Source organism: Leptodactylus fuscus, chromosome 4 (genome assembly GCF_031893055.1).
Source record: "Leptodactylus fuscus isolate aLepFus1 chromosome 4, aLepFus1.hap2, whole genome shotgun sequence".
Classification (NCBI taxonomy): Eukaryota; Metazoa; Chordata; class Amphibia; order Anura; family Leptodactylidae; genus Leptodactylus; species Leptodactylus fuscus.
Window position 1 is genome coordinate 114,267,853 of NC_134268.1, and position 72,089 is coordinate 114,339,941.

Consider the following 72,089-nt stretch of genomic DNA (forward strand, 5'->3'; position numbering starts at 1 on the left):
CAGTGAGACAATGGAACTTTATAGCAGTAGCAAAAATTGTGGGTGCACGTAACCCCCATATATTCTTTGAATTCCCAGTCAGACAATGGCACTATATACCAGTATTAAAAATTGTGGGTGCACATAACCCCCATATATTCTTTGAATTCCCAGTCAGACAATGGCACTGTATACCAGTATTAAAAATTGTGGGTGCACATAACCCCCATATATTCTTTGAATTCCCAGTGAGACAATGGAACTGTATAGCAGTAGCAAAAATTGTGGGTGCACGTCACCCCAATATATTCTTTGAATTCCCAGTCAGACAATGGCACTGTATACCAGTAGTAAAAATTGTGGGTGCACATAACCCCCATATATTCTTTGAATTCCCAGTGAGACAATGGAACTGTATAGCAGTAGCAAAAATTGTGGGTGCACATAACCCCCATATATTCTTTGAATTCCCAGTCAGACAATGGCACTGTATACCAGTATTAAAAATTGTGGGTGCACATAACCCCAATATATTCTTTGAATTCCCAGTCAGACAATGGCACTATATACCAGTAGTAAAAATTGTGGGTGCACATAACCCCAATATATTCTTTGAATTCCCAGTCAGACAATGGCACTGTATACCAGTATTAAAAATTGTGGGTGCACATAACCCCCATATATTCTTTGAATTCCCAGTCAGACAATGGCACTATATACCAGTAGTAAAAATTGTGGGTGCACATAACCCCAATATATTCTTTGAATTCCCAGTCAGACAATGACACTGTATACCAGTATTAAAAATTGTGGGTGCACATAACCCCCATATATTCTTTGAATTCCCAGTGAGACAAAGGAACTGTATAGCAGTATTAAAAATTGTGGGTGCACGTAACCCCCATATATTCTTTGAATTCCCAGTCAGACAATGGCACTGTATACCAGTATTAAAAATTGTGGGTGCACATAACCCCCATATATTCTTTGAATTCCCAGTGAGACAATGGCACTGTATAGCAGTAGCAAAAATTGTGGGTGCACGTCACCCCAATATATTCTTTGAATTCCCAGTCAGACAATGGCACTATATACCAGTAGCAAAAATTGTGGGTGTATATAGCCCCAATTCTATTGCTAGGGGACTTGCAGGGTATTTCTGAGGTGAAGGTGGGGGGGCACACCGTTGGAACGGGGATTTGGGGTGTATATATGGGGTATACGGGAATACACTGTCAGTGTGTTCCATTCAGGATCCTGGGAAAGCTGGGTTGCGGCGATTGAGCCCGTCAGTGCCACGTTACACTGACAAGCTTCTCCCTGGAATTGAAGTTATATGTAAGCCCAATATATTCTTTGAATTCCCAGTGAGACAATGGCACTATATGGCAGTAGCAAAAATAGTGGGTGTATATAGCCCCAATCCTATTGCTAGGGGACTTGCAGGGTATTTCTGGGGTGAAGGTGGGGGGGCACACCGTTGGAACGGGTATCGGGGGTATATATCGGGTATACGGGAATACACTGACAGTGTATTCCATTCAGGATCCTGGGAAAGCTGGGTTGCGGCGATTGAGCCCGTCAGTGCCACGTTACACTGACAAGCTTCTCCCTGGAATTTAGCTCTTATAAGAGCTGTTGGTTGTCTTCTCCTTCCTATCCTAGCCTGTCCCTGCCTACCCAGAATCTAACCCCTAGCTAAATGAACGGAAACCTCCGTCCTCGGTGAATTGCAAGCTCAGAATGACGCGAAGCTGGGCGGCGCTGTTCTTTTAAATTAGAGGTCACATGTTTTCGGCAGCCAATGGGTTTTGCCTACTTTTTTCAACGTCACCGGTGTCGAAGTTCCTGTCCCACCTACCCTGTGCTGTTATTGGAGCAAAAAAGGCGCCAGGGAAGGTGGGAGGGGAATCGAGTAATGGCGCACTTTACCACGCGGTGTTCGATTCGATTCGAACATGCCGAACAGCCTAATATCCGATCGAACATGAGTTCGATAGAACACTGTTCGCTCATCTCTAGTATTTACTTATTTAAAAAATAGGAAATTTGATGGAAATTTGGAAAAAATTGCAATTTTCAAAATGTGAAATTCTCTGCTTTTCAGGCAGATAGTTATACCACCCAAATACATGAATAAATATTATCTCCCATATCTCTGCTTTATATCGGCATCATCTTTTGATTGTATTGTAATTTATTTTGGACGTTATAAGGCTTACAAGTGTAACAGCGATTTTCCAGATTTACAAGAAATGTAACTGTTTGTTTTGTTTGTTTGTTTTACACACTTTTTTTTTTTTTTTTTAACTTTTTTACATTTGTGCTGTAAGCACACTAGAACCTGCGATCAGAGAGGATCGCTGGTTCTATACTAACTATAGACTTGCAATACACGTATATTGCAGTCTATAGTGGAAGCTAGCTATGCAGATGCATAGACTAGCTTCCTCTCGTCCCAGCATCCAAGGGGTTAACCCTCCCCCCATTGGAGCTCGCTCCGATGGGGGGAGGGATTAAGGAGCAGCGTGTAGCTGTAAATTACAGCTAACACAGACTCCTTATGCAGCCGGCAGCATGCTTTATAGCCGGCCAAACCCCTAGGGTGCCATGATCACTATGGATCATAGCACCTTAAGGGTTAAAGGGGGGGGGGGGGGTCGGTGCAATCACCGTCCCTGCTGCTACAGGGGAAGCCTGGCTGTCAGATACAGCCGGCCTCCCGTGGAGATCGCACGGGCTCTGCTTCTGAGCCCGTGTGATCTCCATCACGTACATGCACGTGGGAATGTGGGAACTAACCACATTCCCTGACGTACAGGTACGTGATTTAGCGTTAAGGGGTTAAAGAGATATGGCACCTATGGCATATGGCACCATGATTTAAAGCAGGTCAAGCACATTGTTACCTCCTTAAAAGATAGAGTTAAAGAGTCAGTTCCTACCAACATATAGGATCTGAAACATGCCCACCAGTATCACCTTCTCTCTTCTCTTGTTGATGACATTGAAAACATGAACAGGAGAAATAGCAACAATCAGAGGCCTTCCTGAATCCATTTGCCCCACAGACCTACTGACAAATATCACCAATATTTTTAATACTCTCATAGGATGCCTGGCTGTTACACATATTGACATAGATAGAGCACACAAAGTGCGGATAACTGTGGGATGTCATCTGTCAATTACTGCCATTACTCTCTTAAAGAAGAGAATAGCTGCAATATAGCTTCCTTCTACCTACCTCTCTCACTCTCAACCCTGGCGATTTCTCTCTTCTTATTCTTCTGGACCTCTCTGCAGCTTTTGACACTGTTGACCATCATCTCCTCCTCACTATGCTCCGCTCAGTCGGCCTCAATGACACTGCGCTCTCCTGGTTCTCCTCTTATCTCTCAGACCGCACTTTCAGCGTATCATTTGCAGGCTCTGTTTCCTCCCCTCTTTCCCTTGCGGTTGGGGTTCCTCAGGGCTCGGTCCTAGGCCCCCTGCTCTTTTCTCTCTACACAGCCCCCATTGGACAAACCATCGCCAGATTTGGCTTCAGGTACCATCTTTATGCTGACGACACCCAATTATACACATCTTCCCGTGACTTCACCCCTGTACTCATACAGAACACCAGTGACTGTCTTTCTGCTGTCTCTAATATCATGTCCTCGCTCTATCTGAAACTAAATCTCTCTAAGACTGAACTACTACTGTTTCCACCATCTAATAGATCTGTCCCTGATATATCCATTGCAGTCTCAGGCCTTACTATAACTCCTAGGCAGCAGGCCCGCTGCCTCGGGGTCATGTTTGACGCAGACCTTTCTTTCACCCCTCATATTGAATCACTCGCACGTTCATGTCACCTCCACCTCAAAAATATCTCCAGAATACGTCCTTTCCTTACCAGAGATACACTAAAGACACTTATTGTCTCTCTGATTCATTCTCGCCTTGACTACTGTAACTCCTTACTAATCGGTCTTCCCCTCACTAAACTCTCCCCTCTACAATCTATTCTGAATGCAGCGGCCAGGCTCATCTACCAGGCTAGACGCTACAGCGATGCCTCTGGTCTGTGCCAGTCGCTACATTGGCTGCCTATTCAATATAGAATAAAATATAAAGTTATCACCCTCATCCACAAGGCTCTCCATAATGCTGCACCTCCCTACATTTCCTCCCTCATCTCTGTCTACCGCCCAACCCGTGTTCTCCGCTCACTCAATGACCTAACACTTACATCCTCTATTATCAGAACCTCCCACGCTCGTATACAAGACTTCTCCCGAGTTGCACCACTTCTCTGGAATGCTCTACCCCGGACAATCAGATTAACTCCCAATTTCTACAGTTTCGAACGCAAACTAAAGACGCATTTTTTCAGACAGGCCTATCACAATTCCTAATGCAAACCCTTCTTGATGCCTTTTCAGCCTAACATATTTGTCCATGCTCTATCCACATGTTAAAGGACACTACTAGTGACGGCCCATAAAGTTTTGTTTGTGTAATGGCTGCAACCTCTATTACAAAATTGTCTGAACACTGTATAAGCAATGCCGCCCCTCCTACCTCTTGTGTCATCCTCTCTACCTCATAGATTGTAAGCTCTTGTGAGCAGGGCCCTCAGTCCCATTGTGTGAAATGATGTTCTTTGTTTTGTATCTGTCTGTATCTGAACCCTACAAATTGTACAGCGCTGCGGAATATGTTGGCGCTATATAAATAAAATGTATTATTATTATTATTATTATTATTATTATTAACCCTGGAAGATCTACCAACATTTTGTTTAGGACCTGGATTTTCCCCAATGAAGCTACCAAGCTGGGAACTCCTGCTGAAAGATCCTAACATGACTAACAGTTCTCTGTGAGAGAGACAGATGACAGCACCCATCACTTATCTCCCCATCCTCAACGCCAATTCTGCAAACAACATGGAACCCCCAGAGAGAACAGAGGGGTACATGGACTTTAATGAACATATTGTTTCCCCACTGTTCTTTTGTACAGTCATCACTGATTTCTCCATATAGGCCTAACGGTAGTTCATACATAGTTACACTATTTCTTTATTACATACAGCTTACAATATGACAGCAGATAAAAGTTGATTAGGTCTGTGGGTCCCAAAGCTACTGGTTTACACATCTGTCCATAAACATCGGGGCATATCCCATACCATTTTAAATATATTTATATATATTTATGTTTTGAAATGTTGTGCTGAGACATTATGGGATTGATAGTAAAGCACAGAGAAAGAGAAATCTTAAAGTCAATCCATGCGACTAGAGATTGTGTCACTGGTTTAAGGAGAGGAAGCATCACCTTTTCAACAGCTGATCAACAAAGGTACTTGATGTCAGACGACCACTGATCTGATATTGACAATAAATCCTCTCTATAGGTTATCAATATTATAGTCCCAGAAACCACCTTTCAGCTTGATCTTACAGACACTCACATATACATACTCACACTATTTGAAATTGATGCTTTCACATTTTTTCAATATAAATAAATAAATCACAAATAGAATAAAACAAGGGAACCTAAAAAAATAAACCATTAAAAATAAAACATCTATCTATCTATTTATCTATCTATCTATCTATCTATCTATCTATCTATCTATCTATCTATCTATCATCAGAACTAAGAATAAAATTAAAATGTGATATTGTTATACTAGGAGAGCCCTGAAAGGCATATGACATATGCTATTTTTATATTCTTTCATTGAAGCTTCAAAGTTTGACCTCTTGTTCAAGATTGCCTGAACTCCTTTGTTGAAATATATTTGACTTAAAACTTAACACCATGAGATTTCCAAAGTTTTATTTTATGTCCCCTGTCTTTTATTCATTTTAGTAATATAGAAATTTCTCAACATAATGTCACTTTTTAAGCCTTGCTTATTTTTAGTAATGTTTCATTTGCTGTTCACATAATTATGTACAAACAATATTTCAGAATAATGTAGCATATGTTACTGGTGTGTATAAAAATAAAATGTTATACAATATATCCATTTTTACAGTTAAAAAAATAATTGTAACAGCAGGTTATTGGGAGTAGCTCACTTGAAAAATTATAAAAATGAAACTTTTAATTAACCCGTTCTCGATAACTGCAGAGCTATTAAGGAGGAGGCAGGGTTTTTAAACATGGTGACCCCCTCTGGAGCTGAGATGCCACCATAGCCACTGGGTCTCCATTATATTATATAACAGAGATCACCATTTTTTTGGTGGCACGTCGACGCCACCATTTTGCATTCCATCTCCCGGAATGAGGTCTGGGATGTCAGATCTATTGGAGGCTCCCAGGCTTGTCTTCAATAGAGTTTTGTTACAGTATTCACTGGGCTGCCTGTAATAGTAGTCTGTGTATTTTATAATGCATTGCAGTATATTTTGTAACTGATCAAAATGCAGGGGGTCTATAAATAAGAGTAATATGACAGGTAATATGACACATGATAGGCAGAGTGCTGGAGTCACGGTATACAGTGTTGGGTAAAAGTATTGGCACTCCTGTAATTGTCAGATAATACTAATTTTCTTTCAGAAATTGATTGCATTCACAAATTCTTTGGTATTATTATCTTCATTTAATTTGTCTTCAATGGAAAACCACAAAAAGAATTGTCAAAAAGCCAAGTTGGATATAATTCCACAGTGAACATAAAAAAGGGGGTGGACAAAAGTATTGGCACTGTTTGAAAAATCATGTGATGCTTCTCTAATTTGTGTAATTAACAGCACCTATTACTTACCAGAGGCACCTAACAGGTGGTGGCAATAACTAAATCACACTTGCAGCCAGTTGAAATGGATTAAAGTTGACTCAACCTCTGTCCTGTGTCCTTGTGTGTACCACATTCAGCATGGAGAAAAGAAAGAAGACCAAAGAATTGTCTGAGGACTTGAGAAGCAAAATTGCGAGGAAGCATGAGCAATCTCAAGGCTACATGTCCATCTCCAAAGACCTGAATGTTCCTGTGTCTACCATGCGCAGTGTCATCAAGAAGTTTAGAGCCCATGGCACTGTGGCTAATCTCCCTAGATGTGGACGGAAAAGAAAAATTGACGAGAGTTTTCAATGCAAGATTGTGCGGATGGTGGATAAAGATCCTCGACTAACATCCAAACAAGTTCAAGCTGCCCTGCAGTCGGAGGGTACAACAGTGTCAACCTGTACTATCCGTCGGCATCTGAATGAAAAGGGACTATTTGGTAGGATACCCAGGAAGACCCCACTTCTTACCCAAAGACATAAAAAAAAGCCAGGCTGGAGTTTGCCAAAACTTACCTGAGAAAGCCAAAAACGTTTTGGAAGAATGTTCTCTGGTCAGATGAGATAAAAGTAGAGCTTTTTGGGTAAAGGCATCAACATAGAGTTTACAGGAAAAAAAAAAGAGGCCTTCAAAGAAAAAAACACGGTCCCTCCAGTCAAACATGATGGAGGTTCCCTGATGTTTTGGGGTTGCTTTACTGCCTCTGGCACTGGACTGCTTGACCGTGTGCATAGCATTATGAAGTCTGAAGACTACCAACATATTTTGTAGCATAATGTAGGGCCCTGTGTGAGAAAGCTGGGTCTCCCTTAGAGGTCATGGGTCTTCCAGCAGGACAATGACCCAAAACACACTTCAAGAAGCACTAGAAAATGGTTTGAGAGAAAGCACTGGAGACGTCTAAAGTGGCCAGCAATGAGTCCAGACCTGAATCCCATAGAACACCTGTGGAGAGATCTCAAAATGGCAGTTTGGAGAAGGCCCCCTTCAAATCTCAGGGACCTGGAGCAGTTTGCCAAAGAAGAATGGTCTAAAATTACAGCAGAGCATTGTAAGAAAGGCTGAGGGTGCCAATACTTTTGTCCGGCCCATTTTTGGAGTTTTATGTAAAATGATTAATGATTTGACTTTTTTTGATTCTCTTTTGTGTTTTTTCATTGCAAGCAAAATAAATGAAGATATTAATACCAAAGAGTTGTGCTTGCAATTATTTTCTGAAAGAAACTGAGTATTATCTGACAGAATTGCAGGGGTGCCAATACTTTTGGCCAACACTGTATATCCCCCACATTCCTGAGCTATGTATAGGCCTCATCCCAGGTGTTGGGCCTGTGCTCGTTACTGGCCCTTAAAAGACTTCAGGGCAGATCCTGGGAGTGAGTAGAGGTGCCTGGGTCTGTCCTGGAGAACTGAGTTGTGGTGGGAACAAACTAGGACTTCTTGTGCTTTGTTTGATTATGTGGCCGGAAGTAAGCCACACGTACAGTTAGCCTTATACTGTATTAGTTAGAGCTCGGGTGAGCAGCAGTTTTGTTTTGGCTTTTTTCCTGAAGTTAAGGCAGTATTTTATTTTGCTTAATTTTGTACCTGACATGAAGGTTTATTTATTTTGCCGTTTTTTTGTAACTAAACCTTTTTGCACAGCTAGTGGAAAAAGGACCCATTTAAGTAATGGCCATGGCTTTTTTTCCATGTGGATTCTGACGCAGATTCAGCATCAAAATCAGCACCAAAAAACTGCACCAAAAAACTGTGTGAATGGACTCTTATGCTAGGTTCATACCTGTGCTTGGGTTTCCGTTCAGTTCGGAAACCAAATCTGCTTAAAAAGTGATTACCCATGGAAACACACAAAATCCATAGACTTTAATGGGGTTCACTGGGTTTCACCCAAAAAATGTGGAGAGAAAATTCTTGCTTGCAGATCTTTCCCTCCACATTTTTCAAGCAGAATGGGAAACATGTCCCCTAATGGAGACCGAGCACAGTTCTCATATTAAGCCTAACTTATATCTTGAGTGCTCTTTAATACTATGTTGTGCTGGTGTGTCAAAGGTCCTTCCTGTACTCTCACTAGGATTAGGTTGAGCTAATAAAGTTCACAGGGTACTGAAGGAGGCAGCCCTGGCAGGTCAAAGTAATAGAACAAGTTCCCCAGGTGACATCACCTCTTTGCTATGAATACCACAAATGATCAAGAAGACTTCCCATGCATTTAAGAGTAAGTGTCCTCCATTATCAGAGATAGTGTCGTCCTTGTCTTTTCTTCCTGAAGTAGTATGTGCTAATCACCCACATGGGACGTCAATCATATCAACCTTTTAGGGGGCATTCACATGGAGGAAGTTGGCACTGATTATGGCACGATAACTCGCATTTAGAATCAGCGCTGGGAAAAAGACTCCCATTAACTTCAATGGGTTCCTTTTTCTACGTGGAACCCATTGAAATCAATGGGACAAAAAACCTCCTATTGATTTCAATGGATTCTGTGTGGAAAGCGGAACCCATGAAAGTCAATGGGAGTCTTTTTTTCAGCACTGATTCTGCCGCGAGGTATTGTGCCAGAATCAGCGCCAATTTCCTCCTTGTGAATGCCCCCTTAAAATGCTTGTTTAATTATTTTTATTTTTAAAATCTTGTGTCTTAAACACTAATTTACATTAGCTCGTTAAAAAAAGGAAAGTTACATAATAATATGTATACCAAACCAACAGATAGCAATAGTTACATTTCAAATTTTGTTTTATCTGCAAGCTGTCACTTTCTTGGTTTAGCTAGATTGTATTCTAAAAAAAAGCCAATGCATACATTTAAGGAAGGATTGCTCAGAATTGGCAGGTTTTGAGAAAGAGATTGGTGCATTACAAAAGAAATGTCAGGAAAATTTAAATGTGAGAAACTAAAGACCATTATAAAGGAGGTTGGTTGAATTTAATACACTGCTCAAAAAATAAAGGAAACACTCAAAATAACACATCCTAGATCTGAATAAATGAAATATTCTCATTGAATACTTTGTTCTGTGCAGGACACCATTTGCAACCTCATCAGGAGCATGCTCAGGCATTGTAGGGAGGTCATACAGGCACGTGGAGGCCACAACACTACTGAGCCTCATTTTGACATGTTTTAAGGACATTAAATCAAAGTTGGATCAGCCTGTAGTGTGTTTTTCCCCTTTAATTTTGGGGGTGACTCCAAATCCAGGCCTCCATTGGTTAATACATTTGATTTCCATTGATAATTCTTGTGTGATTTTGTTGTCATCACATTCAACTTTGTACAGAACAAAGTATTCAATGAGAATATTTTATTCATTCAGATCTAGGATGTGTTATTTGAGTGTTCCCTTTATTTTTTTTAGCAGCGTATATTGTTACCTATTTGATCTTTTTCTCCACTTTATTTATTTAATACTAGCAGGAGGACCTGGCTTCGCACGGGTATATTTCATTTTTTGTTTGTGTAGTGGCCCTATAAGAATTGCCCAGTTTTGCACTTCATTTGCGTGTTGTTGGCATTGATGGTTTGCCTGCTTCGGCGTTTTGGCAGCTCTTAAGCTTTACTGCTGCTGAACTTGTTTCTCACACCGTGCCTGTGATTGTTCCGGCATCTCAGCAGCTCGCAAGGAATCCATATAATGAGTGTGTTGCGTCGATGATCTGCCTGCTCCGGCATTTCGGCAGCTGTTAAGCTGGCCTGCCACTGAACTCATTCCTCGCGCTGTGCCCGTGATTGTTCCGGCATCTCATCAACTCGCTGGGACACCATATGATGAGCATGTTGTTGGCACCATTGATCCCCATCAGCTCTGCTTGAGGAGAGCTCTGTGACTTCTGGCTACCTTCATAGCTGTCGTTTTAGAATTTTGCAACAAATTAGATTTTTTTTTTCCCGACATGTTTAATATTAGCAAACTGCCAATTTGGATTAAAGGTGTTTTCCCATCCAGTGTGTGAGCCTGGAGAAGATCAGATAATATGCAAATCTGTGTACACAAACCACTGAGGGTGAGAGCATTTACACAGTGAGATAACAGCCTTGGCTTTCTCAGAAGCTGAGACAAGAGCAGTGCAATATAGTATGTGAACATAAATTCATAACAGTCATGAAGGCATGTCGTTTACCAGCATAAAAAGTGTGTTAATCGAGATTACAATCTATCTATGTGCCAAATTTCATTCAAATCTGTTCAGTCATTTTGCGTGATTGAATAACAAACACACAAACATCCAAACTTTCACATTTATAATATTAGTAGAATTGTTTCTATTTTATTATTGGACATATTTGTGTAACTATTGGTTTTCTCTAATGTTATTGTATTCTTATTAATTTTTCCTATGCTATGGAGTTTACATGGTATGACATGCTCTGTCGATGATGATAATTAATATTTATTATTATTATTATTATTATTATTATTATTATTATTATTATTATTATTATTATTATTATTATTATTATTATTATCTTCTGTTTGTTCTTTTTGGTGAATTACTCTATAATTACCTGCTATCTTTTTTTTGTTTATGTAGTTTTTGTTCTTTGTTTTTCTGTATAAGTTTTAAAAACTGACAAAACTTTAATAAAAATAATTGAAACAGAAAATAACTTCATATTTGTTGTTTTTACTTGTAAAAGTAAGTTGTGGTTTATATTTTACTTACATGATCTTGTTATTATAATTTTGGATTTGAAACTGTATTGGCAGTTCAGCGCTCAGAGCAGGAAGAAAACATTGCACATTTTCACTTCACTATAACTGTAAATTTTGCCTGGCAGTTCTCAAAGCAATGTCCTGGAATTCCTTGGTGAACTGGATCAGGACACAACAGTGTTTTTATCATACTTTTGGTTCAAGAAAAGCTCATTTCCTTTTTTTTATGTTCTGTTGTGACTTTAACTATATGGATTATGGTCGCAGCTGGACTATACGTGGGAATCAGTGGACAACTGAACTTTATTTTTCATGGTAGAAATATCAAAAAATATTATTAAGGTTATTCAGATATAACCTCTTGTTTTCCATTGTTGGTTCATCTACCAAACAACTGAGTATTTTTCTGAGCAGTATTTCTTCAATAAAAAATAAGTATCTCTAGGTACCTCCACCTAAAACAGCAATCGGCAATTTAATATTTCAGTTGAGTGCAACAAAAGCATCAAAGAATCCCAGACAGAAAGTATTGTATTGGCTTAAACATCATAAGTAAAGAAATATGAAAAGCCGTAAGAGGCTTTAACTGTCAGATAAAATATATTTATCAGCACCTGTTGGGAAAATCATTATATTCCCTAGTTTATTTGTTAACTCTCTACGGACACAGCCAGTTTTGACCTGAAGGATGCATATGTTTTGTTTTTGAAACTTTCTGAATTTCAAAACCCATACTTTTTATTTTTTTTGTCAATGTAGCCACATTAAATATTGTTTTTGTGTGATGAGTTGGATTTTCTAAATACATTATTTTAGTATAAATATAATGATAAAATATTTTTTTGTATGAGGAGGAGGAAAATATACAGTAAAAAGTAAATAATCAAGTTTTGCATAATCAAAACTAATATAATTAATAAACAAAGTAATGAATGAATGAATGAATGAATGAATGAATTTATTTATTTATTCATTCATTGCCTTTCCAAGTCCTATAACTTTAAGATGACTGTTTTGTTCCTGTACTTTTCTGACCTCTTGCCCAGTGTATCATTTGCGGTTTCTACTTCTTCACATCTTTTCCTACATATTCCCTTTGGGATTATTTTTTTGGTTGTCTCAAATCTTATGTCCTCTCTATGTCTTTCATGTTATTTATTTTGCAGGATAAGTTCTGTTAAAGACACTGAAACAACATCAGAATTGTGTTTTTGCTAATTTGCCTTAAAAATTTTTTTATAAAATTATGTAGCTCAAACAGATATTACTGAAAACTACAAGTCATCCAATAAATAAAGGTCTCATACAGCTCTGTAGACTGAAATAATAATCTTTGTTTATATATTCCCATCATATTCTTTACAAATCAGAAGCACATGTATTTATTTGAATAACATTGACTTTTCATGATAATTGTTTCCCAACTAGAGCCCACTTTGGTCTCTACCCCACTCCACTCACTTCAAGAAAGAGCCACAAAAGGAATAATGTGATGCATGGTTGGTGCAAGAAGGAGCCACATGCCACATCTACACCCATTTATGACAGAAAACTGGTGTAGATGGGTTAATAAATTCCCCTTTGTTGTATAACAGAGCATTTATTTAGGATAGTTGCAGAAGACCGTGTGTATTTTGTGGTTCAGCAAACTAGTAATTACTGTTCAGTTTTTGTGGACAGAGTGTCTTCAATGTGTCTTCTGTGTTCTTCAGTATGTCTGCAAAAACGAACAGAGTCTCTACAGCCTGCCATCAGTTTGTGGTCCTAGTTTGATCCACCAAAAAAAAAAAATATATATATACAGGCGACAATCTAATGATATCCCTAGCTTGTCTGCGAAAACAGATGGCACAAATGACACACTGAGTATATTAATGTGCCATCCTAGGTATTTAGTCTCCCATAGTCTTCTATGGACAAATCCATTCCGCAAACTCTGAACAGAATAGGACCTGTTTTAAATTATGTGGCACAGAATCTCGGCCCACACACTAATCAGTGGAAATCATGGTTGTGTGTTATCCGGGAAAAACTCTGATTTCACGCACTATTGTCTGCAAGGGGCCTTAGGTCGGTTGTAGATGACTGTGCTGCAACCGGTATGCTGTGAATTAAAAGCACGGGTTGCACACGAGAGACATGAGGATGTCACCGTGTGCCACCCATGCATGGGATGTGCTTCCGTGGCTCCTTTCATTAAATGAATAGGAGCCACAGACGCATGACACAGACACAAAATAGGACAGGAATAGGACCTGTCCTATCTGATGTGGCTTAGACTGTCAGTCACCATCATGGTAATCTGTGTGTGCTCATAGAAAAAAATGGGTCAGTGTGCTATCCGTGAAATACAGTACATGGATAGCACACTGACTCACACCACGGTCATCTGCAAGGGGCCTTAGGCTGTATAAAAACAACATACCGGTAGACACATTTTAGCTTCATAATATGGCCAGAACCTTAATAGTTCTGGCCATATGACCACCTAGGCCAGGCTCAGTGGGGCCCCATATGTTGCTGGCATCTGTGGTCATATACAGAAGAGAAAGAGCACCCATATCATAGCATTGAGAAAATGGATTCAATTGTAGAAAATGTATTATTCTTTTTGCCTTTAAACTATGAAAACTATTAAATTATTTTTTATATGTGTGTGTTTCTTATTTAACTTGTGAAGAAGAAATAATGTATGTTATCTAGATATGTTCATTCAATTTTTTTTTCTTTTTTTAATACAGCCACAAGCTGGAGCATAATGTGTTATTTGTCATATGAATTTAACTTTTTTCAGACCTTAGTGGAAACTAAGTTATAATAGTTAAGAATTTTTGATTTGTAAGCTGCATAAGACACGTAAGGGTCTACTTTTTATGTAACAGCACTTTAAAATGTACTGAAAAGCCTGATTATATAAACCTAGGTAACTTAATGATTTGTAATGTCATGATGTATGTGTAACCCATTTTACTTAGAATGAAGCAATTAGGAGTAGCAATTAATATCAAACTAAATTAAGAATGACATGTATGTACTAAGTGTTCAAATATTGCACTTTGGTTGAACATTGATCTATAGTTTTGATATTTTCAGGAAAATGGCATGTTTATGAGGAAACAGGTGCACTGAAGCATTCAGTTATGGACTTGACCTTTATATGCAGCACATTTGATAACATTTCCACACAAAAAAAGGATTTTTTTTTTTCATTTCTATAAACTGACATTTCCACCATTCACACATATCTTTTTCTTTTTCCAATGTGATTTTTGGAGACTTTTCAGTGATTCTATGTAGCTTCAGTTAGAAAAATGAAAAAAGTTAGTTTAAGTTCAGACATTAATAACATACATTTATTAGTTAATAGTAGTTATTAGTAATTAGATGAAGCAATATATAATTGAGACGCTAGGGAAAAATCTTATACATATAAAGGGGTTTTCCCATCACTCACTCTCTTAGCTTTGCCTGCTGTCTATTCTTCTCACTTGTATTCACCTGGATTTATCAACAAGCTGGTGGGCAAGCTTTGGGTGTTTCAAGGTCAGGACAATATGAAGTATTTCAATATAGCTAGACATTACCTTTATCAGGAGAGATTATTTATTATGATTTCTATATATAACAATACAGATCAAATCATATGTACAGTAAATGTATAATTATACATGCTGTCAGGACTCACAATGGATTTGCATTAAAGTCAATGTTATCTTTCTGATAATGTTGTGTAAATAATGAGAGGAAAACGATAAGATAAGATAAGATAATCCTTTAATAGTCCAACCATGGGGAAATTCAGTGTGTTACAGCAGCATGGATAATACAATAATATTACAAGAAAAAAACACATACAAGCTCATAGCAGATAGAGAAAGATATTAGGAGTCATAGCAACTAAAAAAAAAAAAAAAAAGATTTCAGGATCATTTAGTTCCCTGTGTGGAGTGATCATTGCTTAGCCTGATGTAGATTATACAGCCTGACCGCTGTAATATCAATCTAGACATTACTAGACTATCTAAAGTATTAGTTTATAGTATTAAAATTAGAGGCCATTGTAGAGCAGAACTTATACAGTACTCTAGATGAGCAATCCTCTGAAAATATGTTTAGTTTAAATTGATTTATAATATAGTGCAAAGCACTGCCAGGGCGCCTATCTATCCAATGTCTAGTTCTCCAAGGCACACACAGCAGATGTTATGTCAAAGTGATAGTGACATACAGTCCTATGAAAAAGTTTGGGCACCCCTATTAATTAAACAGCCATTTCAGTTTGATATATCTAATAACTGATGGACACAGTAATATTTCAGGATTGAAATGAGGTTTATTGTACTAACAGAAAATGCACAATATGCATTAAACCAAAATTTGACCGGTGCAAAAGTATGGGCACCTCAACAGAAAAGTGACATTAATATTTAGTACATCCTCCTTTTGCAAAGATAACAGCCTCTAGTCGCTTCCTGTAGCTTTTAATCAGTTCCTGGATCCTGGATAAAGGTATTTTGGACAAACAATTCAAGTTCAGTTAAGTTAGATGGTCGCCGAGCATGGACAGCCCACTTCAAATCATCCCACAGATGTTCAATGATATTCAGGTCTGGGGACTGGGATGGCCATTCCAGAACATTGTCATTGTTCCTCTGCATGAATGCCTGAGGATTTGGAGCGGTGTTTTGGATCATTGTCTTGCTGAAATATCCATCCCCGGCGTAACTTCAACTTCGTCACTGATTCTTGAACATTATTCTCAAGAATCTGCTGATACTGAGTGGAATCCATGCGACCCTCAACTTTAACAAGATTCCCGATGCCGGCATTGGCCACACAGCCCCAAAGCATGATGGAACCTCCACCAAATTTTACAGTGGGTAGCATGTGTTTTTCTTGGAATGCTGTATCTTTTTGGACGCCATGCATAACGCCTTTTTTTATAACCAAACAACTCAATTTTTGTTTCCAAAATAAAGCTGCCTTGTCCAAATGTGCTTTTTCATACCTGAGGCAACTCTATTTGTGGCGTACGTGCAGAAACGGCTTCTTTATCATCACTCTCCCATACAGCTTCTATTTGTGCAAAGTGCGCTGTATAGTTGACCGATGCACAGTGACACCATCTGCAGCAAGATGATGCTGCAGCTCTTTGGAGGTGGTCTGTGGATTGTCCTTGACTGTTCTCACCATTCTTCTTCTCTGCCTTTCTGATATTTTTCTTGGCCTGCCACTTCTGGGCTTAACAAGAACTGTCCCTGTGGTCTTCCATTTCCTTACTATGTTCCTCACAGTGGAAACTGACAGGTTAAATCTCTGAGACAACGTTTTGTATCCTTCCGCTGAACAACTATGTTGAACAATCTTTGTTTTCAGATCATTTGAGAGCGGGCTGTCCATGTTCAGCGACCATCAAACTTAACTGAACTTGAATTGTTTTGTAGAAAGAAATGGTCCAAAATACCTTCATCCAGGATCCAGGAACTGATTAAAAGCTACAGGAAGCGACTAGAGGCTGTTATCTTTGCAAAAGGAGGATATACTAAATATTAATGTCACTTTTCTGTTGAGGTGCCCATATTTTTGCACCGGTCAAATTTTGGTTTAATGCATATTGCGCATTTTCTGTTAGTACAATAAACCTCATTTCAATCCTGAAATATTACTGGGTCCATCAGTTATTAGATATATCAAACTGAAATGGCTGTTGCAAACACCAAAATATTTAGAACTAAAAATGATTAACCCCTTAACGACCGGCCCATAGTAAAATTACGTCGGCACTGACAGGTCCTTCCTGACTGCCCTATAGTAAAATTACGTTGGGCAGTCAGGGAAGGATTCCCTGTCAGTGCCGATGTAATTGGAGCGGATCTTAGCTGTATCTGACAGCTAAGACCCTGCTCCATTACCCCCCATCGGAGGGGGCTCCGATCGGGGGGTTTTAACCCCTTCAGTTCCGTGATCAAACATGATCACGGAACTGAAGCGGTTCCGTGATCAAACATGATCACGGAACTGAAGCGGTTCCGTGACGGTGCCGGCCGAATCGGCACCCCCCACGGCGAGATCGAGGGGTGCCGATGTCTCTAACATGGAGCCTGGGGTCTGGCCAGTGACCCCAAGCTCCAAAAGACCCCCAATACCTGGTTGATCCTGCCGCTTTAAGAGGAAGTCAGACGCAGGCAGCCCCTGCGACTGACTTCCTCCAGACGCTGCAAGACACTGAGAGCTGTGTCCTGCAGCGTCTAATAGAGAATTAGTGATGCTTTTATCAAAGCATCACTAATCCAAGTGTCCTAAAGTAAAAAGTGTAAAAGTAAAAAATAAAAAGTGAAAAATAAATAAATAAAGTGTCTGATAAAAATGAATAAACTTATAAAGCCCCAAAATTTCCTTTTTTCTATAAAAAATGAATTATATTAAAAAAAATCCTAAAACTTAATAAAAACAATACATATTTGGTATCGTCGCGTCCATAACAATCTGAACAATAAAACTCCAACAATATTTAATGTATACGGTGAACGTCGAAAAAAAAACCCGGAAAAAACCCGCCGGAAGTAGTGATTTTTCGCCATCTCACCTTACAAAATATGCTATAAAAAGTGATCAAAAAGTCATATACACCCCACAACAGTACCAATAAAAAGCGCACATTGTCCTGCAAAAAATAAGCCTACAACCAACACTGTCAACCGAAAAATAAAAATGTTACACTTCTCAGAAGATGGCGATGCAAAAAACATTGATTTATGTCCCTAAATGTGTTTTTATTCTACAGAATTAGTATCGCATAAAAAAAATACTATAAATGAGGTATCTCCGTAACCGTACCGACCCGCAGAATAAAGGGAACATGTTACTTATATTGTACGCTGCATGGCAAAAAATGTAAAAGGTAGAATGCAATGCCAGGATTGATTTTTCTTTAAAAAATCCTGCAAAAAAGGGTTAATAAAATGTATTCAATAAGTTGTAGGCACCCAAAAATGGTGTCATTACAAAATGCATCTCATCCCGCAAACAACAAGCCCTTATATGGCCATGTCACCAGAAAAATAAAGAAAATATAGCATCTAGTAATGTGAAGACAAACAACCCCAAAATCGCCAAATCATTAGAATACAACTGGCTGCGTCAGGTAGGGAATATATAAGCTGTGCAAGCGGATATCAGGGGACACCCCAGATTTACAGCTTACGAGGGAAAAGACACCAGAAGTGACCCCCTAAGTGACCCCAGAGTGACTCCCCCAATCATGGGACATAGTAGGGAATTTGGTGTTTGCAATGTCCTCCACACCGCTTATATATTCCCTCTTCGCCATCCCCTCTGCAATCACGTCCGGGGTACTAATACTCACTACACCCCCTGATATATTCTTTCAGGGGTGCAGTTTTCAAAATGGGGTGACTCCTTTGGGGAATCCAGTTTTCTGGTACGTTATAGGCTCTACAAACATGACATGGCGTCCGGATACCAAACATCTGAATCTGTACTCTAAAAGTCGCATAGCGCTACTTCCCTTCTGCGCCCTGCTGTGCGCCCAAACTGCAGTTTATGCCACATGTATGACACTGGTGTACCCAGGATAACGGACGTAATGTCATATGTGGGTATAAACTGATATTAGGGCACAGCCGGACACAGAAGGGAAAAGAAGGGTTATTGGGTTTTTGGAGCGCAGACGGTTTGGTTTTTGGATGCCATGACACTTTTGCAGAGCTGAAGCGCCAGTAAAGTGGAATCCCCTGATATGTGACCTTATTTTGGAAACTACACCCCTGAAGGATTTATCCAGGGGTACAGAGAGCATTTTTAACCCCCAAGTGTTGCTATAACATATTATCCATAAATGAATACAAAGCTGATTGTGAGAAGTGAAAATGACAATTTTTCCAAGAATCGGTCATTTCAGTGCGTAATATGTTGTGTCCGACTCGTATCAGAGATGAACGCTCTGAAAGCTGTTATGCCCGGGATACCCGCTTACCAGTTTTTGGAGTGTGTATCTCTGCTGACATAAGTTGGGCACAACATATCAGATACTGAAATGGCGAATCTCTGGAAAACTTCATTTTTAACTTCTCATTATCAGCCGCAATTTCATTTCTGGAAACCAAATAAATGCAACCCTCAAGGGTTAAAATGCTCGCTACACCACTTGATAAATGCCATCAGTGGGGTAGTGTCCAAAATGGGGTGAGATGTCTGCAGATTCCACTTCAGGGGCTTTGCAAAAGTGGCATGGTGTCCTAAAACCAAACTGTGCTCCAAAAACCAATATAGCGCTCCTTTCCTTCTGTGCCCGGCTGTGTCCAAACAGCCTTTCTACCTACATATGGCATTAAGTCTGTTATCCGGGGTACACCAGTGTCATACATGTGGGCATACACCGCCATTTGGGTACACAGCAGGGCGCAGATGTGAAGGAGCGCTATGTGCTTTTGGAGTGCAGATTTAGATTGTTGGTTTTTGGACACCATGTCATATTTGCCGAGACCCTAAAATTTCCCCTACAAAATGGGGTCACTTCTTGGCGAATTCCAGTTTACTGGCACCTTCAGGGCTCTGCAAAAGCAACATGGCGCTCCGAAAGTCCCTCTAACACTGTACCCCAATAGCTAAAAAGCGCACTGCTCCTTCTCTTCTGAGCCCTGCTGTGTGCCCAAGCGGCAGTTTACACCCACATATATAATTTTTTGACCCTCGGGATGGCCCCTTAATAGTTTTAGGAGTGCAGGTCTCTGACAACACAAAGTGGGTGCAACGTATTGGGCACCGAAATGGCATATTTCTTTAAAAATTTCAATTTTCATTTTGTACATTAATTTTTGGGAAGCATTTTTAGGCTCAAAATGATAATACCCCTTGATACATTCCTTGATGGGTGTAGTTTTTAAAATGGAGTCACATTTGAGGGGTTTCCATTGTATTGGTACTTTAGGGGTTCAGCAAATGCGACATGGCACCTGAAAACTATTCCAGCAACATCTGCCCTCCAAAATCCAAATAGCGCTCATTCCATTCTGAGCCCCACCATGTCCCCATACAGCAGATTATGGCCACATATGGGGTATTTCCGTGTTCAGGAGAAATTGTGTAACAAACTGTGGGGGGCTTTCTCTCCTTTAACCCCTTGTGAAAATGAAAACTTTGGGGATAAAGGGACATTTTACTAATTTTTAACCTACACATCCCTAAGTTAGTAAAATCTGTGAAACGGCTATAGGGTCAAAATGTTCACTATACCCCTCAATGAATACCTTAAGGGGTCTAGTTTATAAAATGGGGTCATTTATGGGGGGTTTCAATTGTTTTGGTATCTCAAATCTTGTTTGAATGTGCAATGGGCCTAAAATATCTGCAAGCAAAATTTGAGTCTTGAAATCCAGTTGGTGATCCCTTCTTTTTGGGCCCTACCGTGCGTCCGTACATAGAATTAAGGCCACAAAGTGTACATTTTTGAACATGGGAGAAATGGGGCCATCTATTTTGGGGTGTTTTTCTTCATTTTCATGTGTTATGTGCAAAAAAACTGCCTTTAAAATTACTCTTTTGTGTAAAAAATATGAGAATTTTTTGTTTGACGCAAATTCTTTTAAAACCTATGGGGTCAAAATACTCACTATACCCCTCAATGAATACCTCAAGGGGTCTAGTTTATAAAATTGTGTCATTTATTGGGGTTTTCAATTGTTTTGGTAACTCAAATCTTGTTTGAATGCGCAATGGGCCTGAAACATTTAGAAGCAAAAATTGTCTTGAAATCCAGTTGGTGCTCCCTTCTTTTTGGGCCCTACTGTGCGTCCGTACATGGGATTAAGGCCACAAAGTGTACATTTTTGACCACAGGAGAAATGGGGTCATCTATTTTGGGGTGTTTTTCTTCATTTTCTTGTGTTATGTGCAAAAAAAACGGCCTATAAAATGACACTTGTGTAAAAAATATGAATTTTTTTTTGTTTGACGCAAATTTTCTCAAAACTTATAGGGTCAAAGTACTCTCTATACCCCTCAATGAATACCCTAAGGGGTCTAGTTTATAAAATGGTGTCATTTATGGGTGTTTTCAATTGCTTTGGTAACTCAAATCTTGTTTGAATGTGCAATGGACATAAAATATCTGCAAGCAAAATTTGTGCTTTGAAATCCATTTGGCCCTCCCTACCTCTTGGGCCCTACTGTACGTGCGTACATAGGACTAAGGCCACAAAATGAACATTTTTTAACACGGGAGAAGTGGGGTGATATATTTTGGGGTGTGTTTCTTCTTTTTGATGTGTTGTGTGCAAAAAAACTGGCTTTAATATGACACATATTTGAAGAAAATGAAAATGAAAATTTTTTCATCATTTGTAATAATTCTTGCAAAACAATATTTGTTTGATCAAAATGCTCACTATACCCCTCAAAGAATACCTGAAGGGGTCTAGTTTTCCAAATTGGGTCATTTAATGGGAGTTTCTGTCATTATGCCACCTATTCCTGTCTGCAAACATAGCTTGGTACAGGAAAAAATCACACACTCAAAATTTCCAAAATTTGCTTATAAACTTGATAAACTTGTAAATTGTCTAAGTTACTCAAATATGCTAAAATTATCTCAAATATGCTTGAAACACAAAAGGAACATTTGGAAATATATAACTACTAACTTTTTTGCCCTGTATTATTGTGTATATGTGAGATATCGCAGCTAAAAATGGAAAACATTGAAAAATTTTCAAAATTTCCAGCATTTGCGAGTTTTTTAATAAATTTACACAAGTTATATCAGTCTAATTTTACCTTCTCAGTAAAGTACAACATGTCACGAAAAAACAATATCAGAATCGCTTGGATGCAATATACTGTTACAGAATTATTCATTGATAAAGTCACACAGGGCAAATTTCAAAAATTTGGCTTGGTCATTAAGGTCCAAAACAGGCTGGTCACTAAGGGGTTAAGATTAATAGGGGTGCCCAAACTTTTTCATAGGACTGTATATGTCTATAGGAAAACGGGTTGTAAGCAGTGAATACAAACTGCTATTTTAACCCTACACTGTGTTGCAACTTTCTATTATTCATTTTAACATTTAACTGCTCCAAAAATGAACCTGTTTTGGGGAAAGATGTTTGCCTATGGTTTTTATATGAACATGACAGTTATATTAGAAAAAGTAATGTATTATATAAAAATTTGCCTGTTTTGATAGAAAAAATTGTGGCTCTGTGCCTAGTTAAAAAGTGATTAAAAAGAAGTGATTTTTCAAAAAAGAAGGCAAAAAAATGTATGCTTTAGAATATTGCAGGAACATGGCCCTGATATTGGTAGAAGCAATGGTGTGTTTTTCTGTTTTATTTTGTTGTTATTATGTCAACAGTGTGGTGATGGCAAGTGGCAACTATTGAAAAAATGATAAAGAAAAAGCTACAGAATAGAAATATCAATTTATGGAGCAAATACAGCACTAAGGAGTGACAATTACTGAATTTCAAGAAAAAATTTCTAGCACATTGTGAGTGTGCCTGGCCCATCAGGTAGGAAGCTGGAATATTCTCTCTGATGAGAATAACAGCCAGAAGAGCAACAGGACTACAAGAAAAACTGCCAGTTTGCCTAGCTTGCCAGCTGAAAAAGCGGGGTTATCTTCAAAAAGGGAAAATCACCACCACCCAAGCTTATCTTAGACCTACCTCAGGCAGGTTTTTAGATGATGAGACTGCACATTGGATGAATTGTTACTATTGCAGCTATCACCATCTTCCTCTGATGTCAGCCTGTCTCCCTGACCTGGTTGTCAGGTCTTATCTGCAGTAGAATCATCATTGGATTCAGTAGAATCATCTTCTCAACTTTTTTGACTCCTCTGGCACTGGAATTCCTCCAGAATATTGCCTCCAGGATAACATAAAGATCCTCCTCATGCGTGGCCTCAGGCAACCACCTAACTCTGATGTTATTATATACAGGTGTGACTAAAACACTGGGAATAGTTGCAGTGGAAAGGGTCCCAATCCATCTCCGTAAGGTTTAAAAAGATCCCACTGATGTTTGGATGCAATCAAAATTTATTTGAGAGAACTGTAGAATTCACAACAGATGGTGTACATGTGAACGTTTTTGGCTCGGTAAGGGGCCTTCCTTAGAGATGAGCGAACACTAAAATGTACGAGGTTCGAAATTCGATTCGAACAGCCGCTCACTGTTCGAGTGTTCGAACGGGTTTCGAACCCCATTATAGTCTATGGGGAACATATACTCATTAAGGGGGAAACCCAAATCCATCTCAGGAGGGTCACCAAGTCCACTATGACACCACAGGAAATGATACCAACACCCTGGAATGACACTGGGACAGCAGTGGGAAGCATGAAGACACTGGGAAGCATGTCTGGGGGCATAAAAGACACTTTATTTCATGGAAATCCCTGTCAGCTTGCGATTTTCGCAAGCTAACTTTTTCCCATAGGAATGCATTGGACAGCGCTGATTGGCCAGAGTACGGAATTCGACCAATCAGCGCTGGCTCTGCTGGAGGAGGCGGAGTCTAAGATCGCTCCACACCAGTCTCCATTCAGGTCCGACCTTAGACTCCGCCTCCTCCGGCAGAGCCAGCGCTGATTGGCCGAAGGCTGGCCAATGCATTCCTATGGGTATGCAGAGACTCAGCAGTGTTGAGCCAGTTCTGCTCAACTACACTGTGCCGCTCAGCCCATCAGATGTAGCAGAGCCAAGGGTGCACTAGAACCCTTATGCACACTCGGCTCTGCTACATCAGATGTAGAAGAGCCGAGGGTGCACTAGAACCCTTGTGCACACTCGGCTCTGCTACATCAGAGCCGAGGGTGCACTGGAACCCCTGTGCACACTCAGCTCACGCTAATAGAATGCATTAGCCTGAATGCATTCTATTAGCCTGATGAAGCAGAGCTGAATGTGTGTGCTTAGCTCAACTACTCCACCGGCGTAGTTGAGCTAAGCACACACATTCAGCTCTACTTCATCATGCTAATAGAATGCATTAGCCAGCGCTGATTGGCCAGAGTACGGAATTCGACCAATCAGCGCTGGCTCTGCTGGAGGAGGCGGAGTCTAAGATTGCTCCACACCAGTCTCCATTCAGGTCCGACCTTAGACTCCGCCTCCTCTGGCAGAGCCAGCGCTGATTGGCCGAAGGCTGGCCAATGCATTCCTATGGGTATGCAGAGACTCAGCAGTGTTGAGCCAGTTCTGCTCAACTACACCATGTGCCGGTCAGCTCATCTGATGTAGCAGAACCGAGAAACAAAAATCACAATTACACACCCGATAGAGCCCCAAAAAGTTATTTTTAATAACATTCCTACCTAAATAAAGGTTATCCCTAGCTATCCCTGCCTGTACAGCTATCCCTATCTCTTAGTCACAAAGTTCACATTCTCATATGATCCGGATTTGAAATCCACTATTCGTCTAAAATGGAGGTCACCTGATTTCGGCAGCCAATGACTTTTTCCGATTTTTTTCAATGCCCCCGTTGTCGTAGTTCCTGTCCCACCTCCCCTGCGCTGTTATTGGTGCAAAAAAAGCGCCAGGGAAGGTGGGAGGGGAATCGAATTTTTTTGGAGTTTGCCACGTGATGTTCGATTCGAATCGAACACATCAAACAGCCTGATATCCGATCGAACATGTGTTCGAAGATCTATATGCCAGGAAAGTGATACTTGAACAATATTCACAATTAGGGTGGGCGCCCCCAGTCTTGTAGTCTTGATAGGCAGATTAAAATTGAGCTAGGGCCAAAGTCCAATGGAGTCCCTCGACTGCCTCTGTTAGGTGGATATACCGTATAATGCTGGTATCGTGTAGTGGAGGCAGACACTGGAGGCTGTAGTTCAGGGTAGTCCTGATAGAGGTCTGCTTACCTTATAGAAGGTGCCAGGACAACACCTCCTGTTAACGGACTCCACTGGACCTCTTAGTACGAAAGTCCAAGCTGCAGAACAAAGTATAAATGGTTCACAGAACATAGAACACAGGACATACAAACGCAACCCATAAGGCACAAAAAACAAACAATAAAAGCAGAAGCACTTTGAGATGCTGCACACACCTTTCCACAAATTGGTGATACATGTCTGTACTCTCTCGACTGATTATGTTAATTCCCAACTGTAACACAAATACATGTATAATATGCAGTTAAGCTTGAATTAAGATAATAAACTATCCTAAAATATAATACTTAGGATACTATACTAATATATATGTATTTCAATAATTTAAAAAATTCATAAAGGCCCAATAACTTAAAAGGAATCTACCACCAACAAAAATGCTTTTCAAAATTTCAATGTTGTGGTCAGTTAGTGGCATAGCGGACCTATCTGGAGTTAAAAGGCAATATTGTTCATAAGAATTTCAACGTTTATCTCATATATGGGCTGTTTGGTGCACTCCGGGTGGGACCACACTTGGTAGAGGACCATTTCCTTTTCTGATTCAAATTTGTGCACATGGAACAAGACAATTGCGTGCTCTTGCAGATTCACCCTTTCCCTAAGTGCACCAAACAGCACATTTGTGTATGGAATAAAAAATGAATTGTTTTAGCAGCATAATTACACCTTGATGCAACAAAGGGATATTCACTATGCCACTAACTGCCCTATATAAGTGTTTGCAAGAAATTTTAGTGATTTATTTTTATTTTTTTTAAACCCTATAAATAAATTGATATTTCAAGATATAATGTTAGTTCTCTGAACTGACATTTCACATATCTTTCAGTTTTTTCCCCTGAACAGTTCAATACCTTTTTATACAAACTACTGAGTAGTAAATGTCAACAATAATTTTAAGGTGTTATTGAATAATAAATGTTTATAAAATATTACTGAAATTCTATATTTTACTTACTGTAAATGTGTGTCATTGGCACAACAAAAATGCATTGAAATAGGAAATATTTCCTAACATGACAGGAAAACATTCTAAAATATGTTACAGATGTAATAATCTTCAAACTAAGGGCTCGTTCACATCTGCGTCCGGTCTCCATTCTGCAGGTTTCCATTTCCTACATAAAACAGAGCAGGAGACGGAAACCTGCAGGACTCTTTCATACCCATTCATTTGAATGGGTTTGAAAGATGTCTGGCCGTGAGCGGCGGTGATCGTTTTATGCTCTCCGCCGCAAAACCGTTTTTTTTTTAAATCGGACACAGAGTCAGACATGCAGTACTCTGTGTCCGATTTAAAAAATTTGTTTTTGCGGCGGAGAGCATAAAACGATCACCGCCGCTCATGGCCGGACCCGCTCTGACAGATTTCTGTCTTCTTCATGCAGAAGACGGAAACCACAGAACGGAGATCGGACGCTAGTGTGAACCTAGCGTAAATGGGAAATTGCACATCAGAAATGTGTTCTTACTTCACCTCTGTGCCTACAGGTGCCAGCTCTTTGAATAGCAGATCTGCAGGTGGGAGAGCAGGAGGAGAGGATCGGCGATCATAAGCAGATACTCTATTGTTTAGTCTCCTGAATTACTGTACAAACCAGGGCCATGTCAGCTGATGACTGTGGGTAACTCTTAAAGCATAGTGATGCCCATATGTAGTAAAGTATAATGCTACTGTGTCCCTTAGAATAATTTTAATATTCCCTGTGCCCCACCGCTGTGTACCCCCATTACACCTTGTGAGTAGCAAAATAGAGTCTCTGAATTAGAAAGGGTTAACCATGGCCACAATCTGACCATGACTATCCCCCACTGCAGGTATTCCTTCAGTCGCAGAAGGAGTTCTTGCACGAATATGTCACACTGTATGGCTTTGTATGCCAAAAACAGGTTTCTAAAGCTCACTGTCCGATGTACTCCAGTAGCTACTAATACTACAGCAGCATCCTGGCATTATAAGGGTGCATGCACACTACGTAACGCCGGGCGTGTATGAGAGCCGTACACGCCGGCATTACGGCAGACTGCCGAACACTTCCCATTCACTTCAATGGGAGCGCTCGTAACAGCGGCGTTTACGAGCGCTCCCATTGAAGTGAATGGGAAGTGTTCGGCAGCCCTGCTGTAACGCCGGCGTGTACGGCTCTCATACACGCCCGGCGTTACGTAGTGTGCATGCACCCTAAGAGTTGTAAAGCCCATGTTTTTCAGTAGTGTTGGACAAATCTGTTTGCAACAAATCACATTCGACCTGATTATTCCAAATTGTTAGTTTTACCGAAACAGAGCGATTTAGGATTTGTCTCGGATGAACTAAAATGGCCACTGTATCATGATTTGTGGTAAGTTAGTATACTCAGGCCCCAGAATATAATGGGTGTAGGACTGAGGGAGGTGAAAAAAATTAAAAACATTTATACTCACATTCCCTCACATTTTTCAGGCCTCCTCACGGCATCCAGTGATCTTTGTCCTCCTCCTTTGGATGCTCTGGTAATCTTCTGTGACATCATGCGTCCAGGGTCACCACTAAGATCCATGTTTGGGCCACAGCAGTGACATCATCATTACGTCATTATAATAATTTCATGTACAATTATATCCAAACACGTTAGGACTGTGTAAAGACTGGACAAAGTGAATCTTCAGAGGTTCTCACATCCTTAGTTTTTGGGCTTTCCCAGCCTAATAACACCAGTCCTCCAATCCCAGTACCTGATCATCACTAGACTGAAATCAGCTTTTCCTGAGAGCCAGTGACCAAAGTGAGTGAGCCTTCACACGGAGTAAGTGCTTGATTATTTTGGCAAAATACACATGTAAAAAATACACGTGTAAAAATAAGACTCCCTTTGACTTCAATGACATTTTACACGTGTATTTTGCCAAAATGAGCGAGCGTTTACTCCGTGTGAAGGCTTCCTCAATGAGGGTTTATGAGTTAGGCCAGTTGCAGATGACCGTGCTGTGGGTCAGTGTGCTATCCGTGTATTTCATAGACAGCACACTGACCCATTCTTTTCTATGGGCTTGTAGACCGAGATTTTCACAATCCCATGTGCGAGCCGACAGTCCAGACTGCATCAGATATGACAGGTCCTATTCCTGTCCTATTTTACAGCCCATGCTTCTGTGGCTCCTATTGATTTAATGAAAGGAGCTGCGGAAACACGGCTTGTGCACGGACGGCACATGGGGACATACCTTTATCCCCCATGTGCAGCTCATGCTTTAACCCCTTTCCATCAGGGGCCTTTTTCGATTTTTTTTTTGTTTTTAACTTCCCCCCTTCCAAACCCCATACCTATTTTTTTTTTCTCTGCTCTCAGAGCCATTTGAGTTCTTAATGTTTGCGGGATAAATTGTTCTTCATGATGTTACCATTAATTATTCTGTACAATGTACCTGGAAGCTGGAAAAAAAATCAGAATGGGGTGGATTTGAAGAAAAAGAGCATTTGTTCGACTTTCTTACGGACTTCGTTTTTACGGTGTTCACAGTGCAGCCAAAATGACATATCACCTGTGCCAAAAATTTTTTTTTTTTCTAAAAGTCGCCATATTCTGACACTCGTAACTTTTTTTTTCCATTTTTAAATGTAGATTGTGAGCCCCATATAGTGATCACAATGTACATTTTTTTCCCCTATCAGTATGTTGAATGTATGTAGAATGAGAGGAAATCCACACAACCACAGGGAGAACATACAAACTCCTTTCAGATGTTGTTCCTTGTGGGATTCAAACCCAGGAGTCCAGCGCTGCAAGGCTGCAGTGCTAACCACTGAGCCACCGTGTTGCCCCCAACTGTAACTTTTTGATACCTCCATGTACAGGGATGCATAGGGCGTTTTTTGGGGGGTTTTTTGTGGGAACAGGGATAATTTTTAGTTATACCATTTTGGGGAATTGCTTTTGCTTTGATCACGTTTGATCAAATTTTTTATCATAGGTCAAACAGTGAAAAAACTGCGTTTTGGTACATCTGATTTTTTTTCTAGGGAGAGAGGTGGTCATATATATACATATATATATATATATATATATATATATATATATATATATATACACATATATATATATATATATATATATATATATACACACACACTTTTATGCATTTATTATACCTCCTAGGGGTCTTGAACCACTGATCACTAATGCAATGTGTTACAATGCTAATGCATTGCAATGCTTTGCAGAAAAACAGCAATTCTATTGCAAGCTAAATAGAGTAGCCTGCAATAGAATTAATTGAATAACAGGCCAGGGAGCCTTAACGAGATTCCCTGCTGTCATGGCAATGGGATCCCAGACCTGGGGCTTGCCTGGAAAATGGCGGTGCTCACCGGCCACCAGGAAAATGGCGCCTCAATCAGCTTTGACCAAGGCGCCAGAGGGGTTAATGCCCATGATCGTGCCCCCTGTGCTGCATATCCTGTTAGGCTCTATATGTCCAAACTACCTCATTATAGTTTGCCTACCGACAGACCCGTCTAGGACAGACACCACAATTATCTATTAAAGGGATTCTATCAGTCAGACACATTTTTTCTAGGTACCACGTCGGAATAGCCTTAAGAAAAGCTATTCTTCTCCTACCTTTCGTCATCTTGTTCGCGCCACCGTTCGCCTACAATCCCAGTTCTTGTCGGTATGCAAATTAGCTCTCTCGCAGCACTGGGGGCGTCCCCAATGCTGCGGGAGAACTCATTCCAGCGCCACCTCCATCTTCTTCAGCAGCATCATCTTCAGCCTATTCTTCCAGCGGTGGCTTGTAACTTCTAGGCCTCGGGCCTTGGGACGAGCAGACTGCGCATGCCCACAGGTCACGAGTAAATGGCCGCTTACAATACTGTGCAAGTGCCAGTGCTGTGAAAGAGCTAATTTGCATACCTACAAGAATCGGAATTGTAGGCAAATGGTGGCACGGAGAAGACGACGAAAGGTAGGAGAAGAATAGCCTTTCTTAGGGCTATTCCGACGTGGTCCTAGAAAAAATTGTGTCTGACTGATAGGATCCCTTTAACCCCTTCCCGACATGCGCCGTAATAGTACGGCGCGTGTCGGGTCTGTAACTATGGCGACCGCCCGGGAGCCGGGCGGCCGTCATAGCCGCCGGGTGTCTACTGCTTTAAGCAGTAGACAACCGGCTCTAATGCCTCCGATCGGTCCCCGGACCGATCGGAGGCATTAACCCCTCCGGCGCTGCTGTCAAAGCATGCTCCAGGGCCGACGTCATGTTGCCATGACAGCCGGGAGCCTTGTTAAAGGCTCCCAGCCGGTCTGCAAATTCTCTCTTTTGCAGGCTGGTGTATGCAGCCTGCAAAAGAGATGATGATTTTTTGCAATGCATTGCAATGCATTAGCATTGTAATGCATTGCATTAGTGATCAGACCCCCTGGGGTTCAATACCCCTAGGGGGTCTAATAAATGCAAAAAAAAAATAAAAAAAAAAGTAAAAAAAATATAAAAAAATATAAAAAGTATTAAAAGTTCAAATCACCCCCCTTTCCCTAGAACACATATAAAAGTAGTTAAAAACAGTGAAACATATACATGTTAGGTATCCCCGCGTCCAAAATCGCCCGCTCTACAAATCTATAAAAATATTTTTCCTGTTCGGTAAACGGCGTAGCAGGAAAAATAGTCAAAAGTGCCAAACTGCCTTTTTTTCACTGTTTTGATCCTTATAAAAATTTGAATAAAAAGTGATCAAAGCAATAACGTTTCCCGAAAATGGTAGAACTAAAAAGTACACCCAGCCCCGCAAAAAAAGACGCCCTATGCATCCCCGTACACCTATGTATAAAAAAGTTACGGCCGTCGGAATATGGCGACTTTTAGAAAAAAAAATTTTTAACACCGTTTTGGAATTTTTTTTAGGGGTCAAAATGTAAATAAAACCATATAAATTTGGTATCCCTGGAACCGTACCGAAACATAGAATATAGGGGACATGTCATTTTGGCTGCACAGTGAACGCCGTAAAACCAAAGCCCGTAAGAAAGTTGCAGAAATGTATTTTTTCTTCAAATCCACCCCATTCTGAATTTTTTTTCCTGCTTCCCAGTACATTATATAGAATAATTAATGATAGCATCATCAAGAAAAATTTGTCCCACAAAAATTAAGACCTCATATGGCTCTGGGAGCGGAGAAATAAAAAAGTTATGGGGTTTAGAAGGAGGGGAGTCAAAAATGAAAAGCGAAAATCAAAAAATGCCATCGGCGGGAAGGGGTTAAAGGGGCTCTATCAGCATGATTTTTAAAAAGGCTATTCAGGTACCATAAATGTTATATTAAACTACACCCCATTTTAAAATAATAACCTAAAAAAGAATGTGATCAACTTACCGAACGTGCACGCTAGGCGGGCATTCAGGGTGTGCCATCTTCTTCATCCACGCCTCTTCTTCCTCCGATGTCCTCCGGTGCCGTCCTCCTCCGGCGCTCGCGAATGGACATTGATAAAAAAAAAATAGCCTGGGCGCATGCGCAGTAGCCGTAGAAGAAGCCGCATGCTACTGCGCATGCGCCCAGGCTATTTTTTTATTTCAGTGTCCATTCGCGAGCGCCGGAGGAGGATGGGACCGGAGGACATCGGAGGAAGAAGAGGCGTGGACGAAGATTAAGACACACCCTGAATGCCCGCCCAGCGTGCACGTTCGGTAAATAGAGCACATTCTTTTTTAGGTTGTAAATTTTAAAATGGGGGGGTAGTTTAATATAACTTTTACGGTGCCTGAATAGCCTTTTTAAAGGCTATTCATGCATATGTGGGGCTCTATCAGCATGATTTTGTTATGATATTGTCAGTGATAAAGAAGCCATCTTACAGGTGATACAGCACGGGGGACTAGGATACTCTAAACCCAGACCTTCATGTTCCTCCCTAGTGAATATCAGTATCCAGTTCTGAGCAAGTGGAAACAAGCAATTTGATGGACGTGGTAATATCTCAGAAATCACAGCATCCTATGAGAATAGGTTGAATATGGTGAAGAATCCAGAGTCCTTAATGCAAAAAGTAATTAACTGAAGAAGCTGTCTTAAAGGAGTGATAATAGTAGGTGCTAACATCCGAATCCTACACTTTAGCACCAAAATGAGCTATTGTTATGTGCACGATGTAGACCACCACTACGTGGTGGACCTGAGCTCAGGTTTACCGACCCGGGTCGTGGACCTTTCAAGATAATATAACTGTTGTTGATGTGGGATCTCCTCCACTGCGAGCAGCACTACCTCTGGGCTGTCATGCGTTCAGTCGCAGTTCTTGATGAGGCTCCTCACAAGACCCGGGTTTTGTCACTCCCCAGTGGTGTTCTCCTGTACGATCTTCTCCCATCTAAGGTGACGATTATAGAAGAGGTCATCTCTGTTCCCCCAGCACTGCTCTCAGTTCTGGCAGAAAGTTCTCTAGCGTGAACAGATTCTATCCCATCATCTCTGCTTTTCAACAATCCTTGGAAACTAACTAACTAAAAGGCCACATCAGAGCTTCCTGTGAAGCATTTCCTCCTACCGTGTTTCCCTGAAATTAGGACACCCCCTGAAAGTAAGGCATGCGGGGGTTTCTGTTGAATTGCCTAATATAAGGCACCCCCGAAAATAAGGCATGCCCGGCAGTGATGTGCGGGGTTTTGGGGGGCGGGGCTTAGCTGAGCTTTCGTGGGCGGGGCTTAAAGAGCTCCACTTCACTGACACAGCAGCCGTGCTCTGTGCTCCGTGTGCACAGCAAAGCCAGCTGCTGCCTCTGCTGTTGTAGGATGAGCTCTCCCAGCTCATCCCAGAGGCAGAGACAGCAGCTGCCATACAGAAGAGGCAGCAGCCGGCTTTCCTGTGCACACGGAGCACAGATCACAGCTGATGTGTCAGTGAAGTGGAGCTTGCAAAGCTCCGCTAAGCCCCGCCCGAAGCCCCGCCCACCACTTCCGGGATGAAAAGCAGCACCAGCGCTGCTAGGAAGAAGGGAAAGGTAAGTATGATACCTTCCCCCCTCCCCTACACTACACTACCTACAACCGGCAGTCATGCTGACGCTCCACTAAGGAAGTGCCGGCATGACTGCCGGTTGTAATAAGACGTCCCCCGAAAATAAGACAGGTCCTATATTTAGAGTGACAATTTAATATAAGACACTGTCTTGTTTTCGGGGAAACACGGTACCAACAAATCTCTAACAAAGTCTGTGGAGGAACAATAGGGGAGGAACAGTGGCATCTGGTGACCAAAATGTGCAACTATATACAACTGTACAGTTCATAACAAACTCCAGGGTACTCATTCAGAGCAATTCCTTCACGCTTTCCTTTCCCCTTGTGTGAGAGGCACACAAATACACCACATTTGCTCATGTTGTCAAACATGGACAAGTGTGGTGTATTTGTGTGCCTCTCACACAAGGGGAAAGGAAAGCGTGAAGGAATTGCTCTTCAGATGCGCTAACTCATATGCAAGTGTGCCTGCAAGTTGACCGGGACTACATCTGTCTATATTATTTTTCCAGACAGTATATACATAGTTTTTAAATAGTTTGTGTGTAAGAAAATTGCTAGAGGAGCAATTCCCAGTAGCTGCTGGTGAACCCTTCTCCTTTCCTTCTTGCCTGTCTTGTCCTAAGCGACAGGCAACAACTGACCAGAAAAACCCTACCTAGATATAGGTGATGACACAGAATGCAGACAAGACAAACGACAACAAAGGGAGGTCAGCTACTTTTAATATTTAATAGTTGGTAGAGCCTCCTCAAGTGGCAATTACAGCCTCAACCCTCTGGGCATGCTTTCTACAAGTCCTAGCATGACGGCTAGTAGTATTTTATTCCATTCGGCTTGGAGAAGACAGGTAAGCTCTTTCACCAATTTTGGACAGCTGCAGTTTCAGGGGTCTGCCGACTTGGGGCATATTCCGACAATCACTGTTCACCTTCCACTTCGTAATAACATAGGCCACTGTCGATTTTGGGTAATTCAGTTTGCTTGATATGTAACTTAAGGATTGACCATTTCTCTGCTACCCCACAATTACTCCTTTCTCAAGATCAGACAACTCTGCACTTCGTGGAATCTTGCATGCAACTAATACCAATGCTGTTTCCTACACGATATTTAACGGCGGAAGGTTTGAAGTACATTACGACCGCAGATATCTTGATTTGCATTTGTATGGGTGTTCAAATACTTATTGTTAGACAGTGTATGCCTCATCAGCTCCTATTTGGAAAGACAAGGGAACTTCCAAAACTGTGGAAGCTTCTCAAGTTGACACCTTAAAGAAATAGCAGATGAATTGAGAATACTCACAGTTTTTTTTTTCGCTGTTCACTAAATAAATAGTCTTGCAGCCTGCACTAATCTGAAAGAATTAATAAGGGGGAGGGAGAATACTGCCACTTATGCTGCCATAGCTGCCACCACTGCCATCCCTCAGCCAGATATGTTATGCAGCCCAGTCCATCAAACACCAGATCCAGGTGAGGTGAATAACAGTGTTTATTATGTTCCCTCACCTACCCTGGGATTCCAATTATTATACACGGGGGCCTGAAAAGATCCCTGAGTATAATAATAGCGGTAGTTGTTGGGGTTCGCGCCCTGGGCTTGCTCACAGCTGCCCCAGCGTCCGATTGCAGAAGGGGAAGCGGGGTCGGCCATTAGCAGGCCTCAGGAAGTAGGTAAATAGGCCGCTACCTTCTGGGGATACTCCAGCAGATAGTGGTCTATCAAAAGAAAAAAAAGTATTTACTTACCTGCATTACGATTCCTTGCCGCTGCTACTGCCACCCTCCTCTTCAGCCAGCAATAAGACGTCTGCGTCTCAGCGCAGACGGCATGATGACGTCGTCTGTTCTGAGATGCAGAGATCTAAACCAGCCCAGGAAAGAACCGCTCATTTTGTTTTCTGAGTGGCCTGTCCTGGGCTAGTTTAAAAAAAAAAAAGAAAAGAAAAATCAAATTGCCGACCCGTCCGAAAGTGTCGCCTGAGGTAGCCACCTCACCTCGCCACAATAGCAGTGTTGCCCTGGTTACTATGTCAAGCCAAGTACACCAGTGGTCTATACACCTTAATATGTCATATTGAAAGATCTTCTATTAAACTGCTGGAAATAATCTTTTAGTCACTATTAAGGTATGTGTGAATTATAAATTAATTTTATATACCGTATTTTTCGGACTATAAGACGCACTGGACTATAAGACGCATTTTTAGAGGAGGAAAATAGGGAAAAAAAATTTTGAAGCAAAAACTGGTAAAATATTTAATATATGGGAGTTGTAGTTTTGCAACAGCTGCAAGGCCACATTGACAGGTGACCCTGCAGCTGTACAGGGATGCATAGAGCGTTTTTTTTGCGGGGCCAGCTGTAATTTTTAGTTATACCATTTTGGGGGATATCTATTGCTTAGATCACCTTGTATTGAAAAAAAAACAGGAGGTGATTTAGAACTTTTATTTATTTCATATTTTTAAAGCTTTCTTTTTTTTTTACTATTTTATTCCCCCCCGGGGACTTGAGCCTGCGGTCACTTGATCGCAAGTCCCATAGACGGCAATACAACTGTATTGCCATCTATGGGACATTCTGTCTATTAGTATTACGGCTGGTCATAGAGACCAGCCGCAATACTAATACAGCAGTGACAGGCCTGGGAGCCTCATTAGGCTCCCGGCTGTCACCCGAACAGGTCGGCTCCTGCGATATCGCCGCGCAGGAGCCGGCCTGCAACTTTACAGGTACGGGGCCGGTGGGGACCGGCCCCGGGGGAGAAGGGGCCGCTGATACTGACCCGGCATCCGCTGTACTAGAGAGGCGGATGCCGGGGAGGGATAGACGCCGGGGCCTGAGACATCGCTACGATCCTCTGCCATGCATGAAGCCAGCGGCGGGGGCACGGAGGAGCCCCTGCCGCTGCTGGCTTCATGCAGGGCAGAGGAGCGCAGCGATGTCTCAGGCCCCGGCACCTGTAATGGCATCTATCACTTCCCGGCTTCCGCCTCTCTATTACAGCGGATGCCAGGCGCCACCTTCAGACTATAAGACGCACCCTTCTTTTCCCCCAAAATTTTGGGGAAAAAAAGTGCGTCTTATAGTCCGAAAAATACGGTAATTAGAAATGTTGGTTATATATAATATATATTAATTGGATCTATTAATTAGAAACACTAGTTTTTTTTTTTAATTAAAAACAGCTGATTTGTATATTCTTTCAGTACAGAGGTACTTCCAGTAATTGATTTATACAGCAAATATTTTGCACAGACTGTAGACATTGTTTCTGGTAGACTCTGTTATAGATTCTATCAGCAGTCTGTGTTGATTTACTTAGTAGTGAGATCAGCAATTCTGTTTCTAACCTGTTTCCTGATGTTAACGTAGAAGATAAAATACAACTATTGATTCAGTATGTGCCATTTGAGTAAAATGTAGATATTAGAACTTGAATGTGCCACTGCCCTTTTTGGAGAGAAAACGGTGTGGAATTTTAACACTTCAATCTTTGACAGAAAGTTGTTACAGAGTAGACATAATTCTAGCTAAATAGAGGCATTGAAATCAATAGCTAAAGATCCATCAGTTGGCATGGATGGCATGGCATGATAGCTTATCTCTTAATAAGAATAACAGGTGGCATTTATTAAGAGAATTGAAACAATTTACTGATATTATAGGCCACACCTTAGTCTCTGAATGACTATGAAAATACACAGTATGTTAGGGTTCGGCCAGAGCACCATGTTGTGAAAATGCAGCATTTTACAGTACCTACAAAGTGGATGGGATTCTGGATAAAAAAAATCCACATCAGAAATGCAAGCGTTTTTGCAAATTGCAATATGTCAGTTATACCTACAGAAACACTGGTGGACACTGGACCCTATAAAATATCAGCAGATCTGTACAACCAATTTAATAAAAGAGTTATACAGTTGATAAAGTATTTAACCCCTTCCTGCTCTGTGGTGTACATGTACGGTACAGAGCTGGTCTTTAAAGGGGTTCTGCCACTGTACATGCTTATCCCCTTATTCTGTGGATATGGGAAAAGTGTCAGATGGCAGTGAATCCGATCATTGAGACCCCAGTAATCAGAAGAAGGGGGGGGGGGGAACAGAAAGTCCCCATGAATCTTCTTTGTTGAACGGAGTACTGGAGTACTAATGTGCTTATGTGGTTGATGCTTTATTCAAATCTATAGGGCTGCAGGAAATTGCATTTATGGCAAGCCCCATAGAAGTAGATTGAGCATCAGCCACACATGCACATTAGTACTCCATTCACAAGGAAGATTCAGGGGGACTTTCTGCTAGAAGATAACATCAGCACTTCATAAATGAGGTGTAGAGTCTCAACCCAATGCTAATTAATGACTTTTACTACATGTTTGACATGTGACATGTTGGTCCTGGACCTTTTTTTAAGGGATTAAAATATAATTAAAACTATATCAACTTGTTATTCCCAGAATTATACCGAGCCATAGAATTTGGGTGACTTGTCATTTCGGCTGCACATTGAATACCTGTAAGAAAGTTGCACAAATGCAGTTAAACTTCAATGCCTCATTCTGAATTATTTTCCAGATTCTCCATACATTGTATCAGTGGATCAGGGAAAAAGATGGACACACTAGCATCAGTTAGAGTCAGTGTCTCATTTTTTTATACTGTCTGCTTTTTTTTTTTTTTTTTTTTTTTTCTGCTTTCTGAGCATGCACAGAAAACAAGGGACACAAAATAACAGACAGTAACTATGCATTATAACTACTGTGGTTAAGATGTGCATCTGAAGTTGTCAACATGCATTGGGGGGCCTACTGGCTTGGGGGCCCACTCAGATGTGTTTTGCCTTCCCTGTGTCGAGATCCTAGCTATGCCTCTGCGTATAATATAACTTTAAATGGTGTGGGAAAGGTAGCTCGATAGAAGCAGTGGCATGGACCCAACCAGTCAGCGACAGGGACACAAATCTTGCTGCAAAGCTGTTTATTTAATAAAAACAGCAAAATAAATAAACCTTTATGTCAGAAACAAAAATGAGCAAAATAAAATACAGTCTTAACTTCAGAAAAAATAATGTCAAACAAAATCCTGATCATCTGAGTGCTAACTAAACAGAAAAATACTAACTGTATGTTAGGTTTACTACCAGCCACACAAATTAACCAAAAAAAACACCCATGCAAATGAAGATATCTGTGTTCGTGATGTGCGTCACACCTTCCACCATTAAATAGGAAACGACATTGGTATTAGTTGCATGCAAGATGCCACGACATGCAGAGTTGTCCGATTTCGAGAAAGGGGTAATTGTGGGGTACCACAGAAATGGTCAATCCTTAAGGGACATAAGAAGCAAACTGAATTACCCAAAATCAACAGTGGCCTATGTGATTATGAAGTGGAAGGTGAATGGTGATTGTTGGAATGTGCCCTGAGTCGGCAAACCCCAAAATTGGGAGATAGTGACCGACGAATACTGGCCAGAGAAACCTCACCCAACCGATGGCTCACATACATCAGCAGTTTCAACAGGAATCTAGGAGTATTGATTCGATCAATCCCATCCGTAAGAAAGCATCTGCTGGGCTCTACCAACTATTGAATATGAAGAAATGTTGTTTTTTTTATTCTGCCACAGGTGTCCAAATACTTATTTTTTATTGGTAGACAGTGTATACTGCTAGAAAGCCAATAGTGTGCTGAATTCAGTGCACTGTCAGCTTTCCCATTATGTGCCCCGAGGTAAGAGATATCGGTGTAGTCACCGATAGCTCTTCACTGTCAGAACGGTGTTTCTGACAGTCTAGCTAGGAACGCCCCTCCTGACAGTACTGTCCATAGTGCTATACTGTCATAGGGGGCTTTCCTTACCGCCCAGCCATGGTAAATGTGCCTAGTCTTGGTAAATGTGCATTCCAATGTTGACACATGGAGCAGCAATTATGGAAATAGACAATTCAAGGCTTTAGCAGCTCACAGGGTCAATCTTTTTGATGGTAGTAGCCAAAGACCAGAAACGCAACAAGGCTAGGTGCTAATTCTATCTTGTTTCTGCAGTTCCAGATCCAGCACCATGCATGACCCATCCACCTTCTGTGAATCCTTCTCTCTGAATCTTTTCCCATCACTATCTGCACCAGGACAAGACATTACTTCCACTCTTCTTTTCTCATCATTTCATGGGGTTAAGATGAAGTGCTTCTATGAAGTGAGTCTGGATCAGAGAAGTCACACAATATTCTTCAGTAAGTATCCTACCAGATAGATCCTCCCCAACTGGAAAGAATTCCTAGCAAAAATGGCTCAAATATTTTGTTGGGCTGCATTTACGATAAATTACATATGGTTCCCATTGTATATGTAACAGAAAACACATTCATGCAGTGAGGTACAAGAGAGTAGAAAAAGTTCCCACCTCTTAGTCAATGTCATATCCTGGGTTGATAGAGGAGCATGATGATCTGGGTCAGGTTCACTCTGATATAGCAAGTTGGATTCCTAAATGTAAAGAGGAGGAGGAGGAAGAATGTCCCTTTGACACAGAGTGGGTTCTTGTTACGTCACACACATACAGCCGGGGAGGAGGATGACCCTTATTTCTTCCAAGATGATGATAATGAAGATGAAGACCACACTGAGCAAGAACACCAACCATGGCAGGTCCCTCACTATAAAGACACAATGGGGGAATTCTACCTTTCTCCTCAAAGGGAAGGACAATTGTAATATTATCAAGATAAGCTGGTATATAACCAGCTTACTGTAGCATTTAGCGAGACCTCTGAAACTGCCAGTTGCACTAGTACCCAGATGTTCTCTGCCCACTCCCAGTTTACTCCACTCAGCCATTGTTCCACCACCTCTGTCAGTGCTATAGCTTCAAGTGTCAAAAGTAAATGCAGCTGCATCAGCTGCCAGTCCCACTGCAGTATCAGGGACTGTTTTCTCAGTTTACAGCACCACAACAGCAACAGATACGGTAATAATACGGTGTGAAGCAGGAAGTGGTTAAAGTAAATATGAGAGTAAGATGTACTAGGTTTTAATATAGTGTGAACGTCATGTTTATATATTTTATATACTTTTTATACTTTATGCTTATGATGAAAGAATCTCCATCCAAAGGTAATGCCATGCAATGTTTGAACTGCTTAATAATGTCCTTTTGTTTGCGTCGAGGTAAACTATTTTCTGATATGAGAAGACACTGGGCGCCATGCCAAAGCAAGTTTATGCAAAGTATCAAGAAACAGTATATGATAAGGAGTAAGACTTGAGCCTGCGCAGAGAGTCCAAAGGAAAACACAAAGGCATTCTTCAGTTGTTACACCAAAAAAGATGATTGGACCATGTCTGCCGCATAATGCTATGAGTACAATGATGATTGGTCAAACATATACTCTATAAGATAACAATAAACACTTGTGAGACAGTCTACTCTGGTACACCTGCCACGAGTAGCTCTGTGTGCAAGGAAACTGATAATTGACTATACAGTGAATTATTCTGTGTCCGTGGTACAAGCGCACACTCTCAATTTGGAAGACACCGATCAGAGGTAGAAGTGCTGCAACAGGTCCTTGACAATAGAAGTCAATCTGGGCCTCTATATTTCTAATAAATGGATATTAATAATATTGCAAATTATTGGATGTAAAGGGAGCTGAGAAGACACTACAGAGTGTAGGCGCAACTACCACTGTCTGAACACAATGGTGGCTGTATACATTGAGAGGAAAACAGCACAGGAACAAATCTCAATACAGATACATTTTTGGAAAATAAATGCATTTGACAAAAACCTTATTTTTACATGCTATCTGACATTTCTGAGATGGGAATATCTGGTTTAATGCCAACATTGACCAAAATGCCACTTTTAATACCTGTTTGCCATCAAATACTAACTTGAGGAAACAAAAAGGCCCTATTGCAATAAAAAACCCTATTTTCATCTAACCTAACCAAATTAATCCATATACCACTAAAGCATAGTGTTTATTGCACCTTCACTGGCTAGATTCTGCAATTGTGATGACACCTATAATTATATTAGAATTATCAGTTTAGTAATATAAAGCTCAAGGTACCAATATTAATAGATTAACTCTAGGGTCAACAGGTCACAGGGCTACTGATTGGAGAATATAGAGATATACCTTATAGTAGCCATTTACAAAAGATGAAAAAAGATTGCAATTAAAATCACAAATGTACCGTCTGACATGTTTCATCAAGCATACATGGAATAGGCCAATCTCATTATAACTAGAGATCAGCCGATCCGAACAGCACGCTCGCATAGAAATGAATGGACGTAGCCGGCACGCGGGGGGTTAAGCGGCCGTCCGCCGTCAAAGCGGAAGTACCAGGTGCATGCATTCATTTCTATGGAGCATGCTGTTCGGATCGGCTGATCCAAACAGTACTCGCTTATCTCTAATTATAACCAGTAATACTTACAGGAGACACATAGACGTGGATTGCTACATGTATAGTATGTATGCAGTTTATTTTAGGTTGAACATAAGGTGTAAACTATATAAGATCTATATAAGATATAAGATGTCAGTTATATTGCAGATGTACAGTATACTAAAAATCATATTTGTTATTTTCTGCAATGCGCAAATAACAACACCTTGTAGCTTAATAAATATTTCACACTGCTGCCTCTATTAATTTGCCAAATGCCTAAATCCCAAAAATCATTGAAATACTTGATGCTATTTCTATATCCGCAGATAATGAGCATCCGATGCCAAATAAATTAGTATTTTGTGAGATACCCAAATCATCATTGATATTCTCACACAATGTAGACTAATATTGAAATAAAAGATTAGTTGTTACATTTTATATGATATTATATAGTTTACTTCTATCTCTCTAAATTGTATGTTTTATTTGCATTGTTTAATTAATTAATTTGCTAATTTGCTATTCTAGAGCAGCATTCTTATGCAATAAGTACATGGGTCTTGCCACAACAGGGTGTAAAAGTATGTCCTCTCTTCCCTATACAGAGGCTCTCAATGGCTACTTTTGAGCAGTGTACCTCTTGGTCAGAGACTATTGACTTATAGATATGCCTCTATGACACAGTCACAAAAATGTTGCCCAGTTTGCAGACTTTCAGAGGCCCTCATCACTAAACTGAGGTATATAATGAGGTATCTGCCTTACAGGTTTGATTCCATAGCATGGAGAGTGAACGGCACAGTGTCTTTAATAGCAGTTAGAACTCCTTTTCTTTTAGTGGGGACAGAGGACTAAAAAATGTAGAAATTTAGGATTGCATTGGGATTTCTTCAAAAATGCAATAGTTTATATGGAATGTTAACACTATGGGCATTAAGAGAAGAAATAATAATCGGCATGACATCTGTAGAAAAAATGTATTGGATAGACAAGGATGTTAGTGGCTAACATACCAAATACCAGAAGTAAGAAGGTCCCTAAGCAAAACATAAAGACACATGAACTTGGCATAACGGGTCTAAGTGATATTGAGTCAAAATTAGAAATCTTCAAACAACAAACATGGCACTGTAAGTGGTCACAAGACATGGAAGTAGAAGGAGGGGGGAAGATGGAATCAAACATTGAATAACATTACAGACAAATATTCCCGCAAATGCAGTGCAAACTAGTTAATAACGTATACCACTTAGACTCATGACTAGAGATGAGCGAACAGTGTTCTATCGAACTCATGTTCGATCGGATATTAGGCTGTTCGGCATGTTCGAATCGAATCGAACACCGCGTGGTAAAGTGCGCCATTACTCGATTCCCCTCCCGCCTTCCCTGGCGCCTTTTTTGCTCCAATAACAGCGCAGGGTAGGTGGGACAGGAACTATGACACAGGTGACGTTGAAAAAAGTAGGAAAAACCCATTGGCTGCCGAAAACATGTGACATTTAAAAGAACAGCGCCGCCCAGGTTCGCGTCATTCTGAGCTTGCAATTCACCGGGGACGGAGGTTTCCGTTCATTTAGCTAGGGCTTAGATTCTGGGTAGGCAGGGACAGGCTAGGATAGGAAGGAGAAGACAACCAACAGCTCTTATAAGAGCTAAATTCCAGGGAGAAGCTTGTCAGTGTAACGTGGCACTGACGGGCTCAATCGCCGCAACCCAGCTTTCCCAGGATCCTGAATGGAATACACTGACAGTGTATTCCCGTATACCCTATATATACACCCCCGATCCCCGTTCCAATGGTGTGCCCCCCCACCTTCACCCCAGAAATACCCTGCAAGTCCCCTAGCAATAGAATTGGGGCTATATACACCCACTATTTTTGCTACTGCCATATAGTGCCATTGTCTGACTGAGAATTCAAAGAATATATTGGGGTTACATATAACTTCAATTCCAGGGAGAAGCTTGTCAGTGTAACGTGGCACTGATGGGCTCAATCGCCGCAACCCAGCTTTCCCAGGATCCTGAATAAAATACACTGACAGTGTATTCCCGTATACCCTATATATACCCCCGATCCCCGTTCTAATGGTGTGCGATCCCCACCTTCACCCCAGAAATACACTGCAAGTCCCCTAGCGATAGAATTGGGGCTATATACACCCACTATTTTTGCTACTGCCATATAGTGCCATTGTCTGACTGGGAATTCCAAGAATATATTGGGGTTACAAATAACCTCATTTCTTGCTACTGCCATATAGTGCCATTGTCTGACTGGGAATTCCAAGAATATATTGGGGTTACAAATACCCTCATTTCTTGCTACTGCCATATAGTGCCATTGTCTGACTGGGAATTCAAAGAATATATTGGGGTTACAAATACCTTCAAGTCCTGCCACTGCCATATAGTGCCATTGTCTGACTGGGAATTCAAAGAATATATTGGGGTTACAAATACCCTCATTTCTTGCTACTGCCATATAGTGCCATTGTCTGACTGGGAATTCCAAGAATATATTGGGGTTACAAATACCTTCAAGTCCTGCCACTGCCATATAGTGCCAGTTTCTCACTGGGAATTCAAAGAATATATTGGGGTTACAAATACCTTCAAGTCCTGCCACTGCCATATAGTGCCATTGTCTGACTGGGAATGCAAAGAATATATTGGGGTTACAAATACCTTCAAGTCCTGCCACTGCCATATAGTGCCAGTTTCTCACTGGGAATTCAAAGAATATATTGGGGTTACAAATACCTTCAAGTCCTGCCACTGCCATATAGTGCCAGTTTCTCACTGGGAATTCAAAGAATATATTGGGGTTACAAATACCTTCAAGTCCTGCCACTGCCATATAGTGCCATTGTCTGACTGGGAATGCAAAGAATATATTGGGGTTACAAATACCTTCAAGTCCTGCCACTGCCATATAGTGCCAGTTTCTGAGTGGAAATTCCCCAAATAATTTGGGGATTCATTCACCCTACATCTCAGGCTCTTGCCATATTCACCCAGGTTGTCAGTGCTGCACCAGCTCGTTCCCAGACAGCTCGGCCCGAAAAACACATTACTTATATAGAGGATTTGGACAATGAAGACAACATGTTCTAGATCTAATGTCTGCACCTTCTCCAGAATTAAAATGAAGGCAGCGTTTAACTTTCAAATAGCACTGCACAAAGGAAGATCTTATCAGCTTGTCTCATGACATGCTACTAAAAAGTGTCATTTGTGTATCTTAATGTAAATATAGTTGTATAAGCTTTTTGGGTTTTAGGCACTGCCAAGTTATTTATTACCACCCGCTTCCTTATAATGATGATGACGCCAAAGTCACTGTGGGTGTTCAGAGCTCACAGCTTTGGTTGACATTTGTCTTGCTCTCCGTCGGTATCAGCTGTCTTTTTGGATACCGTAAAGTTATGTTGACTTTATTAACAGCTATAGAAGCGTTAGCCAGGTTGTGACGGTGTGTAACCCTAACAACACTAAGTGGGATACACATTAATAGTCGGTCTATGTACGCTAAACGTATCACTGAAGTAATTTTTTTTCCCTCTCCCCTAATATAAGAAAGGAACAGACATTAGACCTAGACCGGGGTTCGAGGCTTGTAAAAATCCAGTATTATTTGTTCTCCATGATGTGAAATATGTGTTAGACTCTTGAAAAGCAACCCAAGATGAAGTCAGCCATGTGTGCCAGTGTGTTACTTGGCATGCCTTTGCTGGCCCCAACTGTAAGGGTCACTCTCCATTTCCTCCATTTTCCACTCCCCTTCACACCATTTGTGGTGAAGCAATGGGATGCACTGAAGTGCACCCTCTAGCCTCGTGTGGGACAGGGACATCAGATGCCACTCCAACCCCCTCGTCTTCCTCCGCCAGCCAACGGTGCGAAGATGAGAGGAGTGTGCTCTGAATGTTTTCTGCCAGCAGAGGCTAGTTCTCACTTACGAAAATGGCCCCACTTTGACCTGTATATCAGGCACCATGGTGTAGGTTTCAAAGAAACATGGCACCAACAAGTTGAAAACGAAGGCCATGCGTGGACCGTGTTTGAGTCTGGCAAGCTCCTGATCTGCTACCAGGTTCCAGCCATCACAGGCGCAAAAATGCCAGGCCCCAGGTGTAGCAGGGAAAAAAAAATGCCATCTCAGCCAGGATGGCATCTCTGACCTCGGAGGCACTGTGCTGTCTGTCCCCCAAGCTGATGAGCTTCAGCACCGCCTGCTGATGTCTCCCCACACCAGTGTTTTAGCGTTTGCCGCTAGTAGCTGGGGTGGAGGTTGCAGCATCGTAGGGTTTCAGTCTACTCCTGCCATGAATTTTGGCCTGGGAGAGGAGATAGGCCACCCCAGTTTGCACCCGGGGACCAGACTCCACCACATTCACCCTGCCTGTCATTAAAGATAAGCACTGCAGCATCCCTGACCACAGGCGCTTGTCCATGTGTCGGTGGTCAAGTGGACCTTGCAGCAAAGCGCAGAGCTCTGGGCCCGACTGATGTTATGGGACACATGCAGGCACAAGGCAGGGACAGCACACCAAGAGAAGTAGTAACGGCTAGGCCCAGCATAGGGAGGTGCCCCAGCTGCCATCTGCTGACGGAAGGCCTGGGTATCCAGAAGCATAAACAAACACCAACATCTCCAGGGACAGCAGTTTATCAATGAGGCTGTTAAAGGCTTGGGCATGGGGGTGGGTTGTGTTGTACTTCTGCCTGCAATGAAAAGCTTGGGAGATGTGGAGTGGCTGGGAAGAGGCGCATGATGGTGCAGGCCAAAAGGGCGCATGAGGGTGAACTCCCCAATGTGTCAGAGATAGGTGTGTAGGTGTCCTTGCATCATATACTTGCACCATACTTGGCTTTGGAAGTTAATTTTGTGCCAAAAAGTGGTTAAGACAGCGATACCTCAGCTACTCCCGTTACACTGTCTATTGACAACTCCAGCACTGAAATTACCACCTTTGGAAGTGGACCACCACTTCTAAGATCCCAAAGGAAGTAGGCAAGAGATGTGCAGTGCAGAAAAAAAGATGAGAAAATAAGTGTAGGCTGTAGAGCACAGAGGGATCGGAGAGGACAGAGCTGGTGTCGGCCAGATATTCCCACAACATGCGCCTATACTTGTCCCTCCTGGTGACACTAGGCCTCTGAGTGGCAGTAATTTGTCCAGGGGGGGCCATTAACGTGTTCCAGACCTAGGAATAAGTCTTCCAACAGGGTAGAGTTTTGCATGCCTTTGCTTCTACCCACTGTTTTTGCTGCTTAGCTTCCCTCCACATCTACACTGCTTTAGCCCCTAAACATCACCCCAGTTTATGCCTTTTCTTCTACCCTGTTTTTTTGTTGAATTAGCTTCCCTCCACATCTACACTGCTTTAGCCCCTAAACATCACCCCAGTTTATGCCTTTGCTTCTACCCTGTTTTTTTGTTGAATTAGCTTCCCTCCACATCTACACTGCTTTAGCCCCTAAACATCACCCCAGTTTATGCCTTTGCTTCTACCCTGTTTTTTTGTTGAATTAGCTTCCCTCCACATCTACACTGCTTTAGCCCCTAGACATCACCCCTGTCCATGTGGGGTCGGTGGCCTCGTCATCCACCAACTCCTCTTCCAATTGCGCACTGCCCCCTTACTGCAAACCGCACATGACCACAGCTTGCCCTGATGGCAACTGTGTCTCATGATTCCCACTGAGGTCCAGACAAGTCGGTGGCGGGTCCAAAACCCCAAAATTGGAAGGAAATGGCGGATGCTGCAGTATTTCTAACACCTGTTCCTGGTGCTCGGGCCTGGTCTGTGTTGTACCCTGCACCCTGCTTAACGCAGCTGCCATATCCGAAGTTGTGCTGAGCGCATGCTAATGTTTCGTGTCCAGTGCAATGGATGGGATGGGATTTCACATAAGTCTGCCACCCATGGCCACTCATGGTTGAGCAACTGAGGGAGTTGACTTTGACGAACCCGAGGGTTTTGGAGTTGGAACTACATCAAAGGTCTGTGCTGCTCACACACTCTGCTCAACATATGATATGTTTAGTGCCAGCAGTGTGGAGACGTCGCACAACAGCCGTTGTTCCAGCAGGTACAGGCGTTGTAGGAGTGCATAGAGGCTAGCAGCGGCAACTATAGACTTTAAAAACTATCCGCACAAGTGCCACACTTTTACCAGTAGCTGAGGAACATTGGGGTACCTTTTTAAAAAGATTAGCAGCAATGAGTTAAAAACGTGGCCCAGGCATGGAATATGTTGCAGGCTGCCAAGCTACAGAGCCGATCCCAGGTTACGGCCATTATCACACATGACAACATGCCTGGGCCCAGGTGCAGTGGCAAAAACCACATTGCCGTCTCATCGAGGATGGCATGACTCACTTTGTAGGCAGTGTGCTGTCTGGCCCCCAAGCTGATGAGCTTCAGCACGGCCTGCTGACGTCTCCCCACACCAGTGTTGCAGCGTTTCCAGCTCGTAGCTGGGGTCAATCTAACAGCAGAGGAGGAGGAGGGTGGTGTTTCAGCCCTCCTCCCAGGAATGTTGTGTGGGGAGACAAGTCAGTCTACTACATTTTGCAACCCGGTCCATGCCTCAAGTACATTCAACCACTGTGCCAAGATTAAAAGTTAGCGTCCCTGTCCGCATGCACTTGTCCATTCATAGCTGATCACGTGGAACTTTTGGGCAAAGCGCTGCACTTAGGGACCGCCTCATGTTTGGGGAAAAGTGCTGGTGTGGACGGCACAGTGAGGTGGCGCAGTAGCCAGCAGGCCCAAAAAGGGCAGAGTGTCCACAAACCGGGACCCCAACATCTCCTGGGCCAGAATTTTTGAGATGAGGCCGTTGAAGCCTTGGGCATGTGGGTGGGTTGTGCTGTACTTTAGCCTGAAATGAAAGGCCTGGGAGATGGGGAGTCGCATTGCAAAGTGTGTAAACCACACTCAGTTTGTCCTCGACCTATACATTTAGAAATTATCTCCCCCAGCGAGGAACGTGGCCTCGATGGGGGAATTTTTCTAAGGAAGCTAGAAAAGAGGGCATCTTGGGCCTTGCTGGCTCAGGTCTAGCTTCTGTCATGCAGCTGTCTTCTGCCTCTGGACATCCCTTTGCCTCTAGCCACCTTTTTCCCTGCTTAGCTTGCCTCCACATCCACACTGCTTTTGCCCCTAGACATCACCCCAGTCCATGCCTTAGCTTGTACCCCCAGTTTTTGCTGCTTAGCTTGCCTCCACATCCACACTGCTTTTGCCCCTAGACATCACCCCAGTCCATGCCTTAGCTTGTACCCCCAGTTTTTGCTGCTTAGCTTGCCTCCACATCCACACTGCTTTTGCCCCTAGACATCATCCCTATCCATGCCTCTGCCCCTAGCCATAACTTTGCCACCCCTGGAAACTCATGGTGCAGAAACTTTGGGAGCTGACTTTGAGGAACCCTTGGGTTTTGTAGATGGAACTCTATCAAAGGTCTGTGCAGCTCACACACCCTGCTCAAGATATGGTATTGTAGGGTTTCAGCGTGTGTGAATGACGGACAACAGCCTGTGTTTGGACAGATGTAGGCCTTGCTAGAGTGTTTTTAGGCTAGCAGCGACTCCTGTACACTTGCAAAAGCGCCGCATTTTCAACAGTAGCTTCGGTACATTTGGGTATGTTTTCAAAAAACGTTGCACCACTAGGTTAGACGTGGGCCAAACATGGAACGTGTTGGAGGCTGGCAAGCTCCAGAGCCGCTACCAGGTTCCAGCCATTATCACAGGCGCAAAAATGCCAGGCCCCAAGTGTAGCAGGGAAAAAAAAATGCCATCTCAGCCAGGATGGCATCCCTGACCTCGGAGGCACTGTGCTGTCTGTCCCCCAAGCTGATGAGCTTCAGCACCGCCTGCTGACGTCTCCCCACACCAGTGTTTTAGCGTTTGCCTCTAGTAGCTGGAGTGGAGGTTGCAGCGTCGTAGGGTTTCAGTCTACTCCTGTCATGAATTTTGGCCTGGGAGAGGAGATAGGGTACCTCAGTTTGCACCCCGGAACCAGACTCCACCACATTCACCCTGCCTGTCCTTAAAGATAAGCAGCATCCCTGACCACAGGCGCTTGTCCAAGTGTCGGTGGTCAAGTGGACCTTGCAGCAAAGCGCGGAACTAAGGGCCCACCTGATGTTGAGTGACACGTGCTGGTGCAAGGCGGAGACGCTGCACCAGGAGAAGTTGTGACGGCTAGGGACGGCATAGTGAGGTGCCACAGTTGCCATCAGGTCCGGGAAGGCGGGAGTTTCAACAAGCCGGAACGCCAACCTCTCCTGGGCCAGCAGTTTAGCAATGTTGGCGTTCTAGGCTTGCGTGGGTGGGTGGTTAGCGGTGTATTTCTGCCGGCGCTCCAATATCTGAGAGATGGTGGGTTGTTGTAAAGAAGCGCCTGATGGTGCCTTTGATGGTGCAGGAGAAGGAGATAAGACAGAAACAGGGGAGGATGAGGGAGAAGTCAACAAAGTGGCGGAGGCAGATGAAGTGATGTCCTGGCTCGTCCTCTGGAGTGCATCGCCAGCACTGTGAGCAGAGGCAGTGGCATGAACGGCGGGCGACGTTTGTCCTGCCGTTGCTGCCTGCCACTGATTCCAGTGCTTGGATTCCAAATGACAGTGCATTGAAGTGGTGGACAGGTTGCTCTTCTCAGGGCACCTACTCGATTTCGAGAGGCAAATTGTGTAGACGACACTATATCTGTCCTCGGCGCATTTCTTGAAAAAACTCTACACCTTCGAGAAACGTGCCCTCGATGGGGGAGTTTTTCTGGGCTGGGTACAAAAGGGAACATCTTCGGACATTCCGGGTCTGGCCTGGCTTCGGCAAAGCAGCTGACCTCTGCCTCTGGACATGTCTCTGCCTCTAGCTACCCTTTTTGGTGCTGCACCTGCCTCAACATCCACACTACTTTCCCATCTTGACATCCGCCTTGTCCAGGTGGGGTCGGTGTCCTCGTCGTCCACCACCTCCTCTTCCAACTCCTGTCTCGCCTCCTCCTCCTGCACAATGCGCATGTCAACTGGCTGTCCTGACAGCAACTGCGTCTCATCGTCGTCGATGAGGGTGGGTTGCTGGTCATCCGCCACCAAATCGACCGGAGATGGAGGAGACTCTAGTGTTTGAGCATCTGGACACAGATACTCGTCTGTTAGGTCCGTGGAATCACGAAATGGAGGGGCAGGTTGCGGTACAGTCAAAGGAAGTGAGAACAGCTCTGGGGAGCAGGGACAGTTGGGGTTATTGTTCTGGGAAGATTGGGAATTTTGGGTGGAAGGAGGACAAGACTGTTGGGTAACAGGAGGTAGAGGCTGACTGGCTGGTGGACAATGTGCTTTAAGCGTTATCCGACAGCCATTGCAAGACCTGTTCCTGGTTCTCGGGCCTACTAAGGTTTGTACCATTCAGCCTAGCTAATGTGGAACTTTTGTGCAAAGTGCAGAACTTAGGGCCCACCTGATGTTAAGGGACACACGCTGGTACAAGGCTCAACTCACCCTAAGTGCCAAAAACACTGCTGGTGCAAGGCTCTACTCATGCCAAGGGCCTCAATCTCTGCTGGTAGCTCAGCTTAAGGTCCTGTAACTTTGTTTGGAAGGGCTCATGTTAAGGGCTAGAAAAATGAATTTTGGAAGGTCTTACCACATCACACACACACACACACACACACACACACACTCAAAATGACAGGGGTGAGGGCTTTTGGATTTCCTATTGTCTATTCCATCCGTTGTTGTCATGGGGAACGTGATTTAAAGGGGTGGTTGTTACTGTTTGTTGAGCTTAAATTGGGGTTTGTGTCCATCCATTTGGGGAGTAAAGAAGGTTTCCAGGTATTTTCCCACTTTGATAGAGGTTTTTTTGAATGTGGAAAGTGTGTAGTTGTTAGGCTGTGATGTTGGGGTAATAGAGGGTCTTTGGTGTGTTAGATGCCCCCAGATATGCTTCCCCTGCTGTCCCAGTGTCATTCCAGAGGTGTTGGCATCATTTCCTGGGGTGTCATAGTGGACTTGGTGACCCTCCAGACACGGATTTGGGTTTCCCCCTTAACGAGTATATGTTCCCCATAGACTATAATGGGGTTCGAAACCCGTTCGAACACACGAACAGTGAGCGGCTGTTCGATTCGAATTTCGAACCTCGAACATTTTAGTGTTCGCTCATCTCTACTCATGACTTGTCAGGTTGAACATGATGATTCTGCTTCTTTGGAGAGGACTGAAGAGGAAACTCCAAATTCAGATTCCACTGTTGTAGGAGAGCCATGGTCAAGAGAAAAGATGTGTGGCTGCTGCTGTTACTGGTGATAATCATCTTTAAAGGAAACCCCATTTTTACTGAATATGGTGGCTTTGCAGTTGTCAACATTCAAGAGTTTCAGCTGCAAAATCTAAGGAGCTTGCCTCTACCTCTGGTTTCATTTAATACATTATTTTTTATATGGTAGAAGTGAATCCACATTAAAACATCGCTAAGAGCAGATTACCCTTTGGCAGATTACCCTTTAGCAAAAGATGAGCCCTGTCACTGGTCAAGTCTTCAGAAGAAACTTCTGGAAGCAAGGATTTGAATGGTTTATGCAGATAAGGTATGAGCTCAGATACATTTATTTCCTCTGCAATACCTTAATGATAATACACTTGGAGCAATATTTTTGATCAATCAACGTTTCTGTTATCCATTTGACAATGTCTTCTTCAGAGATATGTGTATCTATTAACTCACTATGTGCAGAGGCATACTCCCTAACTTTATTCTCTATATGACATGTACGTGTTCCCAGATCATCAAGGTTAGACTGTGACTACTTGTGTGACTTAGGGAGTTGGTTATGTTGGCTTGAAGGGAGTGGAGCATGGCCTTCATCACCATAGCAGTGAGGGGCACTTCGTCTGAAGCAGCAGAGGGGTCATCAAATGAAAATGAAGGAAATAGACTCTTTTTTTAGGTATAGGACCTTTGCTAGTTGGAATTGTAGGATGAGAAGATTCAACTGCCCTTTTGCCCTAATTGTTAGGAGACTCTCTCCTTGGTGAGCTTTGGGGAGAGGAATGTATCATGAGATGAGTGGTGACTTAATGTTCGCCTGGGTTCTGGAGATTAGATAGGGTATCTAACCCTGTTAATACCAAAGAAGCACAGACTGAAGACGTCAACCCCATAGGAATGAAAGTGGTGCTTAGCAACATAAAATGGATTTTGGACAGAAGATTTTATTGTAGAGATGAGAGAACATGTTGATCCACCTGTTCCATCTTTTTAATCCAGAGGTGATTAGCTATGTCTGCCAGCCTATACATATTTTCAGGTGTCAGTCTAGTGTAGCTAGCTTATGGCCAGAAGGTCACTGCTCATTGTCAGCAGCCTCTTAACCAGAAAATCTTCTGTTTCCTCAGTCATCGGGTAGGGAAATAAATCCTCTAGTGTGACTATGTTTTATCCAGCGTTTTTACCTTCTGGCAAAAAAAATCCATAAAGAACCAATGACCTATAAGAAACTAAACCTAGCTGAACCTATTGATATTCAGGAAAGCAAATAATAGAACAGCAGTCAGGAGCAGTTATGCTTCATAGGGTTTATTGAGACAACATTGCTTATATACATTCAGAATTTGTCAAAGATAGGTAATTTGTTGTGCACAGGTTATCGTCGTCTGCAAGAAATTGATGGAGGGCCCATGTTGTGCGGTGGGAGGTGTTCCCACAGATGCGAATGTGCAGTGTTTGATGTATAACTTATAGGCCTCTAACTTGTCTCTCACACCAGTAGAAATGGCAGAAGCATTTCTATATGATCAGGTAGTGCTGAGCACATTCACCTTATACACAATGTAGTATTGTGGTAGGATGTTACTGTAGTATTTTCTATCTCACATGACAGATAGTTTTCACATAGAGTGTATACTCCTCCACTGTCCTCCTCATGCGTCTACCTCACATGCTACAGAATAGCTAACATCTCATGCAGTAATATTGTTTAATGTTATTTTTGCAGCTTCCCTCATGTGGAGAAAAATGTGTAAAAGCACTGTTTATAGATGTCATATGTTACTTTGCTGAATATGATGGCTCTAGGGCATGTGATAGAGACTATAATATTGGTAAGAGGAGTAGAAGAAGATTGAATATTGAGACTGCCCTGTTCTAATTATATGGCCTTCATTAGGTGTACTAATTCTGAGAGTCTATAGTCAGGGCTGCTTTACCCATAGGGGCAATGATGTGCTTGCACTGGGCCCTATGGTAGAGGGGCCTCCTTTAGACAGTCCTGCATTTGCTGTCCCGCTCTCTGAGGCAGTGGGTCCATTCTTCCCTAACTCATTAGCGTCATCCAGATGCCATGTGTTGCAGACAGTGATGAAGTAGGGAGATGTCTGCTCCCTGCTTCACCACCCAGCCGCTGTTTTGGGAGCAGGAGGCATAATGTAGTGACATCACTTACATCATGCCAGTTGCTCCTTGAAGACTCCAGGAGAGGGGAGTGAAAAGGGAAACAGGGAAAGGTCAGTGTTAAGGAGTGCTTTTTTTTTTTTTTTTTTCTTTTTAAATTATATACAGTAGGAAACATGAAACTGTGGGGCAACCTGGGGGAATGACTCTGTGGGTAATAGGACACTACAGGGGAAACCTGGGGGGTGGCATAATGCTCTGAATGCTTGACGCCTAAAACATATGATAATATGTCATTTGGGGTGACTTGATTGTTAAAGAGGACCTTTCATATTCTCGGCACACATGGTTTTATATACTGCTAGAAAGCCAACAGTGCACTGAATTCAGCGCACTGTCGGCTTTCCCATTATGTTCCCCGGGGAAGAGATATTGGTGCAATTACTGATAGCTCTTCACTGTCAGTGTAGCTGGGCTGTGAGGAACACCCTTCCTGACAGTACTGTCCGTAGCGCTGTACTGTCAGAGGACGTGTTCCTTACCGCCCAGCCATGACGCTGAGCGCTGAGAAACCCAATGGTTAGCACTGCAGCCTTGCAGCGCTGGAGTCCTGGGTTTAAATCTTGCCAAGGACAATATCTGCAAGGAGTTTGTATGTTCTCCCCGTGTTTGCGTGGGTTTCCTCCCGGTACTCCGGTTTCCTTCCACACACCAAAGACATACTGATAGGGAATGTAGATTGTGAGCCCTATATGGGAAAGTGACTGCTAATGTCTGTAAAGCACTGCGGGATATGATGGTGCTATATAAGTAAGCATAATAAATAAGAAATACTGTCAGGAGGGGCATTCCCAGCTAGACTGTCAATAATTCCCTTATGATGGTGAAGAGCTATTGGTAACTGCACCAATATCTTTTCCTCTGGAAAACATAACAGGAAACCAACAATCTGCTGAATTCAGTGCACTGCCGGCTTTCTAGCGGTATATAAAACCACAAGTGCCCAAGGACATGAAAGGTCCTCTTTAAGCACAGGAATGATCTTAAAGGGGGGAAATTCACAGTATGTGCAAATCCCAATAGCTACTGTCCTACCTTCTTTCCTATCTCCTACTATGATTGTTGTAGTCATGTAGTTTTAAATACTGTTGTTGCAATGTCACACCCTAAAAATTGTTTCTTGTATATTTATTTGGTTCATAGGCTCACTGTAGTATGGGTCACAATGCTAGTGAGTGGTTTTCCATCCCATATCCATATCATGTTAGGGAGCGTTCACACTACCGTTGGTGTCCGACATGTAGTGTTCGCTCCTAGTGTCCGCTCAAAATCTGTCACGGACACTAGGAGCGGACACTAGATGTGTCCGTGACACCTGTCATTCACTTTAATGGGCATCGGGTGCGTTCTTTTGCACTCCGTGCCCGTCCTTCCCTGTCCGCAAGAGAAGATGTCCGACTTCTCAAGCGGACAGAGGAACCCTGCATGCAAAAATGAGTTGTTTGGTTATAAAAAAAAGGTGTTATGCATGGCGTCCAAAAAGAAACAGCATTCCAAGAAAAACACATGCTACCCACTGTAAAATTTGGTGGAGGTTCCATCATGCTTTGGGGCTGTGTGGCCAATGCCGGCATCGGGAATCTTGTTAAAGTTGAGGGTCGCATGGATTCCACTCAGTATCAGCAGATTCTTGAGAATAATGTTCAAGAATCAGTGACGAAGTTGAAGTTACGCCGGGGATGGATATTTCAGCAAGACAATGATCCAAAACACCGCTCCAAATCCTCAGGCATTCATGCAGAGGAACAATTACAATGTTCTGGAATGGCCATCCCAGTCCCCAGACCTGAATATCATTGAACATCTGTGGGATGATTTGAAGCGGGCTGTCCATGCTCGGCGACCATCAAACTTAACTGAACTTGAATTGTTTGTCCAAAATACCTTTATCCAGGATCCAGGAACTGATTAAAAGCTACAGGAAGTGACTAGAGGCTGTTATCTTTGCAAAAGGAGGATCTACTAAATATTAATGTCACTTTTCTGTTGAGGTGCCCATACTTTTGCACCGGTCAAATTTTGGTTTAATGCATATTGCGCATTTTCTGTTAGTACAATAAACCTCATTTCAATCCTGAAATATTACTGTGTCCATCAGTTAATAGATATATCAAACTGAAATGGCTGTTGCAAATACCAAAATATTTAGAACTAAAAATGATTAAGATTAATAGGGGTGCCCAAACTTTTTCATAGGACTGTATATATTATGTAGAATTTACTGGTAGTAAATAAAGATTTTTGAGGAAGACTCGCTCAAATAAAATGTTAATACAGAATAAGAAACTATGTCATTATTTTCTATTTAAACTCATTTCTCTTTGTGTTTTTAGGTTATGCTTTTATGAAATTCCATCATGAATTATGGTGTTGGATAATCAAATTTTCTGGATTATTGGATAATGAATATTAAAAATATTTATATGTACAACATAAACTCCAAACGTGTTTGGAAAAGTTGGTGAATACAGCTTGTAAGAATATTTTCTTGTATGAAACAAATGAAAAAAACAGAGGACTACTGTCTTGTTATTTCTATCAATAAAAAAAAATGATATAAAAAAGTTTTGGCACTTACAACCTTGCTAACATGAGTCATAAATTATGTAATGTCAGCAAACTACAAACTCAATGTCACAAACTTTCAATTGAATACATTTGTCACCACGCTATACGAAGTGTATGAGGTCAAATTTACCAAAATAGAGTTAATAAACACTATCTTAAAATCCCTGTAAAGAGAGAGTACTGGTCAAGATGGATTTTCTACAATACATCATAAAACCAATGCTTAGGAAATAAAACATCAGATGTTATTGACCTTTAAATATAACCTGGAGGCAGTATTTTCAGTAAACAGGAGCAATGGTTTGCTGTAGTTCCCATTTTTAGATTGGGCTCTAATCTACTAATCTACCAAGTAATTATATGACAATCTCATTACACAATATGATTTATTATTGAATACTGCTTCTGCTAACAGAGTATAACTTTTTATTTATCACAACGGCAAAAGCATTAGGACACATTAGCATTTTTCATTTTGTTTTTTTCTAAAATACATTTTGTAATGGTCTTAGAAAAGAAAAAAATAATGAAAATATAATGAATATAAATTAAGCCAATGTTTTACTTGGAGCTTTTCACGAGAAGTCAATAACAAAATTAAAGTGCCCTAGATTAAAAATTGTTTGTTCCCTTGTGATCATTTTACCATGTTGAATATGAAAGATTTACATATTAGTAAACATGATTGCAACTATGCTCAAAATAAAACCAATATAACAGATATGTAATATGTAATATAAGAAGTCATACTCCTTAAAAGGGTTGTCAACTCCTTTTTATTGATGACCTATTTGTAAAGGTCCATGGAGTCCAACACCCAGTATAAATACAGTCTTGACATGACATCCATAGTATCATTACTCACAAAATTCAAGGACCATTTTAGCCACAGAATGTGATGTTATACAGTGATTACATGATATTGTGTGTTATAATATCATATTGTCATCATATTGCAGTCATAAAGGAGAGTGGCAAGTACATTAAGGCTGGCAGCAAGTGGCAATGGAAAATTAGAATGTGGGTGGATCTATAGCCACACAAATGTCCGACTAACTTTAAAGCTCACATCTGCATCTGAGGTCTCTTAATGGCCTTCATAGCAGAATTCGTTAAAAATTGTGGATGAAATTGATGGACACTGAAACGGAAGCCCAATGGACCCCGCTAAAGACAATGGAGCAGATCAATGGAGGCTTAATCCCGACATAATAGTCCCGCTAAGTAATAAAAAGCTGACACCTGTCTGAAATCTATAATTTTTCCGTAGGCCTGGGCTTGTTCTGTGACATTAGATCTGCCATTGTTAGTTGCAGTCACTTACAAAAATAGAAGTGTTAATATATTTTTGTCAATTAACAAAATGTGACTACAAACAAAACAAAATTACACTTAAAGAGGACCTTTCACCACTTGGGAGAAATGAGGTTTTATATACGGTTAGAAAGCCGAAGAAACCGCACTCATCGGCTTTCTAGCGGTATATAGAACCGCATGTGTCCCAAGTGGTGAAAGGTCCTCATTAACAAAAGTGAATAAACAAGAAAATATATATTTGGTGTGACCACTCTTTGCCTTCAAGACGCCATCAATTTTTCTTTGTATGTTTGCACATACTCTTTGAAGAAACTCGAAAAGGGAGATTGTTTCAAACATCTGGGAGAATGAACCACATATCTGTGAATGTTGGCTTGGTCAAATCCTTCTGTCTTTTCATGTAACTCCAGACATACTTGATGATGCTGAGATCAGGGCTCATGTATCATCACTACCAGGACTCCTTGTTCTTCTTTATGCTGAAATTAGTTATTACTGACATTGGCTGTATGTTTGCCGTCATTACTTTGCTACAGAATACAATTGTAGAAAATCTATTTTCTGTTATGGCCAATTTTGAAGAAGCACCAAGAAATGGACAGTGAGGAGCATAAACATAGTTGGAGGAAAGAGCAAATTCATCATTCTCTAGTTTAGAGTTATTGATATTGAAGCCATTTTTTGTACCAAATTTGTCCCTCCATACCTCACCTGCCACATTTTGCAAATGTGGGATGTAGTGATAGGCAGGGATCAGATGTCTGCTCTTTGGTCAAACAGATTTATTATAACTCACAGCAGTTTTCTGACATGAGTTGCAGAGGAAATCTATGCGTTTCACTGACATAGATATCCATTCTGGCACAGAGACAGCAGACAGATTTTGGAAGAGGCCATAGCCTCTTCGTAAATCTCTCTGTTCCTGTGCCAGTCAGCTATTTATTGGCAGATTGGCAGATGATTCTGCTCAGAAGTGGTTTTCATGGAAGAATTGCAGCAAATAAGCCATTCCTTTGATAATGAAACAAGGCCAAGTGAATCAGCTAGGCACAAAAACATAAAAATTGGGTTGCAGAAAATGCCATCAGACGCTCTGGCCTGTTGAGTCAAGATTTTAAATATTCGCCTGGCACAGAAGGCATGTTGTTCTCCAAAAGAGCTGGAGAGTATTATAATAATGAGTGTCTCAAACAACAGTGAAGCATGGTGGAGGTTCCTGGCAAGTATGCGGCTGCAGTTCTGCAATTGGAGTTGATCAGGATTAATAGTGTTCTCTATACAGAGAAATTTGGCAGTACACTGGGGTAGAATCAGATATAAAGACTGTCCTTTATCCCTCCATTCCTAATTATCACTTGATCTCCTATCTGTTCCTCCATCCCCTTAAATATCCTGTATCTGTCTATCTACTTACCTATTTTTTTGTGTTGGCCTTCAAGTTGTTTCTCTCACAATTGTGTTTCTTGCAATTTTTCTTATCCAATTAATAACTTTATGGATGTTGTTTAGTACACAATTAATAGTTTTATGAATTGAAATGAAAAAATGTGTCTCTTGTATAGAGTGTACTTATACTTACCCATTCCCACTCCTGTCTGGGCCAGCCTTAGCAGCCGCCTCTATGGTGCGCTGTAGCTGATGGTAAAGAATCCTGGGATATCCAGAACAGGAATACGGACAGATGAGTAAAAATTATTGCCTCAGTCGGTATCATGGAAGACGCTCCCCTAAGTGTACTGAATACTGTCTGTATTATATAGGATGTATCTCTCATCAACTGAAGGAAAGATTTAGAGATCATATAAATGCATTAATTAGTTTTTTATGCTGTAAGCCATCAAATATAATCAAACTGTCCATCATCATACTGATAAAGTTTGCCTTTTTTTTTGGATTGGAGTTTATCAGACTATTAGAAGCGGAAATCACAGAAAAATGTTAGTGGAGGGGCCACACGGTGGCTCAGTGGTTAGCACTAGAGATGAGCGAACACTAAAATGTTCGAGGTTCGAAATTCGATTCGAACAGCCGCTCAATGTTCGTGTGTTCGAACGGGTTTCGAACCCCATTATAGTCTATGGGGAACATATACTCGTTAAGGGGGAAACCCAAATCCGTGTCTGGAGGGTCACCAAGTCCACTATGACACCACAGGAAATGATGCCAACACCTCTGGAATGACACTGGGACAGCAGGGGAAGCATGTCTGGGGGCATCTAACACACCAAAGACCCTCTATTACCCTAACATCACAGCCTAACAACTACACACTTTCCACATTCAAAAAAACCTCTATCAAAGTGGGAAAATACCTGGAAACCTTCTTTACTCCCCAAATGGATGGACACAAACCCCAATTTAAGCTCAACAAACAGTAACAACCACCCCTTTAAATCACGTTCCCCATGACAACCACGGATGGAATAGACAATGGGAAATCCAAAAGCCCTCACCCTTAACTGTCATTTTGAGTGTGTGTGTGTGTGTGTGTGTGTGTGTGATGTGGTCAGACCTTCCAAAATTCACTTTTCTAGCCCTTAACATGAGCCCTTCCAAACAAAGTTACAGGACCTTAAGCTGAGCTACCAGCAGAGATTGAGGCCCTTGGCATGAGTAGAGCCTTGCACCAGCAGTGTTTTTGGCACTTAGGGTGAGTTGAGCCTTGTACCAGCGTGTGTCCTTTAACATCAGGCGGGCCCTAAGTTCTGCGCTTTGCACAAAAGTTCCACATTAACTAGGCTGAATGGTACAAAGATTAGTAGGTCCGAGAACCAGGAACAGGTCTTGCAATGGCTGTCGGATAACGCTTAAAGCACATTGTCCACCAGCCAGTCAGCCTCTACCTCCTCTTACCCAACAGTCTTGTCCTCCTTCCACCCAAAATTCCCAATCTTCCCAGAACAATAACCCCAACTGTCCCTGCTCCCCAGAGCTGTTCTCACTTCCTTTGACTGTACCGCAACCTGCCCCTCCATTTCGCGATTCCACGGACCTAACAGACGAGTATCTGTGTCCAGATGCTCAAACACTAGAGTCTCCTCCATTCCATCTCCGGTCGATTTGGTGGCGGATGACCAGCAACCCACCCTCATCAACGACGATGAGACGCAGTTGCTGTCAGGGCAGCCAGTTGACATGCGCATTGTGCAGGAGGAGGAGGCGAGACAGGAGTTGGAAGAGGAGGTGGTGGACGACGAGGACACCGACCCCACCTGGACAAGGCGGATGTCAAGCTGGGAAAGTAGTGTGGATGTTGAGGCAGGTGCAGCACCAAAAAGGGTAGCTAGAGGCAGAGACATGTCCAGAGGCAGAGGTCAGCTGCTTTGCCGAAGCCAGGCCAGACCTGGAATGTCCGAAGATGTTCCCTTTTGTACCCAGCCCAGAAAAACTCCCCCATCGAGGGCATGTTTCTTGAAGGTGTAGAGTTTTTTCAAGGAATGCGCCGAGGACAGATATAGTGTCGTCTACACAATTTGCCTCTCGAAATCAAGTAGGGGCCCTGAGAAGAGACTTATTTATATTTACTTATCTATTTGCTATCTTATCTTATTTTTATCTATACCTCCTAGTGGCATTCCTACTGCTATAGCATCCATAGCCAGCTGCTATGGGTTCCATAGTCTCACAATGTTCTAGCACAGTGTCCCACTTATCTCACACTAAGGGCCCGTGCACATTTAAGTTGAGCGCATTTTAGCATAATAAATGTGTATAGAATAGATGTGTAAAAATAACACTCCCATTGACTTCAATTAAATTTTTTACATGTGTAAAAAACGCGTCGAAATACGCGTCACATAAAAATTTCATTGAAGTCGATGGGAGTGTCATTTTTACATGAGTATTCTATACACATGTATTATGCTAAAATGTGCTCGTGTTAACTCTGTGTGCACAGGCCCTAAGCCTTCTAAAATCCAATACAAATGAAAAGATGCTACCAATATAAAGCAGAGATATGGTAGATATTTATTAACCTATTTGGGTGGTATGACTATCTGTCTGAAAAGCAGAGCATTGCACACTTTAAAAAATACAAAAGCATAAAAAAATGAAAATTTTTAGAAATTTCCATCAAATTTCCTTTTTTTTTTTCTAAATGAATACTAAAAATATTGATCAATGTGTACCACTAACGTGAAGTACAATGTGTCACAAAAAAATCATTCTAAAAATTACTTCAGTAATTGAAAGTGTCTCTAAATTATTTCTTCTTAAATAGACACGTCAGATATGAAAAATGATTCCATGTTCATAAGGTAGTGTTAGCCTGTGTCATTAAGTGGTTAAAGTCCCTTTGTTTCAATTGGGTTTGGGTTTGGCCCATTTCAGCATCTTCATTCTTTCCTTAGCCAGTCTGCTAGATTTGCTGGTTTGTTTGGGATCATTGTCCTGTTGCATGACAACATGTCAATCAATCTTTAACTTTTCAATAGATAGCCTCACATATGTCTCTAGAACACTTTCATATACAGTGGAGTTTATGGTTTGTTAAATCATGAAGATATTCTGTAAAGTTCAGATAATGAGTTGTATGGCTCTATAGTATTGTTATACGTGCTATGCAAGGCACATGCAGCAAAGAGGCAATTACCTCCAGAAGACTGGCCACCTAACAAGTCTGTCACATAGCCACTAGCCACAACTCACAGTCTCTAAATGCATGAAGAAATAGCAATTTCAGGATGTGGATCTGGCATGAAATGTCCATGGAAAGTCTCCCATACATAGAAAGCCTTTTGTTCTGAAATGTATGTGACATACAAGTAACAAGTTACTTATAAATTATATACACCAATGGGGCATTTGCTTAGTGGATCTTGACAAGAACACGTGGTTTTCTTTCTCTATACTGTCTACTAATAAATTTTTGGACACCCATGCAAATGACGATATCTGTGATCGTGATGTACGTCACACCTTCCAACATTAAATAGGAAACAACATTGGCATTAGTCACATGCAAGATGCCATGAAGTGCAGAGTTGTCCGATTTTGAGAAAGGGGTAATTGTGGGGTACCACAGAAATGGTCGATCCTTAAGGGACATAGTAAGCGAACTCAATTACCCAACATAGACAGTGGCCTATGTGATTACGAAGTGGAAGGTGAACAGTGATTCTCGGAATGTTCCCCTGAGTCGGCAGACCCCCGAAACTGTAAGATAGAGACTGACAAGTACTGGCCAGAGAAACCGCAGCCAACCGATGGCTCACATACATCAGGAATTTCTACAGGCATCCGGGAGTATTGTGGCGATCAATACCATCCGTAAGGAAACACATCCCCTGGGTTCTACCAACTATTGAATATGAATAAATGTTGTTTTCCTATTCTACCACAGGTGTCCAAATACTTATTGGTAGACAGTGTAGCATACTTCTGGGGATGGTTACAGCTACATTTAATGCTATATCATGTTGTTTCCTATGTGCAGTTTATTCAAACAATGTATTTTATATAGCATTGTTTTATGTAATTAATATGCAATACCTTATTAAATATCTTTGACAAAAATAAGAAGTGTTTTCTCCCTTATTTTATCCAGAAGGGATAAAACATTGGGAACAACAAGAACCTATTAATATTTGGCAATGACAACTTTACTTTCTTAGTGCTTTTGTGTCTTGTAAGGGGGGAACAGTGCAAACTAGTGTTTGTTTTCTTAGTCACAAGCTACTAAATCCGACCAGGGTGAGACTCAGACAGACATAAATATCATCTCATCACTGGTGACCTGGTTGAGATGGAAGTGAATCGTAGCTGAAGTGCATGCTGTGTGATTTCAGGCGGATGAGGAGACTACCAACTGTGTGTGTATGGGATTAATTGCACAATTTGCTGAATATAGTATATTTAAACCTGTGATTGCAGAAAGCAATAGCACGCTTAGTGGAATACATAGCGATAGCTGAGTGTAATTTAGTCAATGGCAACAAGGATCTACAGTAGACAGCCTTTCTTTTGCTAAGATGATAGTGTCTTTGCAGGCTGGTCCTTACATCTAAATTTGAGAATGTTTATAGGTTAACACACAAATAACACCAAACAGCAGCAGTGACATAATTAATAGAGATGAGCGAACACTAAAATGTCCGAGGTTCGAAATCCGATTCGAACAGCCGCTCACTAAAATAAATATATTCACAGAGGGTTAAAGGAGAAAATGGATCTCACAATTTAGTACACAATTTCTCCTAAGAACAGAAATACCCCACGTGTTGATGTAAACTGATATTTGGGCAGCACGCTTGAGGAAAGGAGCTCCGCTTCGGCATTTAAAAAGCATTTTGCACTGAATGGTTTTAAGGTGCCATGTCTTATTTGTAGAACCCTTAGAGTACCAATGCAATGGGAACCCTACAAAAGTGACCTCATTTTAGAAACTACAACAGTTTGTTAAACAATTGTATGGGTACGTGGTAGGGCTCAAAATGGAAAGAGCGCTATTTGGTTTTTGGAAGGCAGATTTTGCTTTGAATAGTCTTTAGTAGAGATGAGCGAACACTAAAATGTTCGAGGTTCGAAATTCGATTCGAACAGCCGCTCACTGTTCGAGTGGGTTTCGAACCCCATTATAGTCTATGGGGAACATAAACTCGTTAAGGGGGAAACCCAAATTCGTGTCTGGTCACCAAGTCCACTATGACACCCCAGGAAATGATACCAACACCCTGGAATGACACTGGGACAGCAGGGGAAGCATGTCTGGGGGCATAAAAGTCACTTTATTTCATGGAAATCCCTGTCAGTTTGCGATTTTCGCAAGCTAACTTTTCCCCATAGAAATGCATTGGCCAGTGCTGATTGGCCAGAGTACGGAACTCGACCAATCAGCGCTGGCTCTGCTGGAGGAGGCGGAGTCTAAGATCGCTCCACACCAGTCTCCATTCAGGTCCGACCTTAGACTCCGCCTCCTCCGGCAGAGCCAGCGCTGATTGGCCGAAGGCTGGCCAATGCATTCCTATGCGAATGCAGAGACTTAGCAGTGCTGAGCCAGTTCTGCTCAACTACACATCTGATGCACACTCGGCACTACTACATCAGATGTAGCAATCTGATGTAGCAGAGCCGAGGGTGCACTAGAACCCCTGTGCAAACTCAGTTCACGCTAATAGAATGCATTGGCCAGCGCTGATTGGCCAATGCATTCTATTAGCCCGATGAAGTAGAGCTGAATGTGTGTGCTAAGCACACACATTCAGCACTGCTTCATCACGCCAATACAATGCATTAGCCAGTGCTGATTGGCCAAAGTACGGAATTCGGCCAATCAGCGCTGGCTCTGCTGGAGGAGGCGGAGTCTTAGATCGCTCCACACCAGTCTCCATTCAGGTCCGACCTTAGACTCCGCCTCCTCCGGCAGAGCCAGCGCTGATTGGCCGAAGGCTGGCCAATGCATTCCTATGCGAATGCAGAGACTTAGCAGTGCTGAGCCAGTTCTGCTCAACTACACATCTGATGCACACTCGGCACTGCTACATCAGATGTAGCAATCTGATGTAGCAGAGCCGAGGGTGCACTAGAACCCCTGTGCAAACTCAGTTCACGCTAATAGAATGCATTGGCCAGCGCTGATTGGCCAATGCATTCTATTAGCCCGATGAAGTAGAGCTGAATGTGTGTGCTAAGCACACACATTCAGCTCTACTTCATCGGGCTGATAGAATACATTGGCCAGCGCTGATTGGACAGAGTATGGAACTCGACCAATCAGCGCTGGCTCTGCTGGAGGAGGCGGAGTCTAAGATCGCTCCACACCAGTCTCCATTCAGGTCCGACCTTAGACTCCGCCTCCTCCAGCAGAGCCAGCGCTGATTGGCCGAATTCCATACTCTGGCCAATCAGTGCTGGCCAATGCATTCTATTGGCGTGATGAAGCAGTGCTGAATGTGTGTGTTTAGCTCAACTACACCGGTGGAGTAGTTGAGCTAAGCACACAGATTCAGCTCTACTTCAATCAGCGCTGGCCAATGCATTCTATTAGCTTGATGAAGCAGAGTGTGCACAAGGGTTCAAGCGCACCCTCGGCTCTGATGTAGCAGAGCCGAGGGTGCACAAGGGTTCAAGCGCACCCTCGGCTCTGATGTAGCAGAGCCGAGGCTGCACAAGGGTTCAAGCGCACCCTCGGCTCTGATGTAGCAGAGCCGAGGCTGCACAAGGGTTCAAGCGCACCCTCGGCTCTGATGTAGCAGAGCCGAGGGTGCACAAGGGTTCAAGTGCACCCTCGGCTCTGCTACATCAGAGCCGAGGGTGCGCTTGAACCCTTGTGCAGCCTCGGCTCTGCTACATCAGAGCCGAGGGTGCGCTTGAACCCTTGTGCACACTCTGCTTCATCAAGCTAATAGAATGCATTGGCCAGCGCTGATTGAAGCAGAGCTGAATCTGTGTGCTTAGCTCAACTACTCCACCGGTGTAGTTGAGCTAAACACACACATTCAGCACTGCTTCATCACGCCAATAGAATGCATTGGCCAGCACTGATTGGCCAGAGTACGGAATTCGGCCAATCAGCGCTGGCCAATGCATCCCTATGGGAAAAAGTTTATCTCACAAAAATCACAATTACACACCCGATAGAGCCCCAAAAAGTTATTTTTAATAACATTCCCCCCTAAATAAAGGTTATCCCTAGCTATCCCTGCCTGTACAGCTATCCCTGTCTCATAGTCACAAAGTTCACATTCTCATATGACCCGGATTTGAAATCCACTATTCGTCTAAAATGGAGGTCACCTGATTTCGGCAGCCAATGACTTTTTCCAATTTTTTCAATGCCCCCGGTGTCGTAGTTCCTGTCCCACCTCCCCTGCGCTGTTATTGGTGCAAAAAAGGCGCCAGGGAAGGTGGGAGGGGAATCAAATTTTGGCACACTTTACCACGCGGTGTTCGATTCGAACATGGCGAACACCCTGATATCCGATCGAACATGTGTTCGATAGAACACTGTTCGCTCATCTCTAGTCTTTAGGTGCCCTGTCGCATTTGCAGAGCCCACTTTTTATGACTCAACATGGCAATGGGATTCTAGCATACCGTCATCATTTCCACCTTTAGGCTAAGGCCCCACTGGGTAGAAACGCAGCACTAAAGCGCTGCGGGAATTTTCCTCTGCGGACTTTCGGTTACAATTATATTTATGGGAACACCGCCAGCTGCAATTTTCCAAACTGAAACGGTTTTGGAATTCGTAGTGTGTCCGTGCTGCGATTCGAATGAATCCCATCCAATTTGCAAGTACTGTAAAATGCAATTTGCATAAATGCAGCTTTTTTTGTTGCAGATTTTGCTGCGGTTTTTTAAGCCAAAGCCAAGAGTGGCTACAAAAGGAATGGGAAATGTATAGGAAGATCTTATACTGCTCAATCCACTCCTGGCTTTGACTCAAAAAACTGCAACAAAAAAAGCTGTGTTTACGCAATGTAGGGCCTTAGCCTAAGGCTTTCTCCTAGTGTGCCTACAACTTGACAACCAGTATGATGACCCTGCCATTACTAACTCAATCACAAACAATAATCATCTCCTCCACCTTAGCACATGGTACAGTACATGGAGAGGATAGTTGGTTATATGCCAAAGGTCAGTTGCAGGTAGAAAATAAGGTCCTACACAAATGATCAGGGTGGGCAACTCAGGGTCAGTAGTCCAGGACAAGCAGAGGTCCTATATGGGTAGGCAGCAAAACACAAGTAGGATTTATTTATTATGCTTACTTATATAGCGCCATCATATTCCACAGTGCTTTTACAGATATTGTCAGTCACTGTCCCATATAGGGCTCACAATCTACATTCCCTATCAGTATGTCTTTGGGATGAAACCCACGCAAACACAGGGAGAACATACAAACTCCTTGCAGATGTTGCCCTTGGCAGGATTTGAACATAGGACTCCAGCGCTGCAAGGCTGCAGTGCTAACCACTGAGCCACTGTGCTGCCCGGGATAGGATAATTCGTTAGTAAAAAAAAACAGGCCAAGGTCAAAAAACAATGATCCAACAGCAACATGTCATTTGTAACACTAAATCCAATATTGCTCAGGCAATGAGCAGAGCACAGAGCAGACTAATATGGCTGGAAGCTGTTTGTGATTGGTTGAGGTTTCACAGGTGTACTTGCTAGGCCTTTAAGTCGCAGGGAGAGAGGATGCAAATGAATCTTTATAATTAGAGATGAGCGAACACTAAAATGTTCGAGGTTCGAAATTCGATTCGAACAGCCGCTCAATGTTCGTGTGTTCGAACGGGTTTCGAACCCCATTATAGTCTATGGGGAACAGATACTCGTTAAGGCCGGGTTCACACGGAGTTACGTGCCGCGAGATTTGGCACGTAGACGCCGCGTGACCCTTTGCGTGCCGTACACGCTCCCATTCATTTCAATGGGAGCGGGGAGCGTATGCGCCGCGCTAGTTTGCGGCCGTGCATTTATTCACGGCCGCAAACTAGCGCGGCGCATACGCTCCCCGCTCCCATTGAAATGAATGGGAGCGTGTACGGCACGCAAAGGGTCACGCGGCGTCTACGTGCCAAATCTCGCGGCACGTAACTCCGTGTGAACCCGGCCTAAGGGGGAAACCCAAATCCGTGTCTGGAGGGTCACCAAGTCCACTATGACACCCCAGGAAATGATGCCAACACCTCTGGAATGACACTGGGACAGCAGGAAAAGCATGTCTGGGGGCATCTAACACACCAAAGACCCTCTATTACCCCAACATCACAGCCTAACAACTACACACTTTACACACTCAATACCACCTCTCTGACAGTAGGAAAACACCTTGAAACATGTGTATTTGGCACTTGCAGTGAGGAGAGCTTGTCACCAGCAGTGAATTTGGCCCTTGTAATAAGTTGAGGTTGGCACCAACATTTGTTTTGAAAATCAGGGTGGATTGAGCCTCTAACCAGCAGAGTTTGGGCAAATTCATGGTGGAGGGAGCCTCTAAACACCCCAGTTTGGGCAAATTCATGGTGGAGGGAGCCTCTAAAAACCCCAGTTTGGACCAATTCATGGTGGAGGGAGCCTCTAACCAGCCCAGTTTGGGCAAATTCATGGTGGAGGGAGCCTCTAAAAAACCCAGTTTGGACCAATTCATGGTGGAGGGAGCCTCTAACCAGCCCAGTTTGGACCAATTAATGGTGGAGGGAGCCTCTAAACAGCCAAGTTTGGACCAATTCATGGTGGAGGGAGCCTCTAAAAAACCCAGTTTGGACCAATTCATGGTGGAGGGAGCCTCTAAAAAACCCAGTTTGGACCAATTCATGGTGGAGGGAGCCTCTAAACAGCCCAGTTTGGGCAAATTCATGGTGGAGGGAGCCTCTAACCAGCCCAGTTTGGACCAATTAATGGTGGAGGGAGCCTCTAAACAGCCAAGTTTTGGGAAATTCATGGTGGAGGGAGCCTCTAACCAGCCCAGTTTGGACCAATTCATGGTGGAGGGAGCCTCTAACCAGCCCAGTTTGGGCAAATTCATGGTGGAGGGAGCCTCTAAACAGCCCAGTTTGGACCAATTAATGGTGGAGGGAGCCTCTAACCAGCCCAGTTTGGACCAATTCATGGTGGAGGGAGCCTCTAACCAGCCCAGTTTGGGCAAATTCATGGTGGAGGGAGCCTCTAAAAAACCCAGTTTGGACCAATTCATGGTGGAGGGAGCCTCTAACCAGCCCAGTTTGGGCAAATTCATGGTGGAGGGAGCCTCTAAACAGCCCAGTTTGGGCAAATTCATGGTGGAGGGAGCCTCTAAACAGCCCAGTTTGGACCAATTCATGGTGGAGGGAGCCTCTAAAAAACCCAGTTTGGACCAATTCATGGTGGAGGGAGCCTCTAAACAGCCCAGTTTGGGCAAATTCATGGTGGAGGGAGCCTCTAACCAGCCCAGTTTGGACCAATTAATGGTGGAGGGAGCCTCTAAACAGCCAAGTTTTGGGAAATTCATGGTGGAGGGAGCCCCTAAAAACCCCAGTTTGGACCAATTCATGGTGGAGGGAGCCTCTAAACAGCCCAGTTTGGGCAAATTCATGGTGGAGGGAGCCCCTAAAAACCCCAGTTTGGACCAATTCATGGTGGAGGGAGCCTCTAAACAGCCAAGTTTTGGGAAATTCATGGTGGAGGGAGCCTCTAACCAGCCCAGTTTGGACCAATTCATGGTGGAGGGAGCCTCTAACCAGCCCAGTTTGGGCAAATTCATGGTGGAGGGAGCCTCTAAACAGCCCAGTTTGGACCAATTAATGGTGGAGGGAGCCTCTAACCAGCCCAGTTTGGACCAATTCATGGTGGAGGGAGCCTCTAACCAGCCCAGTTTGGGCAAATTCATGGTGGAGGGAGCCTCTAAAAAACCCAGTTTGGACCAATTCATGGTGGAGGGAGCCTCTAACCAGCCCAGTTTGGGCAAATTCATGGTGGAGGGAGCCTCTAAACAGCCCAGTTTGGGCAAATTCATGGTGGAGGGAGCCTCTAAACAGCCCAGTTTGGACCAATTCATGGTGGAGGGAGCCTCTAAAAAACCCAGTTTGGACCAATTCATGGTGGAGGGAGCCTCTAAACAGCCCAGTTTGGGCAAATTCATGGTGGAGGGAGCCTCTAACCAGCCCAGTTTGGACCAATTAATGGTGGAGGGAGCCTCTCAACAGCCAAGTTTTGGGAAATTCATGGTGGAGGGAGCCCCTAAAAACCCCAGTTTGGACCAATTCATGGTGGAGGGAGCCTCTAAACAGCCCAGTTTGGGCAAATTCATGGTGGAGGGAGCCTCTAACCAGCCCAGTTTGGACCAATTAATGGTGGAGGGAGCCTCTAAACAGCCAAGTTTTGGGAAATTCATGGTGGAGGGAGCCTCTAACCAGCCCAGTTTGGACCAATTCATGGTGGAGGGAGCCTCTAACCAGACCAGTTTGGGCAAATTCATGGTGGAGGGAGCCTCTAAAAAACCGAGTTTGGACCAATTCATGGTGGAGGGAGCCTCTAACCAGCCCAGTTTGGACCAATTAATGGTGGAGGGAGCCTCTAAACAGCCAAGTTTGGACCAATTCATGGTGGAGGGAGCCTCTAAAAAACCCAGTTTGGACCAATTCATGGTGGAGGGAGCCTCTAACCAGCCCAGTTTGGGCAAATTCATGGTGGAGGGAGCCTCTAAACAGCCCAGTTTGGGCAAATTCATGGTGGAGGGAGCCTCTAACCAGCCCAGTTTGGACCAATTAATGGTGGAGGGAGCCTCTAAACAGCCAAGTTTTGGGAAATTCATGGTGGAGGGAGCCTCTAACCAGCCCAGTTTGGACCAATTCATGGTGGAGGGAGCCTCTAACCAGCCCAGTTTGGGCAAATTCATGGTGGAGGGAGCCTCTAAAAAACCCAGTTTGGACCAATTCATGGTGGAGGGAGCCTCTAACCAGCCCAGTTTGGACCAATTAATGGTGGAGGGAGCCTCTAAACAGCCCAGTTTGGGGAAATTCATGGTGGAGGGAGCCTCTAAACAGCCCAGTTTGGGCAAATTCATGGTGGAGGGAGCCTCTAACCAGCCCAGTTTGGACCAATTAATGGTGGAGGGAGCCTCTAAACAGCCAAGTTTTGGGAAATTCATGGTGGAGGGAGCCTCTAACCAGCCCAGTTTGGACCAATTCATGGTGGAGGGAGCCTCTAAAAAACCCAGTTTGGACCAATTCATGGTGGAGGGAGCCTCTAAACAGCCCAGTTTGGGCAAATTCATGGTGGAAGGAGCCTCTAACCAGCCCAGTTTGGACCAATTAATGGTGGAGGGAGCCTCTAAACAGCCAAGTTTTGGGAAATTCATGGTGGAGGGAGCCCCTAAAAACCCCAGTTTGGACCAATTCATGGTGGAGGGAGCCTCTAAACAGCCAAGTTTTGGGAAATTCATGGTGGAGGGAGCCCCTAAAAACCCCAGTTTGGACCAATTCATGGTGGA